The sequence below is a fragment of the Dendrobates tinctorius genome, unplaced genomic scaffold (genome assembly GCF_039654945.1).
Source record: "Dendrobates tinctorius isolate UK_male_01 unplaced genomic scaffold, ASM3965494v1 ptg000003l, whole genome shotgun sequence".
NCBI lineage: Eukaryota > Metazoa > Chordata > Amphibia > Anura > Dendrobatidae > Dendrobates > Dendrobates tinctorius.
Window position 1 is genome coordinate 17515261 of NW_027361671.1, and position 72089 is coordinate 17587349.

Consider the following 72089-nt stretch of genomic DNA (forward strand, 5'->3'; position numbering starts at 1 on the left):
ACGTTCCCAGAGGGGATTCAACCAAGACAGGGCCTCCCCCTCCAGATGGGACATGATGAAGGCCACCTTGGCCCGGTCAGAGAGATATTGCTGCGGCAACCATTCAAAGTGGAGGCTACATTTATTTAAGAACCCCCTACAGAGCTTGGGATCCCCGGTGAAGTGAGGTGGTTTGGCAAGGCGGGGCGTTGGGAGAGCTGTAGACGCGGAGGGAGGAGTCGGGGCTGCGGTGGCAGCCTGGAGGGCAGATAAGCGACTGTCAAAGGAGGCCATGTAAGACAAAATATGGGCTTGAGTATCTTGTTGCTGACCAAACTCCTGTAGGAGACTGGCCAGTTGAGTGGCATTTCCAGGATCGGCCACCTGCAGGGCCGACAATCGGGTGTCCATAGACTTCATGACCGACATAATGCATCCCTGATTCTCCCGCAGGAAGAGCAACTCTCTCTGAGTAGCTGCAGTAGTACCGGTGGAGTCCATGGCCTGATCGTACTGTTAGCGTGGGTGGTCAGGAGCCAGAATCTCCAGGACAGGACCCTCTGGACCGTGGCACCGAGGGGCCCCGGGCGAGCTGCCAGGTGGAACCGACCCCTATACAGGGACTGTTAGGAGCAGGCCCAGGGGTTAAAGTACCGCGGTAGCCGATACCGAGAGGGGCGGCTCAGGATGGACTGGAGTAGGAGTGCGGGACTGAAGTGTAGACTGTAAGGCTGGAATGTGGAGAGATGGCTGGAGTGGATCAATGGAGGCAGGACTGGAGTATGATGGAACAGGAACACAGGGACAGGACTGGAGTAGGACTGTAGGAGTGTGGATAGTTGGATGGAGCACGAACACCGGAGGCAGGACTGGAGTAAGATGGAACAGGAACAGGACTGGAGTAGGACTGTAGGAGCGCTGTAGCAGAGCAGGAGCAGGAGGGAACAGGAACACTGGAACAGGACTGGAGTAGGACTGTAGGAACGCTGGAACAGAGCAAGAGCAGGAGGGAACAGGAACACTGGAACAGGACTTGACTAGGACTGTAGGAATGCTGGAGCACAGCAGGAGCAGGAACACTGGAGCAGGGCTGGAGCAGGACGGTGAAGACTGCAGGGAACACACATGACAGGGCTGCGAGGCTGCTGCAGGAAACGCCGAGGACGGAACCGAGAGGCTGCAGAGAGCACAGGAGGAAGCAGGGCCCAGTGTGCAAGGTAACACAACGATTAGGGGGAAGCGGCCTGATATGGCCCCGTCTGGTCTGCCATTGGTCCGAAGGTGCTTCCAGGTCAGGGCACAGCCGGAGCACAAGAAGCAGAAGGGAGGTGCGGCAGCGGCCTATGGCGCATGCGCATTGCATGCAGAGATGGCATCGGCCACGAGCCTGTCAGAGGTGACCACTGTGGCCTTTGGGTGGCGAGAGGCTGTGGCGTGGGAGCGGAGGCCGGGTGAGTATGCAGAGACGGCGTGGGATCGGAGGCCGGGTGAGTATGTCGGAGCGGTGTAACACTCATAATTGTGGTCTACCTATAATGTCAATTGCAGGCCTCTCTCATCTTTTTAAGTGGGAAAGCTTGCACAATTGGTGGCTGACTAAATGCTTTTTTCCCCACTGCATGTTTTTCATACATTTAAATATATATTAATAAAAGATGTTACATTTTATAAGACCTTCCTGCGCTCTTCTCTCTTGTGTTGGTTTTGATATTTATTCTAGATTATGTCTCTAGAACATTTTTCTTCATTGCTGCTCATGTTTTGTTAGTATTCATAGCATTGGTTACAGAAGAATTTCTAAACTACTGAAGATTCCAGTGAACACTGTTATTGCTGTAATCCAGAAATGAAAAGAACATAATTTCACCATAAACCGGCCATGACCAGGTGCTCCTCAAAATATTTCAGAGTAGTGAAAATAAGTTACTGTATATACTCATGTATAAGCCGAGCTTTTCAGCACTCTTTTTGTGCTGAAAACGCTTCCTCAGCTTTTACACTAAGCCGAGGGGCGATTTCAGCACAGTCATTGTCCTGAAAGCTGGTGGGGGAGGAGGAGCAGCGGAGCAGCGGCAGGAGCCAGCGGCTGTGGCTAAAGCCTGTGCCACTGCTAAATAGCGCGCACATTGACAGCTGCAGCCGCCGGCTTCCAGAAGACATCATACTCACCCTCGTCCGCACCATCACTGCATCTCCATTGGTCCCGGTGCAAGCGGCTCTTTCTGTGCTGAGAAATCACATTGCACCGCTCATTAAGATAATGAATATACACGTCTCCACTCCCATAGGCGTACCACATACCAGGACAGCCACACATACCGGGACAGTGAAAAGAGAGTCGCGCATAGCAGGACAGTGAGGGGGAAGCCACACATAACAGGACATGATGGGGGAGCCACGTATATGAGGACAGCGATGGGGGAGCCCTACATACGTGGACAGGACAGGGGAGCCATGTATTACAGGACAACAACAGGAGGAGCCACACATACCAGGATAGGATGGGGGAGCCACACATACCAGGATAGGATGGGGGAGCCACACATACCAGGACAGGATGGGGTATCCATGAATACCAGGACAGGATGGGGGAGCCACGCATATCAGGATAGCGACCGGGGGGAGCCACGCAAACCAGGATAGCACAGGGATCCACGCTTAGCAAGACAGCGATGAGGGAAGCCATGCATACCAGGACAGCAATGGGGGGAGCCACTCCTAGCAGGACAGGGATGAGGGGACAATGCATACCCAGCTTATACTCGAGTAAATAAGCTTACTCACTTTCCTTGGCAAAATTAGGTGCCTCGGCATATATTCAGGTCGGCTTATACTCAAGTATATACAGTGTCAGTAGAGTTTTTCAAGAAACAAGAACCATCTATAGAGAGGGACAGAAACACCTGGAATCAGAAGGTACAATGGTTTTAAAGAAAACTATAAGAAATGCAATCAGCTATCATGACCTATATGAGCGCTCGCTAGGCAAGACTCCATTGATGAAGAAAAGAATGTTCAAGTGTGTTTAAAGTTTTCTCAACAACATTTAGACAAGTCTGTAAAATACTGGGAGAATAAAGTCTGGTCAGATGAGATCAAAATTTAACTAATTGGATGACATAATGCACACCATGCTTGGAGGCCAAAAGGCACTGTATATCACAACAAAAACACCATAAAACAATGAAGTTTGGATGTGGGAGCATCATGTTGTTCAGCTGTTATTCAGCATTCAACACTGGCAAACTTCATATTAAAGAAGGATGAATGGGCAAATGTACCTAGAAATTCATGATAAAAATCTGCTGCCATCTACCAGGATGATAAAGATAAAACGAGATTGGACATTTCAGCAATACATCCCAACCATGTAGCCAAGGAAACAAACACACAGCTGAGGAAGCTCTCAGTTAAGTTTCAGAGAAAGAAAATAAAGCTGCTAGAATGGCCCAGCCAATCACCAGACCTAAATCCAATAGAAAATTTATGGAAGGCACTAAAGCTCAGAGTTCATAGAACGAGCCCATGGATCTGAAGAGTGTGTGGAAGAATGAGTCAAAAACACACCTGATCAATGCATGCGACTAGTTTCTCCATACAGAAGGCATCTTGAACATGTCATGATCAACAAAGGCTCTTGTACAAAGTATTAAAAAATTTTCAGTAAGCGCACACTTTTTCCTTGTGTCATTTTCTCATTATTACACATTCCTTAGTTTATGGACATCTACGGTTTGATTTCTTTGTCTGTGAGGAGTGGATGGGTTGTTGCCGACATCTGGTGACAATTTCATGCTAATAGCACATTTAGAAATATATTTACTTAGAAAATTGGTGATGTGTTCAATACTTATTTCACCCAATGTAAAAGCAATATAGTTTCAGTTTTCTGTTTTCTAAAATAGTCCATTTTGCCTTGTACACAAAATTAGGTAAATTGCAGTCTAATCATAAAATTTTAAGATGCATATCCAGCATTTAATTCTAGTATCCCTTTTGAATAATATTAGAATTTCCTCAAACTATATCAAATTCATGGACAATTCTCAGAACAATTTGCATGGCATATACTGTAAGTAGGCAATGACATCTAACATCTTCTATTTTAGGAGCAAAAATGATTTGCTTCTGGCAGATTACCTAATCCAATAATTAATGATCTCTAAAATGTAAACCAGGTGTTGACTACCTGAAATAATTACATGTCAAAGAATTTACATTTGGTAGTAGGACATTAAAGAGTATATTGTTAGGAAGATTAACTTATACAATTTTACTATTCATGATATTGTTATTCTTTATGTCGACTATTTTTATGATACGTTTAAAAATTAAAGATGGGTAATTTGTGTAATGTATAGAGATACCGTATTTTTTGCTTTATAAGATGCACTTTTGTTCCCCCAAATTTTGGGGGAAGTGGGGGGTGCGTCTTATAAAGCGAATCTGTGTGCTGCTGTGCTATAGAGTGGGGGGGGACGGCTCTGGCATGGAGTCAGGGGGCTGGGGTGGACTGGATGGGGGCTGCAGAGACAGCGGGAGGTCCTGCGCTCCCGCTCATTAGGCTCATGTAATATTCACTGCACCCGCTGTCCATCACCTTGGTGCTGAAACAGCGCCGAGTTGGTAGACAGGGGAGCGGTGCATATTACATGTGCCTGCACTCACCCCCAGTCACTATAGACACTTACCTACTGATGATCGCTCCTGCTCTCAGCTCCCCCATGGCTTTCCTGTGTCTAGTCTGCTGTCATCCTCCTCCTGCTGGGTGAGCGGCAGCAGCTCATTCAGGCAGCTCATTGCTTCAGGACTTTGCATGATGTGACCATAGGACCTGCGGTCACATGACTCCCAGTGTGCACTGCGAGTCACATGACCGCAGCTGAGCAGCTCCTATTGGTCACATCATGGAAGGTCCTGTAGCTACAATGAGCTGCTTGAATGAGCAACAGCTGCGTGTGCCCTGAAGGAGGAGGATGACTCACCACAGACACAGGTAAGCCACAGGGGAGCTGGGAGCAGGTGCGATCATCAGTACGTGAGTTAACTGTTTATTATTTTAGCATGTGCTTGCCAGCAGGGGGGAAATATAGGGATGGGGGCCATGTGTGACAGCAGGGGGAAATATAGGGATGGGGCAATATGTGCCAGCAGGGGGAATATATGGAGGGGGGGACAATGTGTGCCAGCAGGGGGACATATATGAACAAGGGGCCATGTGTGCCAGCAGGGGGGAATAAAGGGATGGGAGGGGACAATGTGTGCCAGCAGGGGGAAATATATGGAGGGGGGGACAATGTGTGCCAGCAGGGGGAAATATATGGAGGGGGGACAATGTGTGCCAGCAGGGGGGATTATAAGACTGGGGGGACAATGTGTGCCAGCAGGGGGGATTATAGGACCAGGGGGACAATGTGTGCCAGCAGGGGAGATTATACGACCGGGGTGACAATGTGTGCCAGCAGGGGGGAACATAGGGACAGGGGGACAATGTGTGCCAGCAGGGGAAATATAGGGACGGGGGGCCGTGTGCGTACCAGCAGGGAGGCATATAGAGAGAGGGGGGCCATGTGAGTGCCAGCAGGGGGGGCATATAGTGACTGGGGGGGGTCATATCCAGGATAGGATGGGGGGTGCCAGGATGGGGGTTATATAGATACCAGGATGAGGGACATATATATGATTTGTAAGACGGACACTGGCATTATAAGACACACCTCCATTTAACATAAAAAACATTTTTTTCTCTTTTTCTTCACCAAATTTGGGGGTGCGTCTTATAATCAGGTGCGTCTTATAAAGCGAAAAATATGTTTTAAAAATGGACCACGTATCCTTACACAAGGTGATTTTGCAACTTTGACACCATAGCTTATCGAGTTGTCTGCCTGAATGTACAGTGTGTTAAAACAAAGTTCTGGTCCAAAACATGAATGGAAGTAATATTTTATAGCTTTTACTATTTGAATAGCTTACGTTTACTTGTTAAATTCATGCTTTAGCCATTTGCACTTTCGTTTGAACCGTGTATGTTAGGACAATCTATAGCTTATCTTGCGCTGAGAAATTAAGAATAGCTAAAAAAACTTTTCTAATTTAAAGTGAATTTGTCAGGTCCTCTAACCACCTCAAACTGCCCATATTGCATTATATATAGCAATTTTTTATTCTAATAAGGTTTTTCTTGAACTACACTTCCATATCTGTCTTATAAAAATGAACTTTTATTCCATAACTTGGTATATACATATGAGTCAAGAACAATTTGGAGGGGCATCGATTTCCCCAACCAGTACTGCCTCAGATCCAGTAATGACACCTTCCTGGGCATGGATGACTTTTTCCATGCAATCCAGTCATAGTAGGACTAATGGAAATTGTGTCCACTGTTGTCCCATGATGGAGATTGTATAGAGATAGTCAGTCACACCCAGGGAGATGTGATTAAATAATCAGAGTCAAGACTTGTCTGGTGGAAGCAAAACCCCCAAAAGACTTGTCCTGAATCATTTTCATAAACCAAATTGTGGGAAACCAGTTGAAGGGGTTTTCCCAATGAACAAAGTTAATTTTAATCAGCATTTTAATCAATAGTTCTTCAAATATTATGTTCCACAATTGGATTTGTTTAAAAAATGTTCCTGTGCTGGAATAATCTTTTAACTGTGCCCCTGCTAACAAATGTGTAATGGCTGTGTCTGGCCATTCCACATCTGGCCAGGGAAGGAAGCAAAAAGGTATACAGACAGGACAGCATTGGATTACAGCTGATCCTTTCTTTGAGGTAAAACATTGCTTAAAAGCAGGCATTGAAATGTTTTATCTCACAAAACGAATCAACTTGTGATCCCATGCTGTCCTGTCTGCATACTTTTTTGCTTTGTCCCCTGCCTTGAGCTGTGGTCTGATCAGACCTGTACGGTAAAGGTACTGTCACACTTAGCGATGTACCAGCGATCCCGACCAGCGATATGACGCTGTCAGGATTGCTGGTACATCGCTAAGTGGTCGCTAGTGAGCTGCCATACAGGCAGATCTCACTAGCGACATCGCTGGGGATGGGGGTCGCTACTTACCTGTCACACCAGGCGATCCTGCGTCCTCCCGCCCGGCTCCACGCGTCACTTGTCCTCACAGCAGGAAGCGCCGCAGGAAGCAGACGACGAGAAACAGTCCTGAACGTTCTCGCGCGATCAGCGATAACCAGCGGGGGAGCCAGTCGTAGGTAAGTATCACACACACAGATATCGCGAGCAATATCGCTATAACGTCACTAGTTATAGCGATATTGCTAGCGATATCTCTTAGTGTGACAGGCCCTTAAGACACAGACATTACACAGTACACAGCAGGGACACATTGATAAGATTTTCTCAGCATTGGAATTTTTTCTTTTAAGACATCCATTTGTGGAAGTTATTATTATTCCAATATCTATTAAGTAAAATGAACTTTGTTCTTGGGACAACCCCTTTAACTTTTAAAAGATAGCAGTGTGGGCCAAAACATCTGATTGATATATACAATGCTATGATGAGAATTTGATACAACAAGGGAACCATACAAATTCATCTCCTTGATCAATGATCATTGTTTCTGATGGGAGCGTAACTACCTCATTACATTGTTATAGATTCAAGTTTGAATCTAATCAATGGTAGACAGTCCAATCTTTCAATGTGTCTGGACTCTGACAGAGTAATAAGAGTTTACAGAATATTTGTGCAAGTCAGAGTTTTTATGAAGGGACGATTTTAACCTTAAACAAATGTAGAATATATTGTTGAATGATTTCCACTTTTTACTTAGAGCTTTTATCCATAATCATTATGATATGGAGAAAAAAAATTTAAGTAAGGAAAAGGGGACTTAGATCAAATTTCTTCCTGTCTAAAATTCCAAAGTCTAACCTGCCAATCCTAAATTACATTTTGTTAAATTCAAACTGTCAGGCATTTCATTCATCTCCATGGTCTATCAACTAGTGCATACATTTTTTTTAAAGTTTTGTTAGATAAATTCACCTGTTTAGGTATAATAAAAACAGCTGATTATGAAGAAAAAAATTATATAAACCATGCAAACCTGATGTATGTTAAGCTAAAATCATAAGATAAAAATCATTTTATTATATTAAGAAAATGTATGAATCTCCAACCAAAAGAAAGAGTTGTTGCTTTCTCTTCCTGACTACTTAAAGGAATGTTCTCTAGTTGTCTCTTGAGTAGCTCAGATCTATGCAGTCTCATCACAGTCTCCTTGCTTTCTGGCTTCTATCCAATCAACCAATCCACTTCCTCTTTTAATGCATTTGGTCATTTGAGTTACTTTTCAGCACAGAAGCTATTGTAAAATAAATATACTGTAAGAAATTATTCTAATTTTTTTTACACTGCATACCTTTTTTGTATCCCTAGAAATAGCATCACGCAAGCTCCAGTACCACATGTCTTTTCTTGCTTTGGGCCAGTGCATGATCCAGTGCTTTGGTCAATAAGCTGCATGGAGATTCAAATACCAATGATCCAGAAATGGGATCTAAACTGTGTTGTAAAGGAAATGTATTTGAAAAGCAGAATTACATGATTTCTAAGTCCATAATCAAAAGAAACATCAATTTATTCTCTTATGAGAAACCATAACAAAAAAGCCAAAAATTAATGGCGAAGATCGGCAAGATGCTTTAAATGTTATTAAAATTCAATACATTTGCTCACATTCGGCAAGGAAATTTTATTGCTCTCCATTGGTTCTCAGCTAGCTTCTCATTATGGCATCATGAAATGCACTGCCTCGAAAACCCATATAAATATGAACTGAGGCCAAGCTGATGGCAAAAGTGTTGGCAAAGTGTGAAAAGTAGATAGGCATAAGAGTGGGTATCCTAGGGTGCGAAGGGAGCAGCCATAGTGGCAGGTACAAATAAGGGGCTATGGGAATATGATACTTTATTTTATTTTTAATCCCTTTCAGACCTATATGAATTAAGTAAAATGGTAGTTGGCTGGCCGCCATTTTGTTGAATTTACTGAAATCGCATTCCAAAAAAAAAGGATTCCTTACAAACCATGAATTTTGAAATGTTATAAATTAAATGTATTAGTTTACAATTGTTTCACTCATCCCTATATAAATAACCTGTCAGGCATGCATGTGAATGTGATTTGTATCAGCATCATCTTTTGGCTTTGCTTTTGACTACCACCTAGCACTTTTCCCTCCATCATTCAAATCTTAGTTCCCAAGCTCAACTTTTCTTACTCTTTTTGGCTCTTTTTGCCACCTCTAATAGCAACAATACTAGCAGCTACCACCAGAACTCATTCTTGACTTACATATTCTCCAGAGGTCCAACATTTCCATGAGAGAATCACAATTGAAAAATAAAGAGCCTCTAGGACAACATAAGTCTCTTCTAGCCAGTGCTAATCCTCTTCAACATAAGGAAATGATGATATATTGGAAACATTGAATAAAGGAAGTAAGAAAGTAGTTGGACAATATCTATGTCTATTATTGAGAATCGAGTAACAATAAAAAAACAGAAATTTGCAATTAAAGTTTGACGCTTCAACAATTTTGGTTTAAGAAACAGAATTGAAAGTTATTGTGGTTTATGTTTGCTCAAGTACCTGCCTCTAACTTCTTCAATTTGAAATCTGCAATTTGTGAAAATGCAACCTTTAAAGACCTGTGGACTTCTGTTTAGTGCTTAAAACACTACTATAATGCATAACTATATGGAGAAATTATTACAATTCTTTGGCTGTACTATTTTTTAAAGGTCAAACCTAGTAACAGTGAAATTCCACTGACGTACAAATAAGCCTGCATCTCCACAGATAACTGATTGCTCAGACATTTCTTACATTTCTATTTTTATTTCTTGAAATAAAACATATTCCACATTGTAGCCACCATTATGAGTCCTGCTTTAGAAAAACAATCAGTTTGATTGGCTAATTTTCTCATCACAAATACCCTATAATGCTGCAGCTTCCTAAAAAAAAAACGATAGAAGAAAATAAAAATTTTAATTGTAATAATGTATATTGTCCATTTAATGATGGTCGTGTTAGCTAATCTCCCTTATGTGCATAGAATAGATCTATATGCCATAGGTGACACAAGCTTCTTTGTAATCTTGGAAAAAAAAGTCTTAATTCAGATGCAATAACTTGAAAAGGAGAGATTGCATGTGAAATGTCTGCCAAGTGTGATTGGCTGCCATCCCATTAGTGCACAGAAATTATAATTGCGTTTTCTGTGAAGTTTCTTCCGTTGTACTTTAAAAAAAATGCTGGTCTAACAGATTTACAACTCAAGAATATATCAGAATTATTTGTTTGTGAAGATAGAAGCTACAGAAGTATAATATCATAATCCTGCAGTGCAATTAGAATAATGATAAAGCATAGAATTTCAAAAAACAATAATAATAATGCTTAGAAATAGAAGAGTAGTATAGTTGTAAATATAAATATAATTACTCATGTAGAAATGTTGTAATAACCTGGTATCTCCGTCATAATCTCTTATCTTCTAGTAGTCTTACAATTATTTGTATTCAATATACTTTTATTAGCATCTATAGCTAGTAGGCTGTATGCTAGCAATGCCAAATATATCACAAGGGTCAATATTACAATTATTTTTTCATTTTTCGTTCCATTGAGAGCAGAGGTAGGTTTATTTTAGTCTATTTGTTCTTCCACTCAGTGTAAAAATACTGAAAATTGACACATTTTCAGAGCAGGATGTGTTACAGAGCTAATCTATTCTCGAATCATTACTGTGCCCATGAATGCATAATATTGAAAGAAAGGAACTGCATATAGGACATTTCCACCATGTAAATGAGGATTCAAAGAAGTTGTCAGGCACCACACACTTGGCGGGCCATACTAATGACTTAACAACCCCTCATGCCTACTGAGACATATGAATGATTGTCAAGCATCATCTATGGGTCCTATTCAAATGAGCAGGACATGTGCACAATATTTACTAATCAAGAATGTGGGGCCATAACTAGAGATGAGTGAAGCTGTTTAGAAAAGGTTAGAAAATCTCAAACCTTGCACATTCGGATTCGAAAGCATTTTCCACAAAATCGGCAAAATTTGACCAAAGTTAGGTAAATGATCGCGTTTCCACTAATGCTTTGGTTAGGACATTGGATAGGTTGTGGTGCTGTATGATAAGCGGGAGAGAAGTTTTTGATAAGGGGAGGACGTGGGAAGAGGTGAGAGGAGAGGCGGCCTATTATTCATTTCCCTTTTTTTCAATTAACTTAATATGTGGAGATTCTGGCAGCCAATCAAAGCACAGAAACTATCCACAATGTCGAGACACAAGGGCTTGGTCATTGCCTGTTGAAGTCACAAGTCCCTCTCCATATAAAAAGTGAACATGTGGATTTGGCGTCATTTTGTCAGTGTAACAGCATATTGATACTGCTGCAGTTAGTTAGCAAGGCCGTTTATTCTCAGCTAGTTCAGATAGATAAGATCCTTTGTCAGATAGATAAGATCTGGAGTGCTAAATCTGTGTTGCAACCACAAGTCGCCACTTCAGCATATAAATCCATAGTGCTGTTAATTCTGTAGTACGGCAACCAGTCACCACTTTAGCATATAAATCCTATGTACTAATTGTGTGGTCCTGCCACCAGTCCACATTTTAACATATAAGTCATTTGTGCTAATTGTATGGTCCAGCCACCAGTCTACATTTCAGCATCTAAATTCTTTGTGCTAATTGTGCGGTCCCACCACCAGTCCACATTTCAGCATATAAACCTCTTGTGCTAATTATGTGGCCGAGCCAATGGCTGGTGACTGACATGTCTGGGCCTAGGGTTTTGAAACAGCTGGTTAAAAGAGGGGACAATTACATCAAACATGAGTGTGTAGGGAAGGTGACCTGACGGATGAACTTATTAGTAAGAAGAAAGGAGGGTTTGCACAATTTAGGCAGATAGCAGTTATGACAGTGGGGAAACAGCTAGGAAAGTGTAGATGATGTGCAGTACCTTGGGTTGACCACTAGATGGCAGGGAGGAGTGTAAGTTCAGGACTAATCATCAGCTTAGTGCTTTAGAAACCGTTGGTCATGGGGGGCGGAGTTACAGGGAACCGGGAAAGTTATAAATTTGACAGGAGGGTTCCAGAAAGTTCCAGTCCCTGGGAGGTGCTCAAGAGACACGGAGTCTGTGACAGTTTGTGTGCTGTGAGAAGAGCCAAACCAGGGGACTGAGGAGAGAGGAAGTCAGGGGGGTGGTCCTGACAGGGAGTACCGCAGTACAGACGAGGCCCCGGAGAAAAGCGTGCCGTATTGAAGACGATAACTGACCAGTAAAAGTGATGATGGTGAAAGGGCCTAAGGCGGCCACAGTGACTGCGCTGACAGGATCGTCACTAAGTGAAAAAGGAACGGTACATGTAATTACGTCCCTGGTGGAAAAGTACGGTGTGTCAGTGTGTAACGGGGCCTGGACACGGAGGGCCGTGAAGAGAATTCCAGTGTACCGTGAGGGCCGTCAGTCGCACGGCGGAAAATAAACTTGGACCTGTTGCACCTGAAATCTGCCTCCATCTTTTGTCTGTATGTCACACTTGGCGTAGTTGGCAGGATCGCCGCCGCTAATACGATACCTTCTTGGCAGGCCTGCCTCTGAGGAATGGAAAAGGATTTGGACTACTCGGTTTGGATTATAAATACCTGTGGATTACAAATTGCTAACCTGTGGATTACAAATCGGGAACGCCGTGGAGGATCTGTGGTACTGGCAGAGGATCCAGGGCGGTACCAGGTTCTGTGCAAGATGGCGGTGTTGCTTGAATGCAGGAGAGAGATCCGGGTGTTTGCAGTCATCCCGGATGGACTGGGACCCCCGCCAACGTACCCCTGGGGGAAGCGATATGTACCAGGGAGCCGACACTCCGACATACTGGACCCAGGCAGCTGGGTGGAGAGGCCTGCCATCACCCCACCCAGAAGAGGGAGTGAGGCGGAGGAAGAGATTGGCTGCGGCTGCTTGGCGCCATTTGACTGCTGCCCACCGGACGGGATGCGACGCTGTGGTTGTCGAGGCATCGGGCGCCTGGGGTGGCGATGGCGTCGGGAGAACGAGCCTAGCCGCAAGACTTATCTCTAAGGCTACTTTCACACATCAGGTTTTCAGCGTCAGGCGCAATCTGGCGTCGTGCCGGAACGCCGGATCCGGCAAATGTTTTGTAAAACCTGATGTTCCGGATCCGGTTTTCTGCCTGATCCGTCTTGTTCTTGACAGACAAAACCGGATCCGTCTCATCCGGTTCATCCGTTTTTCTATCCGTTTTTCGACGGATTACGCCGGATCCGGTTTTTAAAATTGACCCTTGTGGCCTTCCGAACGGGATTGGCTACTGGAAAACTATATATAGAGTGTTCCTACAGCCCTTCTTTGACAGGTTGTCGAGGAGAAAGTGCAGGTTGGAGAGAAGAGCAAGTTACTGGCGAAGATGGATGTTGTGATTGGAAATATTTTGAAGAATTTGGCGGATTTTATAGCGGAGGCGAATCGATTGAGGGTGATTGTTCTGGAGAAGGAGAGAGCGAGACAGCAGCGCATCAGGCATCGTAGACGACGTTTGTGGATCCACCCCATCACAGCCAAGAGAATGACGCGTGGGGTCTATTCTACACTCTGCATGGACCTTCGACGAAACCCGGATACATTTTTTGGATATGTTCGGATGAAAATGGAGAATTTTGATTACTTGGTGGAGCGCATTGCACACCTCATAAGAAAAGCAGACACCTATTGCCGCTTCTCTGTTTCACCAACAGAGCGTCTGGTTGTGACTTTAAGGTAAGCCACATTTATTGGATGTGATCGCATCAGAGCACACTTTCACTGCAATCTTGTTGGTGGTAGTTTGTATCTTCAAGTGTTATAGCTGAGTTTTGGTATGTAATGCTGTGATTTTAAACTAATTGATTGTTTTTTAATTCCCCACAGATTTCTTGCAACTGGAGAATCCCTTTCGTCACTGCATTTCCAGTACAGACTCGGGATTTCCACCATATCTGGAATAGTGAAGTACACATGCCGTGCACTGTGGGACTCCTTAGCTGAAGAGTTTTTACCAGAGCCCACAACAGAGAGGTGGATTGAAATTGCTGACAAGTTTCAACAGATATGTCAGTTTCCCAACTGCTTGGGCGCTGTGGACGGGAAACATATCCGCATTGTAAAGCCAGCCGGATCGGGATCGGAATATTTCAATTACAAGAAATATTTTTCAATTGTCCTCATGGCCATCGCTGACGCGGAATACAAATTTATTGCTGTTGATATTGGGGCCTATGGCCGCTCCAATGACTCTCAAGTTTTCAAACTGTCTGCCATGGGGCGTAAACTGTATGGAAACACCTTCCAGTTCCCACCACCTAGACCGCTGCCGCAAACATCTGGTCCACCTATGCCATTTGTCTGTGTAGGGGATGAAGCCTTCCAGCTGTCAGAACACCTTTTGAAACCGTACTCTAGCAGAGGATTGACAAGACCAAAACGCATTTTTAATTACCGCCTCACAAGAGCAAGAAGAATGGTTGAATGTACCTTTGGTATTCTGACAGCCAAATGGCGGGTCCTATTGACTGCGATCAACCTCAAGACAGAAACTGTTGACGAGGTGATCAAAGCTTGCGTGGTACTCCACAATTTTGTTATCTGCAAGGAACCCATTTCCATTGAGGACACCTCTGAAGAAACCACCTTGCAGGATTACCATGACATTACCACTAGAAGTTCTGTGACGGTTTCAGTAATGAGGGACAATTTTGCACTATACCTCAAGGCAGAGTACACTGGCAGGATGACAGAGTGTGAAAGATTTGTGCCCTAACCAAACTTGTGTACCTTCTGTACCAACAGTATATACCTTTGCCAACCAAAGTTGGCTATCTTGTCATGGTCTCTATTTTTAGCTTTAGGCCACAGGTATGTACCTGGTTGTGTTTTATGCAAAGTATTTCACCTTTTAACAAAAGTTGTGTACATTGTTAGGAAATCACCAACAATAAACACAACTTTTTAGGTGAAATACTTTGCTTCAAACACAACCAGGAACACAACTGTGGCAAAAAGCTAAAATTTACCCACAGTTATATACCTGGTTTTGAATACCTTTTTACCTTTTAAATACCCTTTATTTAACCTTTTTTTTAAACATATTTCGCCGCAGAAAGAAATGACAGACAACCAGTGTAAACAATAATTTAACTTTTATTTAAAATATTTTTTTGTTTGTAAACTGTTTTTAAAGTTAAAAAAACTTTTTTAATAAAGGTTTGAAAAAAAACTGGGCATTTTTATTACAAAACACACATTACAAATCTGTGTAGTGTGGGGTGGAAATACTGCTGGAGGGGCTGCGGGACACTTCGACAATGGGAGTGTGGAGAGAGGACTGGGATCGTGGTGGGGAAGGAACAGTTAGAGGTGATGGTGTGGAAAAAGCTACAGAATGGGTGGACATGTGGGAGGCAGAAGAGGTGGTGGGCGGTGGAGTGGAGGGTTGGGCAGGGACTGTAGGAGCAGATGATGTTGATGGAAAGTTGTATGGGGAAGGAGTTTGGTACGGGGAAGGAGTTTGGTATGGGGAAGGAGTTTGATACGGGGCAGGTTGCTGGAAGTGGGGAGATGTCTGGTACTGGGGAGGTTGCTGGTACTGGGGAGGTTGCTGGTATGTAATAGGAGGGGGAGGATGGAAAGTGGCTGGAGGGGGTGCAGATGTAATAGGAGGGGGAGGATGGAAAGTCGCTGGAGGGGGTGCAGATGTAATAGGAGGGGGAGGATGGAAAGTGGCTGGAGGGGGTGCAGGTGGAGGAACTACAGTGGTGGGAGGTGGAGGTTGGGAGGTAACCTGCTGTAGAGCACCGTGGCACGAATGCATTACATGCATCTGCTGGGTAGGAGATAGTGTTGCCATGCGCTCCACAACAGACCTGAAAAAGGTGTGGTTTGGCAAAGATCTTGCTTCTGAATGCATGGTTTGCAGAAGTGTCTTCACCTCCAGAATGCTGGAGTTGATCTGCTGAAAGCCTGCGGAGATTTGCTCTGACAAGACTTTTAGACAGTTCTGGAAAGATGCATTCAGATGCAAGAACTCTGGCGCATAACTCTTTTCCTGACTCCTCTGCCACTGCCGCCCAGTACCCACAGGTGTACTAGAGGTGGCAGGGGCAGAAGGGTGGGGTAAAGGGAAAGCGATCTCCTCACCAGCAGCTTCATGTAATGTAGGCGGCCACGATGCTCCTGTGCTGGTGGATGGGACAGATGGGTCGAATGTGTGGGAAGGCTGGGAAGGTGCAGATGTACCGGGGCGGTCGAAGTGTCCCTCGGTGCCGGTCTCCTCAGGGATCGCCTCAGAAGGGTCCAATCGTGCAGGCTCCCGAGTGCTGCTCACCGTGCTGTGGAATAAAGAGAAAAAAAAACAATTAAAATAGTGACATGGTTTGGCCCTGGCTGAAAAAAAAAAGTTACATCTAAACATTTTTTTGTCACATGTGGTGTGTAATATTTACCTTCTGGTGAACATTGTCTCCCGGAGGAACGACAGGGCTCGTGCGTACTTGTACTTGCTCCTGTGTCCTCCAGATCCACTCGGGGCCCGCATCTCTTTATTGAACTCCTTCTTGAAACGATCCCTCACAGACCGCCACCGCTTCACAATTCTCTCCCCTGAAACGAGAAAGGACAAAGTGGTTAGTATACAACATCAGTGTTTCCCAAACTCCAGTCCTCATGGTCCCCAGGGGTCATGTTTTCAGGATTTCCAAAGTAAATAGAAATCCTGAACACATGATCCGTGGGGACCACGAGGACTGGAGTTCGGGAAACACTGGTTTAAATCAAGCAACCGGTACTGTATATACTTACGCTCTTTAATCTGGGCCCTAGCTTCGAGGTCCTCCCAGCGGTCCACAAGGAGTGAACAGATTTCCTCCCAGAGTCGTCGGGTAACGATCAGGTCAGCGTGGCGGCGGTCAGCCATATTCCAGAGCGGCTCCCTTTCTCTGACGAGATCGATGAGGCGGTCCACATCAATCCCTCCATCCTCACCATCTGAGTCGGGAGCACGCTGTGAAGGCTGTTAAAGAAAAAGACAAAAATAACATAATTAGCCTCCACAAAAGAAATGAAATAAAAAGTGCAAAAAAAACAAAGCAAAAATATTTATACTTACACGCTGGTGACCGCCGCGTTGCTGTCGCCGACGACCCTGAGAGGCACTGCGAGGACCTCTTGGCCGAGCACCAGATTGGGAAGACTAGAGAAGAAAACAAAAAATGTTATGTCTTTGGATGTAGGCATTTGTTTGCTGTGTGTGGTCTGCAGAACATTGTTTTCTATGTGTTGTGTGTAGTGTGATGTTGTGTTTCTGCGTTTGATGCAAAAAACTTACCAATTGTGAGCCCACTCCAAGTGTCTGTCCACCCCTTCCTTCTTCTTCTGGGAGCTCCTCTTCATCTTGTGATTCCTGTTTTGAAATAAAAGGCAATGAATAGACATATATTACAGAGATGATGGATTTTGGAAATAAAAACTTACCGTCAAACGCTGACGATGCGAGGGAGGGCTCCCAAAAGAAGATGTGCTGTCTTCCTCATGGCCAGACTCCATGGCTGTGGGTGGTGTTTCTGCTGCTGCCATTGCTGCTGCTGCTGCTGCTGCATCTATTGGGCGGCTGTTGAATAAAGAGAAACAAAGGGCCAATGAATATCTTGATATTCCATAGCCCTAGTTTGGAGGAATGGGGGATTTGATAATTACTGTCTCTCATCTGCTGCTGGACTCCCCTCCCGTTGTTCAGCATGCTGCTCCATTTGGGGTGGTGCTGATGGTGCTGCTGCTGCTGCAGATGTCTGCTGCCTTCTCCTGCTCCTGGTTCTTGGCTTGGGTGGCATGTTGGGTGTGGCTGAGGGTCCCACTGTCTTGCTTTTATATATGTCTTGTGGGCAGAGCTACTGAGCATGCTCAGACAAAAAAACCGTATCCGGCCGCCGGATCTGGCTGTCGCCGGATCAGGCGCATTGCGGCGCTCATAGGCTTTCATTGTATGAAAAAGCCGGACACGCCGGATCTGGCGTGTCCGGCTTTTTCGCCCGAGACAAAAAACGTTACAGTAGCCGTTTTTTCCAGACGCCGGATTGCGTCACATTGCCGGATCCGGCAAAAATCGGATGAAACGCATGGCCATCCGGCTCGATCCGGCTCTAATGCAAGTCAATGGGGGGGAAACCGGATCCGGCATTGCATTTCGCCGGATCCGGTTTTTGTCAAAAGCACCGGATCGCGCCTGACGGCAAAAACCTGATGTGTGAAAGAGGCCTTAGACTCATGGGCAGTCACTCGGATCTCGGGCGGAGAAGTAGAACAATTGCGGGCCCCGCGGGAGTGGCCGCCAAAGTGGACATCGGAGTGCCTGCCTGCAGAACCCCCGAGCCTGGAGGCTAGCCCCGCCGGATGGCGGGGTGAAGGACGAAGACTGCGGGAGGAGCCACGGGATGTTATGACAGAGGCAGCGGTGCCGGGGAAGGTGAAAGTTCCCCCGGTTCTGCCGGCGGCTCCGCAGGTGGCCCCCACCACTCTGCCGCAGCACGCGGCCTCCGGTGTTCCTGAAGGCCTGACTGCAGAGGGCCCTACGATCTATGCTGAGCTGAGTAAGGCCTCCGCTCCCGTCCCTGAGCCACCCCACCCAGTGTCACCAGTGAGGAGCTTGTCCGCGGAAGGCGCTGCTGCATTCCCCCTGCCAGTAACGACCTCATCACCAAAACCAGCTGATATTTCAGCCCCGGCTGCAATTCCAGGTGCGGCCTACCCCGCGGCCACGTCTTTACCGGTGCTGGAGATGGTCGCGGCCTATTTGTCAGGCTCTGCGGCCTATGCAACAGGAACTACGGCTGCTGGGCCGCTAACATCTACGGCCGCCTCTGCCCCGCACTTGACCCTGGCTGAGTCACACCCACCGGACTCCAGGGCCTATACCTGACCCTCCGTCTGGATGGCGGAAGTCATCAAAAAGAAAAAGGCCAGGGAGCAGGAGATTTGGAACCTGCTCCATGAGAGGGGAGAGGCTGGCATGGCGGCTACATGATCCTTGGGACGGCTTGTATACACCAATATATCAAAGGGTATGGGTTTATCCGAGACCTTGCGAGTGGCCAGAAAGTATACATCAGTGGGGCATCGATCCGCCATGGTTGGGCCTTGCAAGAGGGGGACTTGGTATCCTATTAAAAGTAATATTGTCCTCAAGGCTACTATGCAGTAGCTGTGCTCGCTGAACCCGAAGATCACGAGCCCCCACAGAAAGGACTTTAAGGACACGCCCTGCATCCCAGGAGCTCCACGGCTGTGGGGTCCCTTGTTACCAGCCACCAGGAGATGGCGTGGACTGTCAGGAATTCGTTGTAACGTTATGCAGGTCATTGGGACAGTTTGCGTTAAGAAAAAAAATGTGTTTTTTTTTGTTTTGTTAAAATTGTTGAAGTTGGTTTGCCTGACATGGTGGGGGTGCATATAAGAAAAAGGGGAGTGCCAATGTTAAAGGAAGGGGGAGAAAGCCTGTTACATTTTTTTGTTGGTTAAAAAAAAGAGAAAAAAAAAGAAGCAGCAAATGAAAAAAAGGGGTACTTGTGTCATATTGTAAAGTTTGGTTTAATGTATAATATGCATAAGAAGATTGCAACAGGTCCGAGTATGGGGGGTCTGTGTGACCAAAGGAAATGTGTGACAAGAAGGAATGTGATACCAAAGGGGTCTACGAGTTAAGAGGGTCTGTGGGACTGGGGCGCCGACCATGACTTGTTATTGAAGGAAAGGTAAAGAGATGGATAGAAGTCCCAAGTCAGGTCCCTAATACCACGGACATTCCCGAAGAAGGAAGCGGACGCTGACAATGATCTGGTAGGTGTAAGACCTCGATCATGGCATACCGGATAGTGAAAGGTGACAGAAGGGGAGAGTAGGGGAAGGTACACACCGCAGAGAGAATCCAGGTGTAACTAGCCCACTTTGAAAGACGTTGTCATGTGGCGTGCGTGCTGGCGAGTGGCAGTAGGCTGCTCGGAGCATGGTGCTCCCAAATTGGTTCGGCCCCCGCGGATGGTGGGCATGGCCCAACCACCGGTACGAAAGCAGAAAGTAGGGGAAGTTTCAGAACGACTAAGGCAGGGACAACGATTGTCGAGGATGACAATAGACAAAGGAAGGGAGAGTGTAGGGAAGGTGACCTGACGGACGGACTTATTAGTAAGAAGAAAGGAGGGTTTGCACAATTTAGGCAGATAGCAGTTATGACAGTGGGAAAAACAGCTAGGAAAGTGTAGATGATGTGCAGTACCTTGGGTTGACCACTAGATGGCAGGGAGGAGTGTAAGCTCAGGACTTATCAGCAGCTTAGGGCTTTAGAAACCGTTGGTCATGGGGGGCGGAGTTACAGGGAACCAGGAAAGTTATAAATTTGACAGGAGGGTTCCAGAAAGTTCCAGTCCCCGGGAGGTGCTCAAGAGACAAGGAGTCTGTGACAGTTTGAGTGCTGTGAGGAGAGTCAAGCCAGGGAACTGAGGAGAGAGGAAGTCAGGGGGTGGTCCTGACAGGGAGTACCGCAGTACAGACGAGGCCCCAAAGAAAATCGTACCGTATTGAAGACGATAACTGACCAGTAAAAGTGATGATGGTGAAAGGGCCTAAGGCGGCCACAGTGACTGCGCTGACAGGATCGTCACTAAGTGAAAAAGGGACGGTACGTGTAATTACGTTCCTGGTGGAAAAGTACGGTGTGTGAGTGTGTAACGGATCCTGGACACGGAGGGCCGTGAAGAGAATTGCGGTGTATCGTGAGGGCCATCAGTCAGACGGCAGAAAATAAACTTGGACCTATTGCACCTGAAATCTGCCTCCATCTTTTGTCTGTACGTCACTGCGCGTTATGCAGTGGGACCACCCCCCAGCCCGGCCCATGACCCTACAATTGGGAAAAAGCAAGGTCATGGTGGAAGGGGGAATAGGCATGGTGTTTGAGGTGTATGTGGGATAGATGGTAATGTTACTGAAAGCTCTACTGAACAAACACTGACTCGTCCCATCAATAGACAACTGACAACTACTGTTACTGGACTCGATTCTCTTTCATTGGCAGCCGCACAACAGTACTCCTTGTAGATAATTTTTTGAAATGTGGAGACTCAAAGTTGGGTCTCTATCTGGTGGGATGCCTCTAGTGGAAGGGATCTTAGAGCACCAGGCCTACATCTGTCACTCATCCACCTCTCACTGATTAATTATTAAGCTAGAAATGCTGGGCCAGGCCCTGTCCAATCCATCCATGCTCTGCAATTATAAAATATCTACTGTGGGTCAATTGATGCCACTTTTCCTGGTGTCTGCCATTATTTTTTTAAATGTTTGGATTCTAAGTTGGGTCTCCTTCATGTGTGTTTGCCTGTAGCAGTAGGGCTCCCAGACCAAAAGGTTTGCACCTACTTTCAGACAACTACCTGTATTACAATCCTTAAGTGCTTCTAAGAATAGTAGTCTAAGAATCTGATATTTGTGTCACCTGAGTGTTGCTGAGCAGAAAAGCTCTTTGAGCTGTTGCATGAGGTATCGGGGCTCCCAGCACAGCAGACCTACACTGATCCTTCACCCACCACTTAATGTTAACTTAAATTCAAAGCTGTAAATGCTGACCCAGACCTTGTCTCATGGATTACGCATGCCTGACTGCTGCAACATTATATAATTTTAACTGTGGGTCAATTGATGCCACTTTTCCTGGTGTCTGCCCCTAATATGAGCTGTTTCGGCAGTTTTTAGCCCCCCCTAAAGGTGTTATCTATGCATTTGGTTTTGCCTCCAATTTAATTCAATTGGGTTAAGATAAGTTTGATGAACTGATCGGCGAACACTTTGAAGTTTGCCGATCCCAGCCAAAATTAGCCTGAAAAGGTTTGCTTATCTCTGTTCGCAGCATCATTAGCACCACTCACCTCCAACGCAGTAGTGATAATTCCTGTTCAATACAAAATTGTATTATTTTTACCTAAATGGATGGGCAAATGCAGTATTTGTAGTTTGATGTGCACTATAGCTTGAAGATCTTGTGCCCTTAATTTTTATCTTTAAATGGGTCCTCCACCTGTATCAGTTAATATATAGGTATATTCTTTTAAGACATGGGTCATGATGCAGAAGTTGCTTTTCCTAAAGTATACACATACTTTATATTTTTTATTTTTAATGACCTTTGTCTCCATCTCGACGTTTGATGACTTGATGGATGCATGGATGGATAGGGCCGAGGCCTTCTCCGCTGTTATCTTCATAGTACCAAGCCATCAGGTTGCTGGTCTTCCTCTTTGTTTTGTTTCTTCTATTCTTCCAACGGTGATGATCTTCCCCAGTGATTTCTCTCTTTGTATGATGTGTCCAAAGTAGGTGTGACGCTGGCTAGTCACTTCTCATGGACAAGCCATGAGAGAGGGGAGTCAAGGAGTCTGAGGTCAAATACCAGGAATGTATGTCAAAGACAAAAGAGCAAGACAAAAGAGTAGTCAAATGCCTAAGGCTGTCCCTCTAATGGGCACAGTTTTAAGTAGCCAAAACGCAATGTAATGGACATTGTAACGCATCCATAGACTTGCATTAGTGTGACGCGTCGAAATGCATGTCAAAATTGGCATGCATTTGCAACATTCCATTTATTTGTGACGCACCTTCCAACGTGGTCGGCCAACAAAGCTCTGAGTATGTAAAAGGCAAAGAGGCAATACAAACGAATAGTCAAAAGGCAAAATCCGAAGTCAGGCAAAAAAACATCAGAACAGCAGAACACAGCGAACAAAGAATACATACCATCGAGAAAAGCTGTGACTGGCAATAGTCAGACAATTTTTAGCTAGCTAAATAGCCAGGCAATCACCCAGAAAGAGTGACACCTATAGGAAACTCATCAGGCCCAGTTTGATTGGGCTGCTGGACAAAACTTTGCATGGAGATAGCCTGGCATGCCCCTGCCTTTGATTTTGGTACCTGGGCTATTCTATTCACAAAGCTGACAGCCCAGTACACCCCTCAAATCCATAGGCCAGCGGAGCTGTGTCCCTAGGACACAGTGAGTGGTGGAATCGTGAAAGTAGGCAAGTCGTAGCTTGGTAATCCTTGCTTTGTATCATGTCTGTAGTATCCACACGTTATAACGAATTCAATGTATTAAACTTTAGATATGTTTTATTCTTCGTCCTCCAGCACACAGCATAACACTTGCATTCCCATGCTACCAGAAGTGAAACTGAAACTTCCCTTCTCATCCCTCTTGTCTCCACCCTCCAAGTCCCATAAGTCTGGCTTGCTTAAAGAGACAGATCTAATTATTATACATTACATCATCCCTTTTTTTTTTTTTTTTTATAAATAATCTATATTACTGATAAATGCAACAACATGAAAACGTCCAAAGAAATCATATGCCCGTTTTGTCTTATTTGTTCAATTCTAAAATCAGAGAAACAAACAACAACAAAAAAACAAACAAAATTGTAGTTACACTTCTTCAATAAGCCTCGATGGAGCTCTTCTCTCTCGTGTAGGATAACGTCTGGGCTCATTGAGAGAGTTCATTGTTGATGGACCAGCTACCTCTTGTTGGTCCTCTCCACCATCGGATACCAAATCTTCCACCAAAGAGAGTTCATTGTCATCATTCTGTGGTATGACTTTAAAATATGAAGAATTTCGCGTTATGGAGTGTCCATCTCGTTCAGCTGTGATCATGCTGCCTTTCCTTTTGGTAACATAATATTTTGCAGGACCATATACAAGTGAGGTCTTGTTGGTTGGTCTTTGACGTACCACCACGACATCCCCTCTTTCGATGGCACTTGACTGTGTCCTTCGCCTTCTGTCTGCATAACGTTTCATGGCTTGTTTGTTGGAGAAATCTGTGGATCTCACTGAGGAGTCACTCGGTCGGGGATGGCTGGTCACATCAGGGAGACGTATACGCAGGGTTCTGCTGAACATTAAATGAGCTGGAGCAGCATTAGTAGTGGAGTGTGGCGTATTGCGGTAATTACGCATGAATTTGTATAATGACTGTTTCAGTGGGATGTGTTCCAGACTCGCTGCCTTGATACGTTTCCCCAGAGTGCGCATAAAACGTTCCACAATTCCATTGGCTTGCGGCCAGCAAGGTGTGATTTTCCTGTGATTGAATCCCAAGTATTCAGAAAATTGTGTAAACACATGTCCATTGAATGGAGGTCCATTGTCTGTTTTGACCACTTTTGGAATACCATATGCCGAGAAAATGTCGTCCAGCTCTGGTATGACATTATTAGCAGATGTTGAAGAGATAAATGAAATGACAGGGTATCGAGAATATTCATCAATTGTTACGAGAATGTATTGGCCATTTGGCAATGGTGCATATATATCGACTGCCACTTCCTCCCAGACAGCAGTGGGTAACGGAGACATTTGTAATGGCTCTAAGTTTGATGATGGAGTGATTAATTGACAAGTAGAACAGCCTCTAATCTTTTCTTCCACCAAGTGATCCATATTTGGGAACCACAATTTTTCTCTGAGTAACTTCTTTGTTCCAACAATTCCTAAGTGACCTTCATGTGCTATCTGTATGACTAAGTTATGCAAAGTCTTAGGTACGACTAGTTTGGTACCTCGAAGAATGAGGTGTTCTTCACTGACTGATAATTCCTCACGTACGTTTGAGAATAGTTTTAACTCTTTCAGATCAATCTCAGAATCAGGAAATTTTTCTTTTTAAATTTCATGCCACCTTCGATTTTGGATGATTTGTATTAGGGCACAGAGTGTCTTGTCTTTTGTTGTTTCATTTATAAATTGATCAAGAGAAAGTGCTTTTGGCACGGCATGATCTGTAACAAAACGTAGGTATTCTTCAATGGAGGAATGCACAGGTATATCATCATTAGTAGGATGTCTTGAAAGATAATCAGCCGGATTGCTGTATTTTCCAGGTTTGTGAACAATTTTATAGTTGTAGACCTGTAGACGTAGGCCCCATCGTTCAATTCGTGCAGGCATTTTAGCTCTGGGATTTCCAAAAATTGTAAGAAGTGCTTGATGATCTGTGACAATGGTGAAGGGAGCTCCATAGAGAAATAAGTGAAAGTGTTCACATCCCCAGACAACTGCCAAGCTTTCTTTTTCAGGTTGAGAATATTTTCTTTCAGTGTTTGTTAAGCTCTTACTTGCATAAGAAATGATGTGAGGATTTTGATTGTTATCCTTGTATTGCGCTAGAATAGCACCCAGTCCCACGGGACTGGCGTCCACAATCAGTTCAGTTCGAAGAGCTGGATCAAAATAAGCCATAGTGGTTGTCGAGCAGAGTTCATTTTTAATTGTTTCAAAAGAGGCCTGACAGCCTTGAGACCATTGAAAAATACAACTTTGTTTTGTAAGTTCCCGTAGTGGATTGCTGATTGTTGAAAAATTCGGAATATATCTAGCACAGTAACTTGCCATTCCAAGGAAAGAACGCACTTCACTAGCATCCTGTGGAATTGAGGCTGTTCTGATAGCTTCCACTTTCTAGGGGTCTGGTTGTACTCCTTTTGCCTAGAAGATGTGACCATAGAATTCTAATGAACCCTTGTCAAACTCGCACTTCTCTTTGTTTAAAGTGAGTCCAGCAGAAAGCAGGCATTCGAAGATAGCATATAGAGCACGATTATGCTCAGCTTGAGTTTTACCAAAAACCAATATGTCATCACTGTAATTAAAGGCATTTGGGATGTGTTGAATGACACTCCTTATTGCATCCTGAAAAATTTCTGCTGCTGAGCAGACTCCAAAAGTCAATCTTTTGTATCTTCTGAGGCCCACATGGGTGGAAAATGTGGTCAAATATCGGGACTCTGGACTCAGTTCTAATTGATGATATCCCTTATTGAGGTCGAGCTTTGAAAAGACGGTGGCTCCATTTAATAAATGAATAATGTCATCAATCGTGAGATATGTCTTTCCCTCTGGATAGCGGTGTTGGGCAGGTGCATGTCAACACACAGTCTCACTTGATCAGGAGTCTTTGGTTTTGGAACTACCACAAGTGGAGAGACCCACGGAGTGGGACCAGTAACAGTTTCAATAACGTCCTCATCCATGAGCAATTGGAGTTCCTTTTCTACCTTCTGTCTCAGGTGAAATGGAATACGCCTGTGAGGCTGGGCTACTGGACGAACATTGTCATCCACATGAAGGTGTACTTGAGAGTCCTTTAGTTTTCCCAAACCACTAAATAGGGAGGGAAAGCTGTTCACCATAGTTTGTACATCCATATCCGCAGGGTCAGTTATGGTATGAATAATCTGGATGAGCCCTAACTCCAAGGCAGTGTGATAGCTGAGAAGACATCCTCCCGATCCTTGTAATGTGTGGAAAGTGGTTTTCTGCCTGTTTTCTTTATATCTAATTTCAGCATCAAATTGTCCCATTATAGCTAGAGGTGTTTTAGATCCATAAGGAAAAATTTTAGTCTGCACTTGTTGTAAGACTGGCCTTGTTTTCAATTGTTCATATGTAGTGCCATCTATGATATCCACTGAAGCTCCTGTATCTATTGTAAAGGTAATGTCAGTGTTGCAGATTGAGAGTGTAACACAGGGAGACTGTACTGAACCAGTGACAGAGGTAGTGAACACATAGTTCTCAGTCGCAGACATTTCTTCTGTGTCCTGATTTATCACTTTTACATCTGCAGATTTTGTCATAGGCAGCGGAGGCTTGTAGTGCGCTGATTTGCAAACAGCTGCAAAATGATTCCCTTTTCCACATTTACTGCAGGTTTGTCCCATAGCTGGACATTTGTTCTGGTGGTGAGGGAAATCCTGTCCACATCTATAACATTTCTTCTGTTTCTGGGCTTGTTTGTCTGGTAAATTTTTCTGTTTGAGATTATGCACATGTAATTTATCCCCATTCTCCATTACGGTAGCCTGATGATCTGCTATTTCTATAGCACGGGCCATTTTGAGCAAATCATGTAGAGAGATATCCTGCTGCAGAGCCTTACGCCTTAGGTTATTAGACGAGCAGGTGACAATTATTTGAGTTAGGATTTCATCATCTATATCTGTAAAGGCACATCCATGTGCTAACTCTTTCAGCCGTGTGACATAAGTGTCTATGGACTCTTCTGGAAGCTGCTTGGCAATCCTGAATTTATATCTTTCATATCTGATATTCTGTTTGGGGTTGAAATAGCCAGTGAGAGCTTTAGTGCAGTTGCTGTATGTGTCTGTTTCTGCTGCAGGTAACATACTGTATATGTCATAGACTCCTGTGCCTGCACAATGCAGGAGCAAAGCTCTCTTTCTTTTCTCCTCCTTTATGTCCATGGCTTCTAGGAAATTCTCAAATCTGTTTAGCCATTTTCTCCAGTTATGGGAGAGATTAATGACATCAGTCATATCAAACTGTGGGAATGTGTGCAAGTAGTCAGCCATGATAGAGTCTCTCAGTGGTGCTGGCGTGTGAAGCGGTAAAATAGAGTCCGTACTCACAGCAGCAGGTGATTATATCCCATCCTCGTCGCCAGTTGTAGTATCCACACGTTATGACGAATTCAATGTATTAAACTTTAGATATGTTTTATTCTTCGTCCTCCAGCACACAGCATAACACTTGCATTCCCCATGCTACCAGAAGTGAAACTGAAACTTCCCTTCTCATCCCTCTTGTCTCCACCCTCCAAGTCCCATAAGTCTGGCTTGCGTAAAGAGACAGATCTAATTATTATACATTACAATGTCTGGCATGATTTAGTCGAAAATTAATTTGTTCTTTTTCTCATCCATGGTCTAGTATTGATAACATTCTTCTCCAGCATCACAATTTGAAGATTTGTAATTCAACACCTAACATGACATGTTTTTATTTTCTGTATCATGGCATAGATATCGTGTTGTGTTAGGTGAAAAAAATGCTACATCTGAACACTAGTGACAGCTATCTCTACACTCCTTATAATTATGCCCGTTCTTGTAGCTTAGTACTTTGTAGATGGAAGTGTTTGGATATTCTATCAAGTGATCATCTTTGACTCAGATCATCTGCATCCCCTAAGTGGAGACGTACGTAATGTCATGAAGAGTATTTCTCTACTGAAATGAAAGTAAAATGGCAAATGTTCACCTGCTCGATGCACGACAATACTACTCCATACGCAATGATGCAATCCAGAACTAGAACAAGCACTTACTTTCTTTCACAAATGAAATGCATTGTTAAATTATATAAAAAGTTCACTGAGTCCAAAAAATATCAGACAAAAAATGATCAAATTTAAATAGGTAGAAAAAAATAGAATAAAAGCAAACACTTTTCCCAGGCAACACGTTTCTGACCTGTATAGTCTTTAGTTTGTACAGGTCAGAAGCACGTTGCCTGGTGAAAAATGTGTGTTTTGCTAATTTTTGTTGATGCCCATCTATATTTATTCATTCTTTACATGCTTTTTTTTTACTCAATCAATAATGAACTTGTCAGCTACGACATTGACTATATTTCATAAATGGCTGAACAAGAGAAAACAAGTACTAATATTAAGTACTGTGCATTATACAAGAAAACTTTATTTTTCCTGTTTTTCTTCTTAGTCCATAAAGTGAAGAAGGCTTTATAAATATGAAAGTCAGTGTGACCTATTGTATTAATCAAAAACTCTTTTGTTGGTCCATTACGGAATACAGTATACTTTATGAATTTCCTGCACAATAGATCTTTAGATTTCCATTCTACATTTATTTCTTAGTTGAGGTATGCACTTAGCCTTGTCTGCTGCTGTGTGCGCTTGCTGTCAGTGAAGTGATGAAACCCATTGTTGTGTTGTTGGTTCCTGCTGCTAGTCCATTAGCAACTGTCTGTAGGAGGAGAAGACAAATTGTGTCAATGTTCTGTGTCAAAGGACCACACAGTTACTTGCCACTTTGACTTTACGATAAATAGTTATCTTGCCGTGTGACAGGTGCAGGGCTTGGAAGTCTAAAAGCAGGTAATTCCACAATCCTATGACCTCTCCATGCTGTCATTTATTGGATAATAGCACTGACTTTTTCTTTCTGTGTGAAGCTTCCATTATTCTCTTGAATATAGGAATAGATACCAATTCATTCATTTTGCCTATATTTATATTGATCTAAATGGTTAATTTTTAGGAAATACTGGTGGAGAGGGATATCATGCTGTAAAATAAGAAAATATGAATTATTTACCTATTTAAACCCCTTCAAACTCAGCACTGCCTCCCACTGCTTCCCATTAGTCTTTATTTAAGAGGCTGTAGCAGTGACATGCAGTCTACAACATGGGACCTGAGAAATCACTGGATTCGGCAATCTTGTCAAAGTAAATGGAATGCAGCTACTCAAGCAAGGGGTTCTCATCATTTTCAAGAACAGAATTGTAGTTTTCAGATGCCCACACCATCAGGGCCTCTGACATTTCCTTGATTATGCAGCTTTTTTTGGGAAAGTGGGATTTGAGGGGGGATTTGGTATGAATGAAAAAAAACATGCTGTACTAAGCTGGTGTTGTTCTTAATATGTGCTTGCACTGAGGCACAATACAGGGCCACACAGTCTGACCAAGGCTCAACAGTTGAGCTACATGGACTCTGTCTCCCCCATAAGTCTACATTTATACAGCAATATTATTATTTATTTATTTATATAGCGCCATTAATTCCATGGTGCTGTACGTGAGAAGGGGGGTTACATATAAAGTTATAGATATTGTTAACAGTAAACAAGTTTCCATATCAAATTTACAATGACAGACTGGTACAGAGGGGAGAGGACTATGTCCTTGCAGACTTACATTCTACGAGTTAGGAGGGAAGAGACAGAAGGTCGGGGGTGCAGCAGCTCTGGTGGTGATGAGGCGGCAGAATGGTTATTGCAGTCTGTAAGCTTTCCTGAAAAGATAGGTTTTCAAGGTCCGTTTGAAGGATCCGAGGGTGGTGGATAATTGGACGTGTTGAGGCATGGCATTCCAGAGGATAGGGGATATTCGGGAGAAATCTTGGAGGTGGTTGTGTGAGGAACTAATAAGTGTGGAGGAGAGTAGGAGGTCTTGGGAGGATCAAAGAGTACGTGAGGGAAGATATTGGGAGATTAGTTCAGAGATATAGGGAGGGGAAAGGTTGTGGATGGCTTTGTGTTATGAATGGGTCACCGAGGAGGAAAACTAAACAAGCTAAGTCACAGAAAACCAGAGAGGTTGGTAACTATGCAGATTGCAGATCCCTGATCCTAACCACACAACTAGCAGCAGCCGTGGAGCGTTCCTACGATGAATCTAGACCCCTCGTCACAGCCGGAGGACTAAATAAGCCTAAAGCAAGAAAAGCGGAAAACTAACTGCCCCAGAGCAGGCCCAAAGGAATAGACAGCCCCCACACATGTATTGACGGTGAAACAAGATGAAAACACAAACACAGGCAGGAAAATAGGCTGAGCAAACGATGGGGTCCAAACTAGCTAGAAAGGACAGGAAAGGAAAGACACTGTCTGCAATCTGCCCAAAAAAACCCTACAAAAATAATGTCCAACACTCTGATAACAAAATTAACCCTGAAGTCTCTAGACTTCTCCCACTATATCCAGCACTCTGAAATATTCTGAGACAGAGCAAAAAAGAGGCCAATCTAATAAGGGACAAAAAGCAATTTGGCAAATACAGATAAATAAGAGTGGAAATTCAGCACAGCTCCAGCCGGGGCTGGCTGACCACACAAAAAACTGAATAGACCAACAAAATCAAGTGTGAACATTAGCAGAAACACTTAGCTTGAGATGACTGGAACAGAGCTGAAAACCAAGACCTGAAAAGCCAGAAGGAATCACCAGCACCAGAATATGGCGTTGGCTGTCTTAAATCCAGTCTGAGATTCCAGAGATCCAATCGGTATCCTCATCATCAGGTGGCAGATCTCTACTAATTAAATCAATCTCACTACTTCCTGTTACCACCAGAGAGAGCCCGGAAGGAGAACTCACAACTGGTAGACCAGAAAATGAGTTCACAACAGCTTTGTAGGTCAGTGTTAGTAGTTTGAACTGGATTCGTTGGGGAATTGGGAGCCAATGGAGGGATTTGCAGAGGGGAGAGACAGGGGAGTAGCGAGGAGAGAGATGGATTAGTCGGGCAGCAGAATTGAGGACAGACTGGAGTGGTGCAAGAGAGTTAGCAGGGAGGCCACAGAGGAGGGTGCTGCAGTAATTAAGGCGGGAGATGATGAGGGCATGTACAAGAGTTTTAGTAGATTGAGGACTGAGGAAGGGACGGATTCTGGAAATATTTTTGAGTTGGAGGCGACAGGAGGTGGCAAGAGATTGGACGTGTGGTTTGAAGGACAGGGCAGAGTCGAGAGTTACTCCAAGGCAGCGGATTTCAGGTGCAAGAGAGAGCATGATGTCATTTACCATAATAGATAGATCGGGTAGGGAAGATACGTGAGATGGAGGAAAGATAATGAGTTCAGTTTTGTCTATGTTGAGTTTTAGGAAGCGAGAGGTGAAAAAGGAGGATATGGCTGATAGAAACTCCTGGATTCTGGACAGCAGAGAGGTGACATCTGGGCCAGAGAGGTAGATCCGAGTGTCATCTGCATACAGGTGGTACTGGAAGCCATGGGACTTTATGAGTTGTCCTAGGCCAAGAGTATAGATGGAAAAAAGTAGGGGACCCAGGACAGAGCCTTCGGGGACTCCAACAGAGAGGGGGCGGGATGAGGAGGTAGTGTGGGAGTGGGAAATGCTGAATGTGCTGTCAGAAAGGTATGAGGAAATCCAGGACAGGGAGAGGGCTTTTATGCCAAGGGAAGAAAGAATCTGAAGCAGTAGGCAGTGGTCAACTGTGTCAAAGGCAGAGGACAGGTCAAGAAGGAGGAGGATGGAGAACTGTCTGTTAGCTTTGGCTGTGAGTAAGTCGTTAGTAATTTTGGTCAGGGCAGTTTCAGTGGCGTGGTGGGGGCGGAAGCCAGATTGCAGGATGTCAAGGAGGGAGTTAGATGAGAGGTGGGAGGAAAGTTGACCATGGACATGCTGTTCAAGGAGTTTGGAAGCAAACGAGAGCAGTGATATGGGCAGTGCAGTTGGGTCAAGGTTTGATTTTTTGAGGATGGTTGTTATGGTGGCATGTTTGAAGGCAGAGGGGAAGTACCAGAAGTTAGGGATAGGTTGAAGGGATGGGTTAGGGCTGGAATGATTATGTTATTACGTGCATGAAGCTCATCCTGTATTAAGCAGGGGGCTGGACGTGATGATCCTGGAGGTCTCTTCAAACTCTGGAGGTCTGTTCATGATAGAGCATGGCATGGACTCCACCTCACTCCAACCTGGTTCAGGGCAGACAAACCAGCTGATCTACTCTTCCCTTACACACCACTTTTCCCTAAATTTCACTAGTGTTTTTGTCTTGTAAAAATCTTTATTTTGTAGATTTATAATTTGTTAATTATTAGCATGATTAATTTCCTATAGTTTTTTTTATTCTACAACAGATTACTTTTATACAGTAGGTTGTAGGAAGAACAATAAAACACCCACAGAAAGGCATTGAACATACAATAAATAAATGGCAACGTGTTTTACAACTGTTGTTGAATGACTGCCAATATTGCATAAAATGACTGCAGGGATTAGGAACTTTTGCTTTTCTTCACTTGTGCCCACACAATCCTAGTAAATTATTTGTATCTCACTTGTAAATTGCCAATGTCTTCAATCATTGTGGTCTAGCAGTGATACCAGCATGAGAAATGACACCCCATAAGGCCAGAAACATACCGGTAATTCAATTTTTTATATTTTTATCACCCTAGACATGTCAGATTCGAAAGCATTTCCCTTTATATGTTTCTTTTTTTATCATCTACTTCTGATTTTGAATATAAAAAAATCATTCTGTAGTTGTCTGAAATTCACCATCAGGCATAATGACAGACTGCTGATGTGTCCCAGCTTTTTGCTATAAACTGCAGATCACTTGTGCGCATTAACTGTTGTATATGAACACAACCTCACAAGAAAGAAGGGACATAATCATAATATAGCACAAGCCACTAAGCTCAAAGACAAAAGGAATCTTGGTCAATAAGGGTCACATTTATGAAACTAAAGACATTAAAGAGAACCTGTCACTAGTGGTGATCGAGCGTGCTCGTCACTGCTCGGTACTCTCTCGAGCATCAGTGTGCTCGAGATGCTCCTTACTCAGTAACTATAATAATAATAATAATAAATTTTATTTCTATAGCACCGACATATTCCTCAGGACTTTACATTTCAGAGGGCATTTGTACAGACAATAGACATTACAGCATAACAATAATCACATAGATCATAACAGATACCAAGAGGAATGAGGGCCCTGCTCGCAAGCTTACAGTCTATGAGGAAAGAGGTAGACCGGAAAGGTGGGTGGTAACAATTGTCCTGATTGTATGGACCAGCCATAATGTTAAGTGTGTAACAGTACAGACACAGAGGGCTAATGGATGCATAAAGCATGTGGGAGCATGATGCGGGGAACCTGGTTATGGTAAAACTTTTGGCTGTGCCACACAGGGATAGATTAGGTTAATGTGCTGAGGCGCTAGGCCAGTCTGAATAAATGCGTTTTCAGGGCACTATTTTTTAATGTTCGAGCGCAAGCTCTAGTCCCACCCTGCATGTTTTTAGCTTCTTACACAGCCAATAAACATGCAGGGATTGCCTGCCAGTCACTGTAATGCGATTGCCATCTGGGTTGTGGTATTACTATGATTGACTGGCTGTATAGCATCATCAGGTCTATATAAGACCCTTGATGCCATGCTCACCACAGAGTACCAACAGACACAGGCAGAGTAAGGAGAGGTGCTGAGCTGCTGAGCTAGAAACAGAGTTATAGCTGCATATAGGGAGGGAATAGACACTTGTAATCTTTCTTTCAACTGGAATCTTTCATTAGGGCTAATTATAATCAATATTCATACTGCTGATAGCAGCTCTTAGGGAGAGATTGTGTTGAAGGGATCATGTAGGACAGGATAGATCTAATTGCACGTCCTTTTTGTTGCAACTCATACCAAAAGCCCCTAAAGTTCTCAGGGCTAATAATATTTCTTTTGTTCTTAATCTTGCAAATTTTTTGCAGTTGTGCATTAAAAATAAAAAGCAAGACTTTTTTGGTTAGAAATAACATTGCTATATTGCTCCTGCACTGTAACAAGTCCAACTGAAGTGGGCAAATTTTCCTGCGCTAGTAATATGGCAAAATATTTTCAGCAGAGAAATATTATATGGCCTTTATTCTGTGGCAATTGTGCATGAAAATAAAAAAGAGAAAGTTGGTTGGTTAGAAATGGCATCGATATATTGCTTTTTCACTGTAACATCCATCTGACCTAGCAAATTTTCCTGCAATAATAATCCTGCAGAGTTTTCTCAACAGGAATATATCACATGTAATTTAAAATGGGCAAGGTGCGCGTTAAGGGACCAGGAAGTGGACATGAGGCTAATGGCGAGCACATAGGCTGAGGATGTGCCTGCTGCAGGAGCACAACAAAAACACACATCATGTTGACCTAGCTTCCTGTCCCACTTTGTTGGGAGGCGCAAAACACCACTCTTGAAGCCACACCAGTGTAAAAAGGTTGTTTGATGGATAAGAGAAAGTGCTTCAAGTCACCTTGCCAGCACCACCCTGTCTTCCACACTGTTCAGTCTCAGTAGCTGTGATTCTTGACCATATAATCCTCACCCTGATCCTCCTTCCTCCCACCATGCCAAGTGCCTGGAGACAAGTGATCCCACACTTGGACACTCCAAAGAGCTGCTCACATTTCCATTTCAAAGGGGGCATGAGGAGATCGCATGTAGCAATGCCCAAATATTTGAGCAGCCACGCTCACAAGAAGGCGACTGTGGGAAAATGCAATTACTGTTGCAAGAGGTGGAAAATGATGAGCCGTAATTGCCAACAAGTGATGCTGTTACGTCAGCAAGTCAGGAGAAGGACCAGGGAGCGACAAAAGTGGAAGATGAGGTGGTGGATGAGGAAGTCACTGACCCAACCTAGGAAGGTGGCATGAGGAGCGAGGACAGCAGTGCAGAGATGGAGGTATCCACAGCACCACAAAAGGCAGGAAGAGGCAGTAGGGTGGCCAAAGACACAACTGTTCCCCAGAGCCTCAACAAAGGTGAAATTTCACAGCAGCAGCGTTTGCAACTTCCAGCTCAAGAACTGGTGTGCGATTTCACCGCACTTTGTAAATTAATGTTACATATGTTGGCAAGACTTTGTGAGCAGCAGAGCACAGTAGTTCAATACCAGCTACACCATTCCTGCCTCCGCACATAAGAGCTGATGAGTGGCATGAAAGTCTGTTTAAGTACTCAACCAAGATGGTAAGCATCGATAACGCCATAATCAGCATAACCATCCCGCTTCTCTGTCTACTGAACTGCTCACTGCTCACAATTGAAGAGGAGGCTTTTCAGGCGGAGCATGATGAAATTGAACAAGAAACTATACAGGGTGATGCTACACAGTCCAGCCTCATTTCATCTTCTCAACACGGATAAGGTGATAACGAAGAGGTGGAAGAGCAGGAGCTGGTTACCTGCACTACAGATGGCACCCACACCACCTTCATCCCATCTTTTAGGCATGGATGGCCTGAAGATGAAGATGAGAAGGAAAACAAGGAGGAGAAGATGGACAGTTGTCCTGTTGGTGTGGACAAGGAAGTCTTGGCTGTTGGCAGTCTGGCACAAATGGCTGAGTTTATGTTTCGCTGCCTTTCCCATAACCATTGCATTGTACCCATTTTGGCCAATGCTAATTTCTAGTTGGTCACCCTTCTAGACCCACACTCCAAGGAGTACTTTCCATCTCTTCTTCAGGTGGTGGAGAGGTCTAAGAAAAAGTTCCATTACCAGAAGGCCTTAGTTAAATAATTATCAAAATAATTCCCATCTGACAACGCTGGCGGTAGAGGTCACAGTTCCTTGGACAACCAAGGAGTAGAGACGAAGGAGAAACACACCACTTAGATTAGTAAAGTGAGGTGGTAAGCTTGTCTAAAGAGACTTGCTTTAAAGTATTTTTTAAAAATGGTGCAGCAAGAGAGAAGTATTGGAGATGGAAGTGCGGGGTTTGGATTACGGAGGATGTTAGTCTTAGATCAGTTGCAGAACAGAAAGCACAGGTAGGGTTATAGACAGAGATGAGGGAGGAGATATAGAATGGTGCAGAATTGTGGTGCACTTTTTGGGTGGGAGTGATAAGTTTATATTGTACTCTTTAGTGGATGGATAACCAGAGCAATGACTGGCATAAGGTCGAGGCATCGGTGAAATGGCTGGACACAAATACGACCTTGGCTGCTGCATTCAGGACAGATTGGAGAGGAGAAAGTTTGGTTAGAAGGAGGTCAACCAGTAGAGAGAAGCAGTCGTCCAGACAGGAATGAATAAGAGGGACAGTAAGAGTTTTTTTCAGTTTCAAAGGTGAGATGTTGTAGATAACATGAGTGAGTAAGCAACTGGATATAAGGAGTAAATGAAAATTCAGTGTCAAATAGCTGCTTGGGATTTTTGTTGCAACCACCAAAGGAAATTGCAATATGGCGTAAAGGTAGGTTAGTAGATGGGGAAACATGAGAATTTCAGTATTGGAATGATTCAGATAGAGGGAGGATATGATGTAAAGACAGTATTCAGACAATTCCTGGTATTTTGCATTAAGGTGGTGGTGAAGTCAGGAGAAGAGGTGAACAATTGGGTGTCATTAGCATAGAGTTGATACTAGAAACCAACTCTGCTAATTGTTTATCTTAAAGGGGCAGTGTGTGGAGATAAGAGAAGGGGGCCAAGGAATTAGCCTTGAGGAATACAGATGGTAAGGGGATTATTAGAGGAATAAGAGCTGCCAAATGATACAGTGAAGGAGCGGTCAGATAGGTAGATAGATAGGGCACAGTCAAACAGCTGTATAACAAGGATGACAAGCATTGCGATGCTTAGGCTGGCCATCAGCTATACTGATCCAGGTGTGACAGCATGTATTTCTATGCAGCTGCTATGCTCAGGTCAGGAGAGCTGCCGGCCAGTCCGTGCACTGCAATGTGATCATCATCTATGTAATGCAGCTGCCTGACTGCACCCATAGCAGGTGAAACAAGGGAGATCAGTTTCTTTGAGAACTATAGAGCAGAGAATAGTGAGGAAGAGCTAGTGATCCACAGTGTCAAATGCAGTAGAGAGATCCAGGAGAATAAGCAAGTTGAAATGACCTTTAGTGTTAGCTCTTAGAAGATCTTTAGAGACTTTAGTAAGGGCAGTTTCAATCGTGTGTAAAGAGCAGAAACCAGATTGTAAAGAGTCAAAAACAGAATGATCTGAGAGATAGCAGATCAAAGGAGAGTGGACCAAACATTCCAAAAATTTAGAGATGAAGAGAAGATTGTAGACTGGTCTGTAGTTTACCAGTGCAGTTCTAGTCCAGGAATGTTTTTTTTTGTAAATGTGTTATGATAATGACATGTTGAACTGAAGAGGGAAAGATACCAGAAGAAAAAGAGAGGCTAAATATTTTAGTTAGTTGGGCAATAACAGCCATTGAGAAGGAATTAAGTTGCAGTTGCAGGTTGAAGGGTGAGTAGCCTGGTAACTTCTTCTGTAACACATTCAAAGGTGGAAAGTTTGCTTGAGGCGTGGGAGGAAAGGAAATCCAGGCTCTGAGGGGATTTTGTGAAAATTGTCGTAATGGATATGGTTAATTTTTTTAGGATATAAGTGCCCAGATCGTCAGCCTTGATATTGGCAATGGGGCCCTATTCTTTAGGGTTCAGTAGGGAGAGAGAAATTTTGATGAGTCATTTTTCATCGTTAGCTACTGATGTGATGAAGGTGGTGAGGTAGACTTATTTGCCCAGATGGAGAGCAGAGTTTTAAGTTTTGAGCATGAACTTATAGTGGATGAAATCTTCTGCTGAATGTGATTTATACGCTAATGCTTAGCACACCTTGAACAATGCTGGAGAAAACATGTTTGCAGCATGTGCCAGGTTTGCCATTCTCTGTGTTGTCATCCTGCATGTAGCTGGTGGTGTTTCATCCATGGCACTCTGCAATGTATCGGAGTTAGAGATGACTGTCGATTGTTCATAAGCTGCTAAGTATTGATGGCACGTAAATTTCTACATGTGTGGTAAGTGGGAGTGTTCTGAGCATGGAGACAGGTCTTAACATAGAAGGAAAGAAGGCTGTGGTCAGAGAGTGGGAGAGGGGCGTTAGTAAAGATATGCACTGAGCAGAAGTGGGAGACCAGGTCCAGAGTTTTCCCATCTCCATGAAGAAAGTGCGAATGTCACAAGATAAAAAGTTTTTTTTCCGGGGGGGCAATGCACAACCTCAGCTTGCAATCGTAGAAATAGCAGGAACGCGGGATGCAGTGACGAGCAGGAGGCAGGACAAGAGTTAAAGGGTTTATTGCAGGGGATACTCCATGCAGGGAGGGTAAGCGTTATGAGGGTAGTCAAAATGAGGATTGTAAAAGGATAAGAACGAATGTCTAAGAAACGGGTAAAATTATCAGTCTGATGGCTTCTGGGCAGGTGAAGCTTGAAATCCCACGGTGGCGCCGCAAGTGAAACGTTAAGTGTCTTGCCTGATCCTAAAGAAATTTGGGGCACTGTCTCCTGAAAGAAGCGGAGTATCCTGGTTCTCCTAGGCAAGGTCCTGCGTTCCCAGAGTGACGTCCATGATGTGAGTTAGTCTGTGACCCGGCCGGAGTGTGACTCAGTTCAGTGATGGGAGAAGGGGTTGAGCTACCCGGCTCCATATGACTCACTGGGACAGACTTAGGCCGCGCGCTTGCGGCAATCAGCGATGCGGTATGAGACAAGCTCTCAGTGTACGGAGAGAGTGGGCACACAGATTTACGCTGCTCACAGTCAGTATGCATGGGGGGCTGGTAAGCTGCAGCACGGGCCTGTACTTGTGCATCCCCTCAAAGAGAGTGAATCAACCTTCTCCCGCAGCGCAGTCTGTCCTCTTTCCAAGTGTCCCGCTTTCCCGCAGTCCCTTTTATATCTGTCACGCCGCCTACAGTCAAGTGCAAAGGTCCGTCCGGGTCAGAAAGCTTTCCCCCCAGCAACAATGGTGACAGCCCCAATAGTTCCGGACCCGAAGAGAGAGAGGTACCACCGGCTCGGTTTATCTTCCTACACAATATTACAATATTAAACTGCATACAATTTGACAATTTTTCACTTTGAAAGATATTGCACACTAGTCCCTAGCACACTATGGTCTCTGTAGTCCTGATGGCAGAGGCTAATGCATTGTACAGGTTTCTAGTTATTAAAATTGCTGCATATGGAAGTACAGGGGTCTCCAGGGTGCAAATGAAAATACAGACCTGGAAGTGGAGACACAAGGTGGCTTTAGTCATCTAAATGTGTATTGGGGCTTCGACTGCATTATAGTTAATTATAATTTATTAGTATAAAACAAAAATCGGACAAAAACTAAATATTTGTATATTGGGAAGGAAAATAAAAGGACAAGATTGGGGTGGAAGCTGGGGTCCATCACTGACAGAATATTATAAGGGGAGGTTGATTTAAAACAACTGATAAAACTAGGAACCAGCAGAAGGAGAGAAGATGGGTCTGGGTTGAGAAAATGGGGGGCACTATATGGGCGTTGCGGTATTGGTCTAGTCTGGGGAGCAAAGGAGGAAGGCTAAATTATAAGCCATCCAGAGGAGGCCGATGATGTTACCCAAAGCATGAAATGTCTGGCACTCTCAAAAACTACAGCCTCTGAGATAACTAGTGAGATGAAATCATATCAAACTTGTGATGGCATCAGAGGGTAGCCTTATACCAACAAGGAGACAAAGCAATCATTTTTTTAACTCAAATAGATTTTATTAAGAAGAACAACACAGTATTTATACAACAAGACAAAACAATCATAATAGTTGCCTCCATCAACTCTCCGGATAAGGACTGAACTTTAATTTGAAACTGCTTGATGTTCATTTCCCAGATGCTTCTTTGAAAGCATTGATTATGGTAGAATTTGAATGAGTTAGTGTGGGCGGGATAAGGTGGAGTGGTATGGTGTGCAGCAGGACAGCAGTCCCTGATCAAGGAGGTGTTATTGGTTGTTGTGATAACACAGAAACTGCTGCCGAAGTTGATGGTTGAGCTGGACTGGCCATCCGCGAAGGTCCTGCCTGTTTTCATCTGTTGCCCCCTCCTTCTTGTACTATTGTGTGGAGTACCTCCCTCTCCACTGGCTGGAGTTTATCCAACTGAGCAGGGGCAGCTCTAAAATTGCCAACTGGTATGGAGAGAAGTCACATATTGAATTAGCTTTTACATAAAGAAAAAGTTGCCCATAAACACTATGCAGAGTAGCTTTAAAAATGTTTCGCACACTGGTTTTGGACTATCCACTAAAATGTAAAAATGCTCACATGTGAGTTAAGCAATGAATTTTAACAAAAAGTTGATTACTTACATACGATGGCCCTTGTGTTTACAGCACTGAATTTCACAATGTTCTGAGATCCAGGTCTGTATTAAATTTTTAGATATAAAGAACAATTATTAGCACATAAGTGAAAGTGTTGCTGAAACCTTTAACTCAAAAAAATAAAAATTGGATGGAAAAATCACATGAGTCTAAAGCCAAAGAAAATAACAGCTTGGTTAAATAAAACATGTCTGGCCTTGCCTATGTGTTGCTTGTTTGCAAAGTCATTCCTGTATGAAAAAATTCAAATGTAGATCTCATTTTAAACTTGACATGTGTGAACAATTTACTAGCAAACAATCCAAAGAAATTTTACAAATACGTTAATAAAAACATATCAATCACCCGTTGCTGTTGTTCATTGTACCGTCCAACTCCGGCTACTTTTCCCGGTGCAGTGCTGTCCACCCTTCATTGCATCAAGTCAGGTCACTTTAATTGAGATCACTTTTATCCCATGGGTGTGTGTATGGACCTGAAATAACAAGAACAAAAAAAAGGGGAATACTTATAATTTGGGGGAACATGTACATTTATTTACATGACTATTTATTTCTTAGCTTGGACCATGGTAATTTAGCCTCAACAAAAACTACACAAGCAACCAATCTGAGGCACAGCTCAGTTTCTAGAAGGAAAAGATGGTCATGAGGTATCAAGGTCTATAAAGGGAGCGATTAAAAAAATTTAAAAAAAGACAGCACAGCCTGCCTTTACACTTTATTTGCCCAAACCTCATGACGAACAGATGGATCTGGATAAGAATATATTTTTGCTAAATAGCAGCAGACAAAACAGATACTCTCCGACAACAAATAACTCCTGCAAAATTGCAAAATGCATAGTAGCAAGCAAAATCATTTTATATTACAAGGAATACATGAAAAAATACATGTTTCTGCATTGTGTGGCAAAAAAAACTGAAAGAAGTTAATGAATGGAAAGGTACAAATATAGCTGGAGAACGGTGTACATTTACAGACTCTTCCCATCCATATTGTATACTGTATACAGACTACAAAAAATAGATGCAAAAAAAAATGTAAACAATTTGCATTTAAAAATATTGTACTACAATTGGCTCCACAAACAAATTACAATCATTTCATGATAAGTATGCTCACTTAGGACAAAAAATATATCAACAGATTTATCTTTTCCAGTCTCTATAAGGTGTAGCAATCACAGATGCTACATGCCCAATTTTGTCTAAACTCTACCAAAGTTGCATGAGTGTCTTCTGGACTCCTTTTGAGCTTTTCTTTTGACTCGCATTGTAAAGTACAGAGTGTTTTCCAAGCAGAATACACCAGAAGAATGGGTATGTCACTAATTTTTAACCACTTGGTGCCTTTCGATTCTGAAAGTAGTTAAAAGACATTCAGAAGCTTGAACAAAGATTGTTTTTCCATAGAAATACATATGTTCATTCTATTGTTCACTTTCTGTTAGGATTGTTAGGCAGTGTTCATGAAGGAATCCACCTGAAAAAAGTACCATCTCTGGGTTAGAGATCAAGTATTTATTAAGGCTTCTTGATAAAACATGGCTAACAAGAAGTTTACAATGCATGCACTGTAGAAATTAATGAAAGGTTGCAATGCAGGATAGTTTGGATGGAAGATAAGCAGCCCGAATCAAGTTCCAAAGAAATTCATGCTGTCCAATACACTTAGGGTGCATCAGTGTCAGCTCGAATTATTCATCAACATTTGATTGAAATTATACGCTATGGCAGGAGACCCAGGAGGACCACACTGCTGACACAGACACATAAACAAGATAGTCTACATGTTAGGCGTCGGGTTCCTGTCACCTCACAGCAGGAATCCGGAGCCTTGCATTCTGCAGTCTCCCATTCTTCTCCGGCAGCAGAGGAGGCTGCTCAGCAGACTCATCGATCCTGGCGCTCTGCTCAGACCAGCTCTGTGGGTTTGGTTGCTGCTGCCACCTCTGGTCCAGCTATAGCAATGCATGCTGGTCAGCAGCGAGCTACTCCAGGGACTAAGTCCTCCTTTCGGTCCACTGAGCATGCCCATGGGACGATCTCCCATTGGAGATCAGAGGTCACATGCTCAGGTCATTCTCCAGCTCGGATTGGGCCATAAGGAAGGTCAGGAAGGTCCCGGAAGGACGCTGCTATAAAAGGTTCGCATGGCCGCTCGGCCATGTGCTAGTATAGACTGCATTACCAGGCTATTAGGAGAGAGTGTTGTGTGCATGTATGAATGTCTCTGGTGAATGACTCATTAAGAAACCCCTACCCTTGGTACACCTGTGTTGTGCAGCCTAGCCTGATAAGCTTAGGTGTAGGTAGAGGCAGAGTCTGAGACTGGCATCAGTGTCCACTGGTAGCTCTGCACGCCACGGTGCACGTGCTCGACACTCCACCATAGTCAGCATCTATTGTGGTGTTTGCAAGTGCAATGCCGCACGCTCAGAAGATCTAGAGGGACTCTGACCCCGTGTCCTTGGGGCAGAGTTCTGTGACCGCATTCTGTGCTCTCTGTTGCCGAGCTCTGTGAGCTAAACATGCTCCGGCATTTATGTTCTGCGGTAGTGTGGCTGTGTGAGGTAACAGAGTTCGCCCTGTTCACACTGGGTGACGTTAACCCACGTGTGACCTTTTGTATACCGCTTTATACTTCCACCATTACTAAGCAGCAGTTTGCCACCCCTGCATGGTGGACCCCTGGCTGCGAACGCACCTTACTACTATTTTATTATTTGGTGCGTTCCGCCAGCCCTAACATTACAGTTTGCTAAAATGTACCCGAGTAAGCCTAAATCCTTCTGAGAAAAATTCATGTTGACAGGTGGGACCAAGATACAGCTTTTTGGTAAAGCACATCATTCTACTGTTTGCTATAAATGGAATGAGGCCTACAAGGAAAAGAACACAGGACCTACAGTCGAATATGGTGGAGGTTCAAAGATTTTTTGGGGTTGTTTTGATACCTCTGGCACTGGGTTTCTTGACTGTGTACAAGGCCTCATGAAAGTAATCATGAAGAATACTAAAGGATTTTGGGTCGCAAAGTAGTGTCCAGTGTAAGAAAGCTGGGTTTGCCTCCCAGGTCATGGTCTTCCAGAAGGACAATGACCCCAAACATACTTCTAAGAAATGAATGGAAATATAGTGCTAGGGAGTTCTGAAGTGGTCAGCAAGTAGTCTGGATTGCAGCTATTTATTCCAAAGGGTGTGCAACCAAATCTTAGGTTGAGGGTGCCAACAATTTTGTCTGACCCATTTTTGGGGTTTTGTGTGCAATTATGTTCTACCTGCCTTTTATCCCTGTTTATTTGTTGCTCCAATACACACAAAGGAAATAAACATGCGTATAACAAGACATGTATAGCTGCAATAATTTTGTGGGAGAAATACTTAATTTTCTGCAACAATTTCAAGGATGCTAACACTTTCAGTCATGCCTGTATCTACCATGTTCCATCATAGGAATAATATATACATATGCAAACTTATTTTGGTGGGCCAAGTTTTCAACTGCAGGAGCAGTGAGAAAAACACTGAAAAGAGCTTGTCAATTAAGCTGGGTGTGTGGAGATAGAGGTTGCAAACTGAGTACACTAAAATCACATTAGCGTTTGAGTCCGCAGAGTATCATTCACATCCCCAAACGCATGCAAGCGCATGTTTATGTGGCATTTTTTATCCACATCATCTTACGCATGACGCAAAAAAATGCTGCGTTTGCATGCGTGTGTATGCGCTTTTGCATGCGTTTGCATTGTTTATGCGCATGCATTAGAAATCTCCAATGTTTTGCAGTAGCTTTTCCTTGACATCAAACACCCAGGGCCGGTTTTAGACAAAGTGGGGCCCTAGGCAAAAGTTTAAAGTGGGGCCCCAAATGTTAACATTGTAAAACCACACATTTAGGTTACATTACATGAGCAGGAAGTGGATACAGGTGGCAGAGGGGCCTGGAGCCAATGCTGGCACTGTGGCCCCCATATTCAGTGGCCTTATACCGGTCAATGGGTCTGCCACTATTAGCATTACACAGGAGCATGGCTAGGATCAGAAAAGATTGGAGGGCCAGGCCCCAAGACAAAGAGTTGTCCCCCAACCCCCTCTTAATTTTTTTTTAACACTGTAGATAACACAGCAGGGCTCCCAACTGTCCTGGATCCAGCGGAACAGTCCTGATTTTGACACTCCCACCCGATATCCAGGCCGGGATTGCAGTTTCCCCGCACTGCGAATCAGCCACCACGCCCACCTGTCATTTCAGAAGGGGCTGTGTACCGATCGCCATACAATTCCCTCTATGCATAGCACACTCCAGAACAGAAGCCCTCCCCGGCTCATGTGACCAGTCACATGACTCTGACCTCATCTTATGTAACACCAGAGATAGCAGTAATAACCCTTGGAGAACAGATAATGTAGTAGATGTCACCTGCAGTCCTATGTAACACCACAGATAGTCTTACTCTGAAACGCTATGGCTATGTTCACATGCATTTTTTTCAGTAGCCAAAACCTGTTCAATTGGCAGTAAAAATGTTGCGTTCAAAACACCTGTTTTTCAGCTTGTTTTCTGGGGTTATTTACACTTTTCTCAGCTTTTTTTAAAGTGAGGATGATTGCTTTGTCTACAGTATGTTTAAGGCCACGTTCACACGTTGAGTATTCGGTCAGTATTTCACATCAGTATGTGCAAATCAAAACCAGGAGGGTGAGAAATCCAGAAGTGGTGACCTGTTTCTGTTATACTTTTCCTCTGATTGTTCCACTGCTGTTTCTGCATTACAAATCCTGATGTGAAATACTGACCAAATACTGAACGTGTGAATGACACTTAATAGTTTAATTCACCAAAACCATTTCAAAAATTGCAGCAAAAAATACCGATGCAATATCTGCAGCTTTCTTTTTTATTCTTTCATTGCTTTCTAAAGGTGAAAACACACTGAAAGAAGTGACACGTTGTAGATTTAAAAAGTGCTACAGTTCTGAAATTCAGTCAGAAAAAAATCAAGCGCATGCAGGAGATTTCGGAAATCTCATATGTTTTGCTGGCACTTTAAAAAGCCGCTCTTGGCCACGTTCATATGCAGAATTTCTGCAGCTTTTTCTTCTGCAAATAAGAAGCTTACAGCATTTTACAGCACAAGCAAAGACTGAGATTTTCAGAGATCTCCCGTACACCCTTTTATTTTCTCCTGACATGAATTTCACAACTGCAGCGTTCTTTAAATCTGCAGCGTCACTTCTTTCAGCAATTTTTTGCACCCGTAGAAAGCAATGAAAAAGTTTTAGAAAATCTCACCCCTACCATGTACTGGACGCAGTGATTTCGCACGGTTCAGTGACCACATGTGGAATCACCTGCGTTCAAAAGATGGCAGCAGTTTAGACGGAGCACAAGTCCGCTACGTTCAAAGTGCTGCCATTTCCGGATCGTCTGCACATACCCTAAAAAATGGGCATTTTGAAAGCAGTGTTTTTACTGCCAAGAGAGCCAGCTTTAACATAGTAACATAGTTTTGAAGGCTGAAGGAAGACCTTATGTCCATCTAGTTCAGCCTATTTTTAGTGCAGCTGTTCTGCATTGTTGATCCTGGGGAAGGCAAAAAACCCACAGAGTAGAAGCCAATTTTCTCCATAGGGAAAAAAATTCCTTCCCCTAAGCTGCGTCAACCATCTACCTATAATATTATGTTATTCGTAACCTTCTATACTGTTACTCACAAGAAAAGCATCCATTCCTTTCTTAAATTCATTCAGTGAGTTGGCCATCACCACTTCCTCAGGAAGAGAATTCCAGAGCCTCACTGCTCTTACCGTGAAGAATCCTCTTCTATGCTGGTGCAGAAATTGTCTTTCCTCCAAATGAAGAGAATGCCCCATTGTTCTTGTCACAGTCCTTGGTACAAACAGTTCATTGGAGAGATCTCTGTATTGCCCTCTGATATACTTGTACATATATATTAAGTCTCCCCTAAGTCTACTCTTTTCTAGAGTAAATAGACCTAATTTTGATAACATTTCTGGGTATTGTAGTGAACCAACTCCATTTATCATTTTAGTAGCCCACCTTTGAACCCTTTCATGTTCAGTAATGTCTTTCTTGAGCACCGGCGTCCAAAATTGCACACAATACTCCAAGTGTGGTCTGACGAGTGATTTGTACAGAGGGAGAATTATGTTTTCATCTCGTGTCCCCAGGCATCTTCTAATGCATCCCATGACCCTATTTGCTTTGGTCGCAGCTGCCTGACACTGGGCACTCCAATTTAGCTTCTTATTGACTAAGATGCCTAAGTCTTTTTCCATGTCTGATTTCCCCAGCAGTTTCCCATTTAGTAAGTAATTGTAGCATCAGTTTCTCCTTCCCATGTGCATAACCTTACACTTATCTGTGTTAAACCTCATTTGCCATTTTTCAGCCCAATTCTCCAATTTACTTAAATCTGTCTGTAGTTGCAAACTGTCCTCCTTTGTGTTAACTACCTTACATAGTTTTGCATCATCTGCAAATACTGATATTTTACTGTGTAAGCCATCCAGTAGATCATTAATAATTTTTTGGCTGCAAAAAAAAAAGGCACCAAAAACGCTGATTCCTATGCAAACCTGTACTAGTACTATATATATGGGAATTCATTTATTTCTATATCATAAATCCCCTGATTCAGCAGACAATATCCTTGTCGTGTCATCCAGACAGTAGTGACAGGAGGTCGCCCTGTCACATTACAAGCAGTGATAAGTGACTGTGGTCAGAGCTGATGCTGATCGCTGCTGTATGTGGCTGTGAATCCTGATCCTACAGCAATCAGCACAGAGCTCTGGGACCACAGTGAGTAAATCACTGCACTTTGACCTGATATTGCTGCTCTTACCAGGTTCTGTGGCTTCACTTAGGCATATCCATTCTCAGGTCAGTGCTAGGAGCAGCCATGACACAGGAGGAGACATAGAGCTGCAGTCATCTGCTGTGCTGTAATCGGACCCTCCCCCTCACTCTCAACTTTTAACCTTACTGCAGGGAGAGACAGGGGGGCTCAAGGGGCTTTGCGAGAGACACTCCAAGACTTCAGAGCAATGCACAGCGTTATTCACTGCTGTACACCCTCTGGGCACTTCATAAATGGACTGCAGATGCAGGGGGCCCCCTTTGTAGGTGGGGGCCCCAGGCATCTGCCTGGTCTGCCTGGTCCAAACGCCGGCCCTGCAAACACCCAGTAGGTGTGTCTCATGGGATTTCAATATATGTAGACACACTACACTGAGGAAATCCTCGTCTTTGGCTGCTGTATCTAGCTACAAGATGGATCTTGACCTGGACAGCTTCATTGAAGATCTGGATTTACAACTGAAGTTGGCAGCTGCCTTTGCTTTTGCTTGTCAAGAACACAGAAGAAGAGAAAGGCGGAGAAGATGTCATCATCAATATTGGCAACACCCCATCCTTGAACTCCGAGAGAGTCGTGGAGCCTACCACTCTTTGTACACAGAGCTGCAGCAAAACCCGGAGAAGTATTTTGACTACACGAGGATGTCGGAACAGAGCTTCCATGACTTGCTGCTATGTGTCCAAGGATCCATCGCCAGGCAGGACACACAGCTCCGTCGAGCAGTTCCTGCTAAGGTACGTAGTGTTGAAAAAGAAACTCCTGCCACAAATAACCTTATCCCTATCCCTAACGCTATCCCTAACCCTATACCTAACCCTAAGCAGTGTACGATTTTTGTTTCTCATTTTCTTTTCCGCAGATTCCTGGCTACTGGAGAGACATTATCATCGTTACATTTCCAATTCAGAATTGGAATATCCACCCTTTCTGGTATTATTGTAGACACTTGTTGTGCTTTAGTTGACATTCTGCAGCAAAAATTCCTCCCCCAACCCACAACTGAACTCCAGCTTGCAAATGGTTCCAAATTCCAGGAAATTTGTAATTTTCCTAACTGTGTGGGGGCTGTGGATGGCAAACACATTAGGATTATGAAACCAACTGGTAGTTGAGCAGAGTACTTCAATTATAAAAAATACTATTCCATTGTTCTAATGGCTATTGCGGATGCTGAGTGCAGATTTGTTGTCATGGACATTGGCTCATTTGGATGAGGAAATGACTTGCAGACGTTCAAAAACTCTGACATTGGCCAACTTCTGTATGGGAGTGATTTTAATTTTCTGCCACCACGACCTCTTCCCAACACTGATGAACCACCAATGCCTTTTGTTGTTGTTGGGGATGAGGCATTCCAAATGTGTGCCAACCTCATTAAACCATACACAAGTCAGAACTTAAATCACACAAAAAAATTTTCAACTACAGACTGACAAGGGCACGAACAACTGTGGAGTGTGCATTTGGATTGGTGGTATCGAAATTGCTCATTTTGTGCACATCCATTAATCTAAAAATTGACACTATTGATGAGGTTGTGAAAGTGTGTGTTGTTCTGCACAACTACATCCTGGTTAAAAGAGCGACCAAGCTTAAAACCTGAGGAACCTGTTACATTGAATGATTACCAATTTCCCCCTCTGAAAACCACAGTGGAAGTTGCCCAGATGAAGGATAATTTTGCCGCTTACTTTGCTTCAGATAATGGATGTGAGGCATGGCAAGACGAAATGATTTAAGCTGCTAAGTAAAATGTACCTGCTATGTTTAAATTTACCTGTAATGTCAAAATTACATACCTGCTATGTTTAAATGTACCTGTCATGTTAAAATGTACATGTAATGTTAAAAGTTACCCCTAGTGTTTGCTGAGTTAAATAATAAATTACCTTTCCTCAAAAATAAAGTGTGTTTGTGTTGGCGGTGGCGCATAAAGATACAAATAAAGCAAGATATAGTGCAAACAAAATCCAACTTTTATTTTCAAAACTTTAACTAAAAAGAAGGGTTAAGGTTGGGGTGTTTGTTTTTTGCATCGGGGTTTATGTGATTGTGAGATGAGGTGGACCTTGGGGGTGTGGAACTGTGAGGATTGGGTGGTAGTTGATGATGAAGGGGTTACAGGGGAAGGGTCTACAGGGGAAGGGGCAACAATTTTGAAGGATTTGATCAGGGATGGCAGTGAAGACATCGGAGATAGATGACAAAATGGAATCATGGGAATCGATAGACAAACTGGAAGGAACAGAGACACAAGGAAAGGTATTGACAAATTGGTAGGTGAGGGTGGAGGTGGTGGGTTCAAAGTGGGAATAGTGTTTTGGCTCCTGGCTTTTGTCCTGGTGGAAATATTTTTTTTTGGTCCTCTGTTTTCTTGGCTGAGTGGTAATAGTGGCCTCTGTAGCAGTCATCTGGCATTGTGCTGGACTGGGCCGCATTGTGGATACTGCTGGCTGCAGGGGTGGTGGACTGGGCAGGGGTGGTGGACTGGGCAGGAGTGCTGGAGTGGGCAGCATTGTTGATACTGCTGGCTGCATGGGTGGTGGACTCTGGAGCATGGTGGATGCTTCCGGCTGCAGGGTTGATGAAGTTGGCAGCGTGGTCGCTCTGTGAACTGGAGGCGGTGGTGGTGACAGATAGTTCGGTGCTGTGGGAGCTGGAAAGTAGATTGGCTGCTGGTAATATCCTCCGGCCTGTTGATTGTAGCTTTATGACTGCTGCTGGGACTACTGCTGCTGCTGCAATGCGTGGTTGTATGCAGCCTGGCAGGCCTGCATGACGTTCAGCTGGAGTTAAAACGTAAGGTTTTCCAACACACTCCACTCTAATGCAGAAAAAAATGTTGCACCGGTCTCTCAAGGTCAGTTTCCAGGCGGTCAAGGCGTTTGTTGACTTCCTTGAACCCACTTTTCACTCTGTCAGCAATCAACCTAATCCCATCCTGGAAGACCAAGCTTAATTGCATAAACTCGGGCATACCTGACCTTTCCCAGGCCCTCTGCCACTGATGAGAAGACCGAGCAAAAGCAGCAGCAGAGGGCTGGGAGAGGGGAAAACCTGGTGGACCGGCTGCCTCTTCCACAGCCTGTGAAGCATGCAAGGTTGCTCCATTTCTTGTTGGATGATTGGGACTGCATCTGTTCAGTGGCTGGTAGATGACGGGCTGCTTTAACAGAGGATCATCTGGGTTGTGTTGTGCTGCACCTGGTTCTATGTGGAAAAGAGAAAAACATTAGTGAAAAAATCCAGGTCGAGGGAGGTTGTGTTGTGCTGCTCCAGGTTCCTTTATAAAAAAAAAAATATATATATATATTCAATCCAAATACAGGCAGCACTCCATAATTGCTCTTTTCAAATAGTGGTGAGCTTTATTCAGCCCATATATATATATATATATATATATATACTTACTTTCGCATGCCTCAGAAAGGCAAGGTTACGGTGGTACTTGTATTTCCGGAACCTTGCAGCAGCACCATTTCGAGCGCAAATCTCCTCTCTCATGTCCTTGTTGAAGCGGTCCTTCATCAAGCACCAACGGATTTTGATTCGCTTCACTGTGAAGGGGGAAAAAAAATAAAATTAATTAGAAAACAATGCGCATACATTAACAGGTTCACTGCCGCTTCAGATCACATTGCAATACTTACCAGAAGCAGTTCTGGCATGTGGCATGGCACGGTCGCAATAAGGCAGCAGCGATGTTGCCACTTTTTCCCAGAGACGTCGAATCACCACACTGTTGGAGTGCTGACGGTCACGGGTGTCTAACAGCGGTACTCGCTCTTGCACAAGGAGAATAAGTAGCTCATTGTCTATATCGAGTGTGGCTCCTTGCCATTGTGAAACCTATAGGTAAAATAGAAACAAAAGAATTTTAAGTAAAACTGAAAAAAATTGTATTACAACTCTGATGAAAAGAATACTTACACCCTGTCTTTCCTCCTGAAACATATGAACATGACGAGCCTGGGAAGAATCATCTCCACTGGACTGCTCCTGCTATTCATCAGTGCCAGGTACCTGTAAAGAAATTACATGATTTAACACATGTGCAGTATTGCCAGTCAATACATTCCAATCAGTATAGCAAATGTGATTACATAATCTTTGTCGGATCCAACCTGGGAAGACATCAGTTCTTTAGTTGAGGACATTGTGAAGAGCAGGCAGCAGTCAAGTGAAACACTACAGAAAAGAACAGATATGAAAAATTAAACTTGTAAAGATCCAAAAACAATGTAGACAAAAAAGGTCACAAATACTTACATTGCAGGCAGTAGTACAACAGCACAGCAGTCAGCACAGGCCAGGGACAGACGACAGCAACAGGAGAAAACCACAGCACCAGGTGATGACCAGGAGAAAACCGCTGCACCAGGAGACAACCAGGAGACACCCACTGCACCAGAGAGTCAGCCAGTCTACAAGGAACAGAAAAAGCATTCAGAGAGACAGACATTTACAAAGCTTCTATACTTACATAGACAATGTTATCCTCACCACGACAGAAAGCAGCACCAGGATACAACCGGGAGAAAACCGCTGCACCAGGAGACAACCAGGAGACACCCACTGCACCAGAGAGTCAGCCAGTCTACAAGGAGCAGAAAAAGCAATCAGGGAGACAGACATTTACAAAGCTTCTATACTTACATAGACAGTGTTGTGCTCACCATGACAGAAAGCAGCACCAGGAGACAGCCAGGAGAAAACCACTTCACCAGGAGACAACCAGGAGCCAACCACTGCACCAGGACAGTCGACACATCTAAAAGCAATACAGAAAAAAAAAATTGTACAAAATTCAAACAGCAGTGAGAGAGACAGACATTTTCTAAGGTTGTGGCTGTGGGGGATCCAGGGTGCATCTATGGGGGGTCAGGATGGATATATATGGGGGAGTAGGACAAGGGACCATTAATGATATATATGGGGGAGCCAGAATGGATATGCATATATGGGGCAGCTAGGATGCATATATATATATATATATATGGGCTAGGATGCATATGTATGTGGGGCCAGGGTGGATATACAGTGCATTGCGAAAGTATTCGGCTCCCTGAAACTTTTCAACCTTTTCCCACATATCATGCTTCAAACATAAAATTACCAAATGTGAATTTTTGGTGAAGAATCATCAACAAGTAGAACACAATTGTGAACTTGAACGAGATTTATTGGTTATTTAAAATTTTTGTGGAAATTCAAAAACTGAAAAGTGGGGCGTGCAATATTATTCGGCCCCTTTAACTTAATATTTTGTTGCGCCACCTTTTGCTGCGATTACAGCTGCAAGTCGCTTGGGGTATGTCTCTATCAGTTTTGTACATCGAGAGACTGAAATTCTTGCCCATTCTTCCTTGGCAAACAGCTCGAGCTCAGTGAGGTTTGATGGAGATTGTTTGTGAATAGCTGTTTTCAGCTCTTTCCACAGATTCTCAATTGGATTCAGGTCTGGACTTTGACTTTGCCATTCTAACACCTGGATACGTTTATTTGTGAACCATTCCATTGTAGATTTTGCTTTATATTTGGGATCATTGTCTTGTTCGAAGACAAATCTCTGTCCCAGTTTCAGGTCTTTTGCAGACTCCAACAGGTTTTCTTCAAGAATGGTCCTGTATTTGGCTCCAACCACCTTCCCATCAATTTTAACCATCTTCCCTGTCCCTGCTGAAGAAAAGCAGGCCCAAACCATGATGCTGCCACCACCATGTTTGACAGTGGGGATGGTGTGTTCAGGGTGACGAGCTATGCTGCCTTTATGCCAAACATATCGTTTGGCATTGTTGCCAAAAAGTTCGATTTTGGTTTCATCTGACCAGAGCACCTTCTTCCACATGTTTCGTGTGTCTCCCAGGTGGCTTGTTGCAAACTTTAAACGACACTTTTTATGAATAGCTTTGTGAAATGGCTTTCTTCTTGCCACTCTTCCATAAAGGCCAGATTTGTGCAGTGTATGACTGATTGTTGTCCTATGGACAGACTGTCCCACCTCAGCTGTAGATCTCTGCAGTTCATCCACAGTGATCATGGGCCTCTTGGCTGCATCTCCTTGTTTGAGATGAAAGTTTAGAGGGACGGCCGGGTCTTGGTAGATTTGCAGTGGTATGATACTCCTTCCATTTCAATATGATCGCTTGCACTGTGCTCCTTGGGATGTTTAAAGTTTTGTAAATCATCTTGTATCCAAATCCAGCTTTAAACTTCTCCACAACAGTATCATGGACCTGCCAGTTGTGTTCCTTGGTCTTCTTGATGCTCGCTGTGCTTCAAACAGAACCCTGAGACTATCACAGAGCAGGTGCATTTATACAGAGACTTGATTACACTCAGGTAGATTATATTTATCATCATTAGCCATTTAGGACAACATTGGATCATTCAGAGATCCACAATGAACTTCTGGAGTGAATTTGCTGCTCTACAAGTAAAGGGGCCGAAAAATATTGCACGCCCCGCTCTTCAGTTCTTGAATTTCCACAAAAATGTAAAATAACCAGTAATTTTCATTGAACTTCACAACTACGTTCCACTTGTTGTTGATTCTTCACCAAAAATTTACATTTGGAATATTTATGTTTGAAGCATGATATGTGGAAAAAAGTTGGAAAGTTTTAGGGAGCCGAATACTTTTGCAAGGCACTGTATGATATGGTAGAGCCAGGATGCATAGTTATGGGGGGCAGGACCAATATATGGGGACAGGACAAGGGACCAGGATGCATATACACCATGTTCCAAATTAATATGCAAATTGGATTTAATTGTCATAGGGTTTTTTTTTCAATGATACCTATTGATGGTATTGTGTCTCAGGGTTCATTGGATCACTGAAATCAATCTCAGATACCTGTGATAATTAGTTTGCCATGTGAGCACAATTAAAGGAAAATGGGATGTTCCACACTATTAAGCAGGCAAGAGTTCTCAAGTAACATGGGAAAGAAAAAGGATCTCTCTGCTGCTGAAATGCATCAAATGGTGCAATGCCTTGGTCAAGGGATGAAAACATTAGATATTTCCTGAAAACTTAAGCGTGATCATCGTACTGTTAAGAAATTTGTGGCTAATTCTGAGCACAGATGTGTTTGTGCTGATAAAGGCAGAATGAGGAAGGTTTCTGCCAGGCAAGTTCATCGGATTAAGAGAGCAGCTGCTAAAAAGCCATTACAAACAAGCAAACATATGTTTGAAGCTGCTGGTGCCTCTGGAGTCCCTCGGACCTCATGGTGTAGGATCCTTCAAAGGCTTGCTGTGGTGCATAAACCAACTATTCGGCTACCCCTAAACAGTGCTCACAAGCAGAAATAGTTGCAGTGGGCCCAGACACATCTGAAGACTAATTTTCAAACAGTCTTTTTTACTGATGAGTGTCGAGCAATCATGGATGGTCCAGATGGATGGAGAAGTGGATGGTTGGTGGATGGCCACCATGTCCCAACAAGGCTGCGACGTCAGTAAGGAGGTGGAGGAGTCATGTTTTGGGCCGCAATTGTGGAGAATCAGCTGGTAGGGCCCTTTAAGGTTCCTGAAGGTGTGAAAATGACCTCTGCAAAGTATATAGAGTTTCTGACTGACGACTTTCTTCCATGGTATAAAAAGCAGAAACGTGCCTTCAGGAGCAAAATCATCTTCATCTTGAATGAACCACAAGGCAGCAGAAATTTTACATTTCTCAGCTTTTGTGTAGACAAACACATGAATTTATACATATCACTATACTGTAAGGGGGTGAAGCACAGTGACCAAGAAAGGCTTTACCTCCTCTGCTCCGTGTCCGGGACCATATAGCTGCACAGTGGGGTTGCCAGGGGGAAGACTGTTGGACCTGGACCGACTGCATCACAGGCCTGTGAGTAACAGTGGGGAAGAGGAAGTTGTGCTGGACAGGAAAGGGTGCAGGCAGAGGGCGTGCAGACCGAGCACGCTGAGAGCAGAGCAGCTGGGGCAGGACAGAGAACAGGAAGCAGCTGCAAGCAGGAGAGGAAACGGCCAGACAGATAAGACAGGAGGACGTGACATCCAGACTGCTGCCTGTGAGTACGTTGAAGCGATGCCCCCATTGATTAGGGGAAGACGTCCTCCTGACCCTGCAGAGACGGAGACCTGCGCCTGCTACCTTGGTGCCCGCAGTGACAGGTCAGAGCCACTGATTCCAGCAGAGAGATTCAACAAGAGACTGAGAATTGTTCCAGCAGAGAGGCTTAACAAGAGACTGTTAGTTTGTGAGCAGGGGAGACCCAGACAGTTCCAGTGTCCCCCCTGCCTTCCACCTTAACCCTGGAGATCCCGGTTATCATCTAACAGAGACTACAGCGTACACAGTGACTAAATGGACTACAAGCGCCGCTTCTGACAGCGCCGACGTTGGAGAAGACAACCCTGCAAGCAAGATTTCTTCAGACTGATAAGTTTCACGAATACCCATTAATTACCATTATCTGCCTTGACTGATAACTTCGCCTAATTTTCATAACCGTTATTTCATTGTTCCTTTGCCAGTTTAACCCCCACCGCTTCCTCCCTGTGAGGAGGTTGAGATCCTTGTAAATAAAACCCTTTAACTTTTGGTCTGTCTCTGCACGTTGCTACAATACATGTCCCTGCTTCATACAGACATGGCTCAAGCTGTTTTCTTTGCCACAAGATTAAATATTCTTCTGAGAAATGTGATTCATTTTTATGCAAATATTAAGCTTTTGTTCTTGATCCGTTTCGTTGAGTATGGTTAAAGACAATGTAGAATAATATTTTGCTCTTCAATGTGGTTTGGCAAAATACAAACATAAACAGCCCATAACTGTTATGTAACTGTAGTAACATTGCTGCCTGTGAAGACATTAAAGAAAGTAAGCCTCATTTTCGCACTTCAGATCATTGCCAAAATGGTTCCATGTGTATCAGGATTTTGAAAGAGTTTTAACTTTTATGCAGTTAAAAATGGCAAAACATAGAAACATAGCAGCCAATAAAACAAACAGTATATATTGGGTATAGTTTAGTGATGAAGTATTGATGCATTTTTATCAAACTGACACCATTAGTATTAGGCCGGTATCACACATGCGAGAAACACAGCCAAGTCTCGCATGTTAATACCAGGCACTGCCGCCGGCACTCAGGAGCGGAGCGTGCGGCCGCATGGCAATATCAGAGCGGCGGCGGCAGTGCCGGGTATTAACATGTGAGACTCGTCCGTGTTTCTCGCATGTGAGATCCCGGCCTAGTGTTCTCTCACACTGCTGTATAACACGGCCCAGTGCTATCCATTGTGTTTTCTCAGAGAGCACTCAGCGAAGTGTTATACTATGGGGCAGTGCAGATCTGCGATTAATTTCTTATGCCAATTTGGTAAGAGAAAACAATCACAGCATGTTTCGAGTGTCCCTGATATTCATACACGTCTATGGGTGAGTATGAAACATCAGACTTATCTCGGATGTCATCCGAGTGCAATGCAATTACCACGGACAGAGACAATAGAGACATTTAGTTCTCCATCTTCTCCGCCCCGTGCTATGATCTCTCATGTAGCATGCTGTGATTGCATGCAAAATTCGGATCGCACGCATCCATACAAATCTATGGGTGCGTGTGAAATATTGCACTGCTCTCGGATGTCACCTAAATGCAGTGCGATTCCCGTGGACGCTGGTAATACACTTGTGCTGTGATTCTCTGATGCAAGAGGATCGGAGCACAGTAGCATAACACTCAGATCACACTCATAGCAGAGCTGAGGGTCATTAGCATATCACATCCAATGCTCTCACATAATCAGCCCGATTCTCTCACATGAGAGAATATACGCCAGTCTGAGTGAGCCCTTAGGGTACCGTTACACTTAGCGATGCACCAGCGATCCCAACAACGATATGGATCACTGGTGCATCGCTAAGTGGTCGCTAGTGAGCTGCCACACAGGCAGATCTCACCAGCGACATAGCAGCGGTCGGCGGTCGCTACTTACCTGTCGGACTCGCGATCCTGACGTCCTCCCGCCCATGTCCACGCGTCGCTCGTCGGCACCGCAGGAAGCCCAGCAGGAAGCGCCCGACGAGAAATGGCCCAGGACGTTCTCGCGCGACTAGTGATGAGCAGCGGGGGAGCCGGTCGGAGGTAAGTATCAGACATAGCGATATCGCTGCTGCGTCACAAAACCAGTGACGTTACAGTGATATTGCTAGCGATATCGCTTAGTGTAACGGGGCTTAAGCCTGTAAACCAGTAAGATAACAGACTTATCTTATAGGAGGATGAGGATATAGAAACCATCCCTAACATTATGTAGCAGAGGTTTTGATTTTGGTAAAATCATTTATCAATTTCAAATGATTGTTCAATGAGTTTTTAATGTAAGGGCAGAGTATTGCAGATTTGTGCGCAATTTTTCCATTGGTATGAACTCTCAAACAACCAAAGATATCCATATATTTCCAATAGGAGTCTTAGCTATCTCTGCCTCTGTTCCATACTAAGAAAGACACAGTTCGGCCAAGTGTCCATACATTTTCAACAAGGACACTGGAGCCACCAACACATTTGGCTTCTGTTTCTATAACTTGGACACAAAAACAACAAGCCAAAATCAGCAGGATCTGCTAACCTTTATCAAATACGTATGGGGATCTCAATTGTGAACATTTAATGCAACCATTGCATGAGCTATAACCTAAGCCCACACTGAAGGTAATAAATATGCCATGGAAGCTACCTGAAGATCAGTACTGAAATCTGTGATGAAATCTGCTTGTGTTATATGAAGATGTATTTATTCTAAGATAATGGACTTTTTTATAGATATTTATTCCATGTGTCATAATATCTGTCATTTTTTTCTTTTTTTATTCCGGTGTTTTTCCCTTGCATGAAGGGATATTCCACTTTCATAAAAATGTGTTTCATATGTGTCAAAACAATAAAATGATTTGTAAAACAGCAAAAAATGTAAAATTATTTATTGGTATATTTAGAGGTGAGCAGATCAAGAAAAATTCGATTTTACCTGTTCGTGCAGATTTTCATGGGAAATTCAATTTGCACAGGTGTTCTTGTCCGTGAATTGAATTTTCCTTATAATGCAGACCCCGGAGTATAATAAACATAAGATGTAAAAAATGAAAAAATACTTATACGCACCTCACCATTCTGGCTTCTTCATTCTTCAGTCACATGTTAAGTCCTAGTCACGTCTTAACTGCAGCGAATGCTGAATTCTCAGGCCTGCTCATACTAAACTAGAACTTTCGGCTCTGATGAGTCCCAGGATTCAAGCAGATGCAAGATCAACATTGTCATCACATCACAACGTGACTTTCTGCACACATGCAGTGATGATACAAAAATGCAATGATGATTGGCCAGGTGACAATGGGAAACAGGCGCTGGGGAGGCGAGTGATAAGGTATAAGTATTTTTTGATTTGTAACCATTTATGTAAATAATATAACTATGTTATTAATGGTTCAGCAAAATAGCGGACAGTGGCAACAAATTGCAAAAAATCCACAATTTGGAGGAAGCAAATTTTTGTAATATTTGAGTAAAATTTCATCCCAATTGAATATTTTCATACCTCTCTATTCTTATTTACTGTTCTTAATAGAGTACCATCATGTCTGTACACAGTTTGTGGTCACTAAATTTTCTATCCACATCAGAGATAGGTTGATAAATTTGACAATACTAGAAGAAGGTAGGCTTCAGAGTTAGGCCGGGGTCACACATGCGAGAAACTGAGACAAGTCTTGCACATCAATTCCCGGCACTGCCGCCGGCACTCGGGAGCATAGAAATACATGCAGCTGAACGCTCCACTCCCGAGTGCCGGCGGCAGTGCCGGGTATGGATGTGCAAGACTCATCCAAGCTTCTCGCATGTGTGACCCCGGTCTTAGGCAGAATAACTAGAGAATCTTGGAGTCAAGACATGAATGGTGTAGCTACAATCAGTGCATTTTGGTTTTGTGTTTACTGTGTTCATTGTCTTGTAAGCAAATTGCCTCTTCAGAGAAAAAGAGGACTTGAACACTATAGCACCACGTGTTGGTAGCAGCGATTCTACAAGTCACAATCAATCCTATAACGAGTCTTGCAATGTGACTTAGGATAAAAGCCAAATCAGAATCTCAATTTGCAGACATGGTGTTTCGAGCTATTGGCTCTTGTAGAGTGCAAAATATGAGAACTGATTCGGCTAGGTGGGAGGCTCTGGACTGAGATCTAAGGGGTAAGGTTTCTCCTTGTGGAGAGTGACATGTCAGCTCTGGCTTGTCAAGGTAAGGAGGCTTATTCACTGTGCCATGCTCCTCTGGGAAAATAATATGCAAATTGCCTCTTCAGAGAAAAAGAGGACTTGAACTCTATAGCGCCACCTGTTGGTAGCAGCGATCCTACAAGTCACAATCAACCCTTTAACGAGTCTTGGAATATGACTTAAGCCCCATTACACATAGCGATATCGCTAGCAATATCGCTGTAACGTCACCGATTTTGTGATGTAGCAGTGATATTGCTAGCGATATCGCTATGTCTGATACTTACCTTCGACCGGCTCCCCCGCTGCTCATCGCTGGTCGCGCGAGAACATCCTGGATCATTTCTCGTCGGGTGCTTCCTGCTGGGCTTCCAGTGGTGCCGGCGAGCGACACGTGGACGTGGGCGGGAGGACGTCAGGATCGCCGCGACTGACAGGTACGTAGCTACCCCCGACCGCTGCTATGTCGCTGGTGAGATCTGCCTGTTTGGCAGCTCACTAACGACCACTTAGCGATTCACCAGCGATCCTGACCGGATCATATCGTGGTCGGGATCGCTGGTGCATCGCTAAGTGTAACGGTACCCTTAGGATAAAAGCCATATCAGAATCTCAATGTCATTGACAATTTCATTGTCTTGTAACAATCTGAGATTGACTCTCTAGGTTAGTATGATTGCGGTGATACCAAATGTATCAAATATTATTTTTGCTATTCTATATGTTCAAAAAACTTTGTGAAAAAAAAGAATATTGTTTGCCTCACCATTTTTTGAGACCCACAACTTTCTTATTTTTCTGTTGCTGAAGCTGTGAGAGAGATTGTTTCTTTGCATGTTGAGCTGTAGTTTTTATTGACAATATTTTTCAAGACATAAGTGTTATGATTGAGTCACCGTAGGAGGCAAAACCAGAAATGCTAGCTAAGTCCTGAAAACCAGAGGAGTTGGCAATTATCAGATTGCAGACCCCTGAACCTATCAACATAACTAGCAGTAGCCGTGGGGGGTTCCTACGATGACCTAGACCCCTCGATCACAGCCGGAGAGATACATAGGCCTAAAGAAGGAAAGGGGAAATCTAACTGCCCCAGAGCAGACCCCAAAGCAATAGGCAGCCCCCCACATATAATGACGGTGAAGCAAGATGAAAACACTTACACAGACAGAAAGACAGGCTGAGCAAAGACGGGGCCCAAAAACTACCTAGATAGGAACGGATAGGAAGGCTGCTGTCTGCAATCTGCCAAAACCCTATCAGCGACAAAAGCCAACAAGCTGATATAAAAATGGCCCTGAAGCAACTATGCTGCAAAAACTAAATCAGCACTCAGGTACTTTCAGAAGACAGAGCTCAAGGAACACTGCACACTCCAGCAGGGAGTGGCAGAATCCAAAAAGCAAGAAAAACAAAAACAAATCTTAGATGCAAAAAGGCAAAACAGGAAACTTAGCTTTAGGAGAGCAGGAATCAGACTGGTGTCCAAGAGTCCACAGAGAAATCACCCGCAGGGCAGAAAGGGCGTAGGCTGCCTTAAATCCAGTCAGTGACTCCACTCAGCCAATCATCTTCATTAGTCCCAGGTGCCTGATAATCAGGCTCACTACCTTCCTTCACTAGAATAGGGAGTTCACCAGGCCTCAGTGACGGAGGGGAAAATGAACTCACAACAGTACCCCCCCTTGAGGAGGGGTCACCGAACCCTCAACAACGCTACCAGGGCGATCAGGGTGAGCCCGATGAAAGGCACGCACCAATCTTTTGGCATGAATATCAGAGGCAGAGACCCAGGAATTATCCTCCTGACCATAACCCTTCCACTTAACCAAATACTGGAGTCTCCGTCTAGCCAGACGGGAATCCAGAATTTTCTCTACCTCATATTCCAAGTTACCTTCAACCAATACAGGGTCCGGAGGTGCCACCTCAGGCACCACTGGCTCAACAAACCTCTTCAACAAGGACTTATGGAACACATTATGGATCTTAAATGTGACAGGAAGAGCCAAACGAAAAGAGACCGGATTAATAATCTCCAAAATCTTGTAAGGTCCAATAAATCTAGGCTTAAACTTAGGAGAAGCCACCTTCATAGCAATATTTTTTGATGATAACCACACCATATCACCAATCTTAAACTAGGGACCAATGGTCCTATGTCGATTGGAAAACTGCTGGGCCTTTTCCTGGGAGAGATATAACTTATCCACCACTTGGTCCCAGATCTGGTGCATTCTCTCCACCACAGTGTCAACACCTGGGCAGGCAGAAGGCTCCACCTGCCCTGAAGAAAATCGAGGGTGAAAACCAAAGTTACAAAAAAAAGGTGACATCAAAGTGGCAGAACTAGCTCTATTATTTAAAGCAAATTCGGCCAAGGGCAAAAATGAAACCCAATCATCCTGATCAGCGGAAATAAAACATCTCAAATACGACTCCAAGGTCTGGTTTGTTCTCTCTGTCTGCCCATTGGTCTGAGGGTGAAAAGCAGAGGAGAAGGACAACTGAATTCCCAACTTGGAACAGAACGTCCTCCAAAATTTAGACACAAATTGAACTCCTCTGTCAGATACAATGGTCTCAGGAATCCCGTGCAAGTGAACCACCTGTTGCAAAAACAGAGGCACCAACTCAGAGGAAGATGGCAACTTAGGGAGTGGTACAAGATGAACCATCTTAGAGAACCTATCACAAATCACCCAAATAACAGTCATTCTTTGAGAGACCGGCATATCAGAGATGAAATCCATTGAAATATGGGTCCATGGCCTCCTGGGGACCGGCAAAGGCATCAACAACCCACTAGAGCGAGAACAAGATTTAGACCAGGAGCAAGTCCCACAGGACTGCACAAAATTCCTGACATCATGAGACAAGGTGGACCACAAAAAAGAGCGACTCATCAGATCTCTAGTACCAAAAATACCTGGATGACCAGCCAATGCAGAGCAATGAACTTCAGACATCAGTCTCTTCTTCCACTGGTCAGGAACATACAACTTTCCACTGGGGCAATGCTCAGGTTTGTCCTCCTGGAACTCTTGCAGAGCAAGTCTCAAATCGGGCGAGATGGCAGAAAGAACTACCCCTTCGCCTAAGATGGTGGCAGGCTTGGTCACCACAGGAGAATCAGCAAAGAAACTCCTAGAGAGGGCGTCTGCCTTGACATTCTTAGTTCCAGGAAGGAAAGAGACCACAAAATCAAAACGTGTAAAAAACAAGGCCCACCTAGCCTGTCTAGGGTTCAAGCGTTTAGCCGACTCTAGGTAAATCAAATTTTTGTGGTCAGTGAGGACCACAACTTGATGTTTGGCTCCCTCCAACCAATGTCTCCACTCCTCAAATGCCCATTTCATGGCCAACAGTTCCCGATTCCCCACATCATAGTTACGTTCAGATGAAGAGAACTTACGGGAAAAGAAAGCACAGGGATTCATTTTAGATGTTACCGGATCCTTTTGGGACAACACCGCTCCTGCACCAATCTCAGAAGCATCCACCTCTACCTGGAACGGGAGTGAGACATCAGGTTGCCGCAGAACCGGGGCGGAGGTAAATCTACGCTTCAGCTCCTGAAAGGAAGCAACCGCCTCCGGAGACCAATTCAACACATCCGCACCCTTCCTGGTCAGGTCAGTCAATGGTTTGGCAATACTAGAAAATTTTGCTATAAATTTCCGATAAAAATTAGCAAAACCCAAAAACTTCGGGAGGGCCTTCAAAGAAGTGGGCTGAACCCAATCATTAATGGCCTGTACCTTGGCCGGGTCCATTTCAATAGTTGACGGAGACAAAATAAATCCCAAAAAAGAAATTCTCTGTACTCCAAAAAGGCATTTTGATCATTTGACATACAGAGAATTCTCTCTCAAGATCCGGAACACAGTCCGAACATGTTCCACATGAGAATCCCAATCCTTGGAGAAGATCAAAATATCATCCAGATAGATAATCAAAAATTTATCGACAAAGTCTCTGAAAATATCGTTCATGAAGCACTGGAAGACAGAAGGGGCATTAGTGAGCCCAAAAGGCATCACCAGGTACTCAAAATGTCCCTCCGGAGTATTAAACGCCGTCTTCCATTCATCCCCCTGCTTAATGCGGATAAGATTATACGCTCCCCTGAGGTCAAGCTTGGTAAACCAGCAAGCACCTCTGACTCTAGAGAAAAGATCCGAAATCAGGGGTAACGGATACTGATATTTAATAGTAATTTTATTGAGGGCACGATAATCAATACAAGGCCTTAAAGAACCATCCTTCTTGGCCACAAAAAAAAACCGGCACCTAAGGGTGAAGAGGATGGTCTAATATGACCCTTCTCCAGCGCCTCCTTAATATAGGACCGCATAGCCTCGTGCTCGGGTACAGATAAATTGAAGAGCCGACCCTTTGGAAATTTGCACCCCGGGTTTAGTTCAATTGCACAGTCATAACTCCTATGAGGAGGCAAGGACGCAGACTCATTCTCACTAAATACATCATAGTAGTCCGCCAAATAGTCAGGAACCTCATGCGACTGAGGAGAGGTGAAAAAAACCGGGGCCTCACTAAAGGTACACCGGCAACCCCAACTCACCACAGACACAGATTTCCAATCCAAAACTGGATTATGAATCTGCAACCAGGGAAACCCCAGAACAACGGCATCATGCAGACCATGCAACACCAAAAATCTGCAATTTTCTTGGTGGTCTGGGGCGACCCGCATGACCAACTGGGTCCAAAACTGAGGTTTATTTTTAGCCAGAGGGGTAGCATCAATCCCCCTCAAAGGGATAGGCGTCTGCAGAGGTGTCAACGGAAATCCACAACGTTTAGCAAAATCCAAGTCCATTAGGTTTAGCGCTGCTCCCGAATCCACAAAAGCCTTGGCGGAAAATGTGGACAGGGAACAGATCAGAGTAATCGCCAAAAGAAACTTAGGCTGAACCCCACCAACAGAAAACGTGTGTGCAAAGTGTTTCTCACGTTTAAGACAAACAGAAATAACATGTGAGGCATCTCCACAGAAAAAACACAGCTTGTTACGCCTTCTGAATTCCTGACGTTGCGCCTTAGACAAAACTCTATCACATTGCATAGGTTCAGACGTCTGTTCAACCGGTGGCAACACCTCTCGTGTAATCCTGCGTTCACGTAAACGCCGATCAACCTGAATGGCTAAAGACATAGAATCGTCCAGACCAGAGGGAACATGAAATCCCACCATAGTATCTTTTACGGCTTCTGACAAACCCTTCCGAAAGAGAGCAGCCAAGGCACTATCATTCCAGGTAGTAAGGACCGCCCACTTTCGGAACTTTTGACAGTACAACTCTGCAGATTCTCGACCCTGGTTCAATGCTAACAGGGTCTTTTCAGCCTGATCAATAGCATTAGATTCATCGTACAGCAACCCCAAGGCTTGAAAAAATGCGTTCACATTAGTCAGAATAGCATCATCTGGTTTCAAAGAAAACGCCCAATCCTGGGGATCGCCGCGCAGCAAAGAGATGACAATTTTAACCTGCTGCGCGGGACTCCCTGACGAGTTAGGCTTCAAAGCAAAAAATAATTTACAATTATTTTTTAAACTCAAAAATTTAGATCGATCCCCAAAAAATACATCAGGTGTGGGGATCTTTGGTTCAACAGCATGTGAACGAGCAAGATAGGCGGAAATTCCTCGCACTTCAGCAGCGAGCTGCTCCACACGATCAGACACTTCTCCATTGAGAGAAAAAAAAAAATTCCCCCTACGGCCTCAGAGATATAGAGGAAAGAATATACACACCCTTTTTTTTTTTTTTTTTTTTTTTAAACACAATTCTTTCCTGCTATTGAGTACCCCAGGATCTGCGGTTTGGCGGGTGATTCTGTTATGATTGAGTCACCGTAGGAGGCAAAAACAGAAATGCTAGCTAAGTCCTGAAAACCAGAGGAGTTGGCAACTATCAGATTGCAGACCTCTGAACCTATCAACACAACTAGCAGTAGCCGTGGGGGGTTCCTACGATGACCTAGACCCCTCGATCACAGCCGGAGAGATACATAGGCCTAAAGAAGGAAAGGGGAAATCTAACTGCCCCAGAGCAGACCCCAAAGCAATAGGCAGCCCCCCACATATAATGACGGTGAAGCAAGATGAAAACACTTACACAGACAGAAAGACAGGCTGAGCAAAGATGGGGCCCAAAAACTACCTAGATAGGAACGGATAGGAAGGCTGCTGTCTGCAATCTGCCAAAACCCTATCAGCGACAAAAGCCAACAAGCTGATATAAAAATGGCCCTGAAGCAACTAAGCTGCAAAAACTAAATCAGCACTCAGGTACTTTCAGAAGACAGAGCTCAAGGAACACTGCACACTCCAGCAGGGAGTGGCAGAATCCAAAAAGCAAGAAAAACAAAAACAAATCTTAGATGCAAAAAGGCAAAACAGGAAACTTAGCTATAGGAGAGCAGGAATCAGACTGGTGTCCAAGAGTCCACAGAGAAATCACCCGCAGGGCAGTAAGGGCGTAGGCTGCCTTAAATCCAGTCAGTGACTCCACTCAGCCAATCGTCTTCATTAGTCCCAGGTGCCTGATAATCAGGCTCACTACCTTCCTTCACTAGAATAGGGAGTTCACCAGGCCTCAGTGACGGAGGGGAAAATGAACTCACAACATATAAGTGTTTTGATCACTTTCTAGTGCAATTTTGTGTAAGTGCAGCAACCGAAAAACAGCAATTCAGACAATGCTTTTTAAAGTCAGCATGTAGCGTACAATATAAATAGTTTTATATTTTGTCAGACAAAGCTTTTATTGAAATGATATTAACCAAATATAATTATTTTTTAAGTTCTACATTTTTTAAAATTTCTGAACAATATTTCTATTTGATCGCTCACAATATATACTGTGGTATAACTGACATTATGCTATGAAGTCCAGCCCGGGGCTGCTCTTCTCAAGAGGACTAAGGGCACCATCACACATAGCGACTCACCAGCGATCCCGACAACTATATGAACTTGTCAGGATCGCTGGTGTGTCGCTACATGATCGCTGGTGAGCTGTCAAACAGGCAGCTTCACCAGTGATCATGACAGCGAGATGGTGCAGGAAGATAGTAACTAAGGTACACATTAGGTTTCTAAGCGGCGTGCGGCAATTAGAAACCCGATGTTTACCTTGGATACCAGCTCCAGCTTGCTGATCGCTGGTCTCCCGCCTACCACACGCAGCGATGCGTGCTGGCCAGCGGGAAACCAGCGATCAAAAAAATGTCCTGGCCATTCAAGGATGATCAGCGATACCGGGCAGGGGGGCCGGTCGCTGGTAAGTGTCACACACAGCGATCTGACTGGTGAGATTGCTGTTGCGTCACAAAACTTGTGACTCAGCAGCGATCTCGCTAACGAGATCGCTGTGTGTGACAGGGGCTTAAGGAGGCAGTTATTGGGGCTTTCAACAGTAACAGGCAGCCATGATATTCCATTAGCTCCTCTTGATTGTGTTGCAAGGTTGATGATGGGAGCCAGTATTCAAGAGCAGCTGCAGGCTGGCCATTTAAAGATAGCATGTCACCTCCAAAAATGCTATTAACATGTAGATATAATGGTCATTTACATGAAAAAAACATTTAAATTAAGTCTGGCAGGTGTACTGGAAGTATAGGAACAGAGTCAAAATTAATTTGTAATTTGCAGTCCTTCACTTCAAAACATTGGGCTGGTGCAAGGGGGTTGTTGTAATCACGGCTCACTCCCCCTCACATTGATTGGATTACTGCTGTCAATCCATGTGCTAGGTAGTGATTATTGCTTACTCGCTGTGTAGTGATTAGCGACTGTAAAAGCCCCTTGCATGTCCCAATGACTGGAAACTAACAGCTGCTGGGATAATGAAACTTCTTTTCTCTCTGTAGCCATTTTTCCAGTGAAGCAGCCAGGCATGATTTCAGCACCATTTACCTGTAAATTATCACAAAATCAACATTTTTGGAGGTTGTGGATTCACATTAAGTGGGGATTTTAAAAAATATATTTGAGTCACATTTTAATTATTTTCTAAAGACATTCAAACTGGAAATAATGCATTTATTTTCTCTTTGAAACAAGAGCAATGGAGAAATTACCAAAATTGCTCTATAAGTAGAGACTAAATCTGCTGAGGATTAGAAATTTGAGGTAAAAAACCCAGTTCTGGTTACAACTGCATTTAATGCAATGTTAGATACTACAATGATATAGATCATATATGGTATTTATTTGAAGCTATAATCTTTAATAAGGTCATTGTTTAAAACAGATATGCTTATAATCTTGACAATATTGAGATTTGCTTGAGTCTAATGTGCAGCAAAATTTTGTTACATATTTAATAAGTCTAGATATTTCCCTTAGTACTGTCAGCACAGAATAACTGTTCAAACCAAGTGCAGGGGCTCAATGCACAATGAAATGGTTAAATAACTACGTGCACCCACCTGCTTGCTTTTCCTCTATCTCCTCCCTTGTCTGGCCAGAGCTGTCAATCAAAGAAGACGGAGGTGGAAATAGGGGAAAACAATCAGATGGGGAGGGTGTAGTTAAATGTTTGCCCCAACATGATGCACTCAGCACCTGTATTTGATTTAAACAGTCATTCTGCACTGAAAGAGTCTCTTTAATGGCTATTAATTTGTATTTCTGAATCCTTTCCATATTGAAGACTAAACATGACTCCATATGAGGCATTTATTAATTATAGTCTTGCATGCATTGGATATAGACAAAACCATCATTTTCATTACACCTACACGACGTCCGACATATACAGTATATTCACAGAGCCTGTACCTTTCCTAGCAGATGATGGCGGGTGGAGCATTCCATGAGGTGACCTTGGTGTGCTGAATGATGGGTTGCAGTGACAGCTGGGTGTCTGCTGAAGACCTCCATGCTTGTCATGATGATTCTTTTGTGAAAGCTAGTCTGTAGCTGGCATTCATAAGAGATTGTGATTTTAGCTTTATATAACAGTGTTGTCACGTAGCTATGCATAGGAAAAGCAATCAAATGATTGCATCTTCAAGTTCCCTATTAAATACAATAAGAAATAAAAAAAACACATAACAGATCACATACCCCCTTTTTGCCCCAATAAAAATGATGTGGGGTCCCCCCTATTTTAGTAACCAGCAAAGGCTAGCCAGACAGCTGCAGGTTGATGATAACTGGCTGGGGAGGAGCCATGAATAATGGCCCCTTTCCAGACTAATAGCACCTGCCTTCAGTCACCACAGAACTGGTACATTCATTAGATGAGCCAATTCTGGAGCTTAGCCTAGGCTCTTCCCGATTGCCTTGGTGCTGTGTCAATCGGGTAATGGTTTTGGGTTTGATGTCAGTTGTGTAATGTCCACTGGCATTAAGCCCAGGGGTTTGTAATGGAGAGGTGTCTGTCAGACACCCCCGTTACTAACCCTGTGGTCAAAAGAAATAAATACACACATACAAAAGTGCTTTAATTGTAAAAAAAATTACCCTCTTTTATCAATTTTAACCTCTGTATGAGCCGCAGAGTATAGCGTGTGAGCCGGCCAGCTGTGAACTGCGGTATCCTTATGGAGTTCACCACAATTCACACCTGGCAGCTCACACAGAGGTTGCCATGAGTGACGACCTGCGGTATCCTTACTGGTGTCACCACATATCACTGCGACTGGTTCTCACGCTACTCTCAGTGTGTTGCGTTGGCCGTGGTGAGCGGAGACATTACTGTTGTCACCGCTCATCACAACCTCCTGGTGTGGCATAGTTGGGGATCGTCATAGGTCATCCATATTATGGATGTACGGAGGAAAAGTGGATTACTTTATTTTGATAAATGGATAAAAGAGGGTAATGTTGGGGAGTGCTCTTTACAATTTAATGACTTTGTATGTGTGTGCTTATTTCTTTTGACCACAGGATTAGTAATATGGGTGTCTGACACACACTTCTCCACTTCTAATCCCTGGGCTTGATGTCAGCGGACTTTAAAGAGCTGACGTCAATCCCAAAACCATTGTCCCAATTACCAAAGTACTCAGGCAAGCGGGAAGAGCCGAGGCTAAGTGCCATAATGGCTGATCTAATGGATGCACCATTTCTGGGGCAGCTGAGGGATGGTGTTATTATTCTGGGAAAGGGCCAATATCCATGGCCCCTTTCCAGCCTAGTTATATGAGCCCACTTGTCTGCTGAGCCTATGCTGGTTATTACAACTTAGGTGGTCCGCACATAATTTCTTTATCCACTCTCTTTAATAGCCAGTAAAGGAAATTCAGACAGCTGTGAGCTGTTATTAATAGTCTGGGAAAATCCATGGATATTGGCTCCTTCCCAGAATAATAACACTAGCTCACAGCTCTCTGTTTTCCCTTGTGTTGGATTTTTTTTTCTACTGAGCCCTCACTGCCAAGTGTGAAAGCTATTAGTAGTTCTTCTACCAGCAAATTCATGTATTCACGCATTTTGCAATCCTTATCCAGTGACATGATGATAAGATGAACCAACACCATACAATGAAACATGAGTATTGGTCTGCACCAAGGGTTGCACCTCCTGTGGTGATACTCTATGCAGAGCAATAAACAAAGGTTGCTCTGAGACATAGTAGATATAGTAGAGAAAAATTGGAGCAAAATGTCCAAATAATCATAAAAATTGTATAAGTTTATTACAGAAAATTATATTAACATCAACAATTAAAAGTTACATATCATTATTAATAATAATAATCTTTATTTATATAGCACCAACATAGTCCGCAGCGCTTTAAAGTTTAACAGTTTCAAAACACAGGTCATAAGTAACATTGTTAACAATACAATAATTAAAGTAAAATAAGATGACCCTGCTCGTGAGAGCTTACAATCTATAATGAGGTGGGGGAGATACAAAGTATAGTTGTGTATTTACAATGATGTATTTACAATGATGTATTTACAATGGTGGTCTAGCCATCTTGAAAAGGTAGGGGATAGAAATAGGGAATGGGCTACACATGCCCACTTACACATAAAATGACTTTTAATAGTGAACGTGATAGGCCGCTCTGAACAGATGTGTTTTCAGGGAGCACCTAAAACTGTGTAAATTGTGGATTGTCCTAATTTCTTGGGGTAGAGCATTCCAGAGGATTGGCGCAGTGCGGGAGAAGTTTTGGAGGCGGGAGTGGGAGGTGCGGATTAGTGCAGAGGTTAGTCGAAAGTCTTTTGCAGAGAGCAGCGGTCGGCTAGGCACACAGACAGAAATGAGGGAGGAGATGTAGAGGGTGTCGCACTGTGGAGAGCTCTGTGGGTGAGAACAAGTACTTTGAATTGCATCTTATAATGAATGGGCAGCCAGTGTAACGATTGGCGAAGAGCGGACGCGTCCAAGTACCGATTAGCCAGATGGATGACCCTGGCTGCTGCATTTAAGTATGGACTGAAGAGGGGAAAGTCGAGGCCAATTAATAGAGCATTGCAGTAGTCCAGTTGGGAGTGGATCAATGCCACAGTGAGGGTTTTTGTTGTTTCCATGGTGAGAAAAGGGCGAATTCTGAAGATGTTCTTTAGGTGTAAGAGCGGGCAAGGGATTGTATATGGGATGTGAAGGAGTGATTAGTGTCAAACATAATGCCCAGACAGTGCGCCTGCTGCCTGGGTGTTATTATGGTGCCACCCAGCGTCGGACTGGAACACCTTGGGCCCACCAGAGAAAATCATTCTTGGGGCCCACTATGTAGCTGCATAGAGTTAAATACCAGACCACCAATTATGCGGTAAAACACGCTAATATCCGGGTATAAGGTTGTACATGTCTTAATTATGTAGCAGGAGTTGGGGTAGCCCCCTCATAGAATATAAAGCAGCCCCCTCACATAGTATAATGCAGCCATCTCATAGAATATAAGGCAGCCATCTCATAGAATATAATACTGCCCCCCTCATAGGGTATAATACTGCCCCCCTCATAGGGAATAATGCACCCCCTCATAGGGTATAATGCACCCCCTCATAGGGTATAATGCACCCCCTCATAGGGTATAATACTGCCCCCCTCATAGGGTATAATACTGCCCCCCTCATAGGGTATAATACTGCACCGCCTCATAGGGTATAATACTGCACCCCCTCATAGGGAATAATGCACCCCCTCATAGGGAATAATGCACCCCCTCATAGGGTATAATGCTGCCCCCTCATAGGGTATAATGCTGCCCCCTCATAGGGTATAATACTGCCCCCCTCATAGGGAATAATGCACCCCCTCATAGGGTATAATGCTGCCTCCTCATAGGGTATAATACTGCCCCCTCATAGGGTATAATACT